This window comes from Gastrolobium bilobum, unplaced genomic scaffold (assembly GCF_033153095.1).
Source record: "Gastrolobium bilobum isolate Gb01-03AN ecotype WA unplaced genomic scaffold, APGP_CSIRO_Gbil_v1 utg2732, whole genome shotgun sequence".
Lineage (NCBI taxonomy): Eukaryota > Viridiplantae > Streptophyta > Magnoliopsida > Fabales > Fabaceae > Gastrolobium > Gastrolobium bilobum.
In genome coordinates this window covers 230,166-302,254 of record NW_026897530.1, presented here as the reverse complement: position 1 = coordinate 302,254, position 72,089 = coordinate 230,166, and the positions used below count along the sequence as shown (strand labels likewise).

Here is a 72,089-nt window from a genome sequence, read left to right as displayed (position 1 = left end):
ATCATAAAAAAAAAAACAAATATCATTAGTGAATTTGTAAACATAATAATAGATATTAAAGAGCACGAATAAAATAAAAATAATAATTTTTTAAATATTTAATATATTATTTCCATTTCAGTGTGAAAGCAGCCAAGCAGTCATATATTCTTCGTATATTAGCATATTTAATAGTAGTTATTATTTGTGGGGATGCATTTTAAACCACTAATTAATTTCTGTCCTTTGGGATGCATTGACCATTCATCTCTCAAACAAATTTTTTATTATATTAATTAGTTAATTATTTGCCAACACAATAATTACATACATATAGATTCAATAATAGAAAACTTTATATTTTAATAAATTTTAATAATAATTACTGCATAACTCTGTTAAAAAAAACCATATATATACTATTTCCATTATTCACTATACAGCTACTATATAAATCTCCTATCAGATAAGCACCACCTATCAAATAAAGAATCATATTAAATGTAAATTAAAATATAGATTTAGTTGTATTTTTTAAGAATGTTTTTTTCTTAAAAAACCAATTGGACTGAATTAAATCAAGTCAAATCAATTAAAATTAATCTGGTATGGATGGTTCTTCGATTAGAAACAAACTGATTAGTTTTGAATGTCTAAAAACTAATTGGTTGTGTTAGGATAATATTTTTTTAATTTTAAAATCACATCAAACCAAGGGAGTTCGGGAATTTCAATGAAATTTTTTGCAATTTATTATAAATTAAAGGAGTAAGTTAAAAATTGCATGAATGAATCATTAGAGGGGGTTAAGATTTGACTTGACAAATTCAATGAATGTTACCGTGCGCATGTCACTCACTCATCGTTTTTTTTTTAAAAAAAAAAATTAAGATTATTTTTAAATGAAATTTATTTGTCTTAATGAGAAAGTAAGAACGTATTCACCTTTTATTTAATTTTAAGTACATTATAAATTTATAATAATGTACCAAAAAAAGTAGATTATTTAAAATTTAAAGATTAATATATTATATTTCGGAATTGAACCTTTGGGAAGGATTTAAAGCCTTAATCCCGGACCCACCCCGAATCGAATTAGTTGCGAAGCAATGAACCGATTGGAATATTTCTCAAAAAAAAAAAAAGAAATTCATTTGTAAAATTTTTATGTTTATCCTTTTCTTTATTATTGTCGAGAAGTTATAGCCGGACCCCCTATTTAATACACGTGAGGATAGAAAAAAATATTCACAGATCATATGAATTTCTAACACGAGGGATCCACTTCCATCTTATTTACTTTAAAACAGTTTCTTTTTCCCTTTTTAAGCAGTGAAAAAGCCATATATACCTGATTAAGGTGTTGGAACAGTACTTGGTTTGGTGCATTTATATATGTAGCCTGTGTCTCTCCACCAAGTGAAGTATGGGGGGGGGGGTGTCATACGTTGATCATTTAACAGAGCAGCAGCATATGTGCCTACTTCAAGTGGGCGGTTGAGTCACCAATGATGGGTGACCAACACTAGAGGATCAACTAGAATAAAGTATACTGTTCAACAAACTATACATGGAATAATAACAAACTATTCTTGCTAAAAACTAGGACTTAGTTGCTAAAGGATAAGATCAAAGGTGATCTTCTCCTAACACTGTAAGAAAAAAAAATGCATATGTAGATAAGAGTCACAGTCGGCTAAAAGGTAAGAGTGAATCCATTCACAATGGTGGCGTGGCGTGTGATCATGCTTGAAACGTTTGCACTGAGAATATTTTCCAAACCAATTGCCAATTACCTCGCAAAAGAGGCTCTTGGTCATCCAAAAATCCGTCAACATGTGATCAACATTGTTGGTACATTATCCTATGACCGACAGCACAAGTACCTGCGCAATGTAAATCATATGTTGACGGATTTTTGGATAACCGACAGCCTCTTTTGCGAGATAATTGGCAATTCGTTTGGAAAATGTTCTCAATGCAAACGTTCCAAGCATGATCACAGGCCACGCCACCATTTTGAATGGATTCACTCTTACCTTTTAGCCGACTGTGACTCCTATCTACATATGCATTATTTTTTTTCTTACAGAACAAATAAATATATATGGCTTTTTCACTGCTTAAAAAGGGAAAAAGAAACTTTTTTAAAGTATATAAGATGGAAGTGGATCCCTCGTGTTAGAAATTCATATGATCTTTGAATTTTATTTTTTTTCTATCTTCACGTGTATTAAATGGGGTCCGGTTATAATTTCTCGACAATAATAAAGAAAAAAATAAAAACAAAAATTTTACATGTGAATTTCTAACATGAAAGGATCAATTCCGAAATAAAATATATTAATCTTTAATTTTTTTTTTTTTAGAGGTTACAAGGAATTGAACACAACACCTTACACTACACACACTCCTAACACACACACCCCACACTACAATAAATTTTAAATGATGTATTTTTTTGGTACATTATTATAATGTACTTTAAACAAAATAAAAGGTGAATACGTTCTTACTTTCTCATTAAAGCAAATAAATTTTATTTAAAAAAAAAAAAAAAACAATGAGTGAGTGACATGCGCACTGTAATATTCATTGAATTTGTCAAGTTAAATCTTAACCCTCTAATGATTCATTCATGCAATTTTTAACTTACTTCTTTAATTTATAATAAATTGCAAAAACTTTCATGGAAATTCTCGGACTCCCTTGGTTTGATGTGATTTTAAAAGTAAAAAAATATTATCCTAAAACAACCAATTAGTTTTTGAGAAATGTTTTTCTCAAGTTACATAAATTTTTTTATCTTATGTCACAGACACATCGCAATCCGAGCCAGCATTTTTTTTTCTTTTCTTTTAACCGTGGGACCCACCCAATTATGTCTCTACATGAAATAATACTATGTCATGTAGCATGAGAAAAACATTACCCTTAGTTTTTAGACATTTAAAACTAAGGGAAAATATTTTCTCATGTTGCATGAGAATTCCATTCTCATGTTGTGACCCTTCGATTCGCGAGCAAATCTTTTCTTTTCTTTTTCTTTTTTTAATAAATGTGGGACCCACCTTTAGTTGAGTCACAACATGATAATTGAATTCTCTATGCAACATAAGAAAATCAAACCCCTAAAACTAATCAGTTTGTTTCTAATCGAAGAACCATCCGTACCAGCTTAATTTTAATTGATTTGACTTGACTTCTTTCAGAACAATTAGTTTTTTAAGAAAAAAAACATTTTTAAATATACAACTAAACCTATATTTTAATTTACATTTAAAATGATTGTTTATTTGATATAGATGGTGCTTATCTGATAGGAGATTTATATAGTAGCTGTATAGTCAATAATGGAAATAGTATATATATGGTTTTTATTTTAACAGAGTTACGCAGTAATTATTATTAGAAATTTATTAAAATATACATTTTTCTTTATTGAATTTATATGTATGTAATTATTGTATAGGCTAATAATTAAGTAATTAATATAATAACAAATTTGTTTGATAGGTGAATGCGTCCACGCATCCCAAAGGATAGAAATTAATTACTGGGTTTAAAAATGCATCCCAAAAATAATAACTATTATTAAATATGCTAATATACGTAGAATATATGACTGCTTGCTCACCGAAATGTAAATAATATATTAAATATTTAAAAAATAATAATTTTTATTTTGTTCGTGCTTTTTAATATCTACTATTATGTTTAGGGCTTTTCTTAATCTTATGCAATAGGAGAGAGCTCTCTCATGTTATAGATACAATTATGTGTGTGACCCACCCACTTATAGAAAAAGAAAAAGGGATTTGATTTTCTCATGTTGCATGAGAATTCAATTCTCATGTTGTGACTCAACTAATGGTGGGTCCCACATTTATTAAAAAAAGAAAAAGAAAAGAAAAGTTTTGCACGCAAATCGAAGGGTCACAACATGAGAATTGAATTCTCATGTAACATGAGAAAATGTTTTCCCAAAGAAAAAATATTAAAAAGTAATACGGAAATCGATGTATGTGTAGGAGATAAAAACACTCTCCTACAATGTAACACCCTGTATATATCCGATTTGTTATCATGTCATCGTATTAAGCCACGCTTAATTTAAAAATGCAGAATATCTTTTTCTTTTCAATTATGACGTCATTATACTTAGCCAAGTTGATTACTTAACCATTTTCATAAAAACATCGCCGGTATGAATATTGCAAAAGACAGCTAACTGAAATACCTCATTAATTAATATCATAAATATGTCTCTTGTCACGAAACTACAACACGTAGGCCGGACAACCTACTAAATTATACAACTCAACTCAAAGAGCCAACATAAAGTGGCATGGACAAACCCCATGCTCACCCAAATAAGGCATCAAGCCCAACATAAGTCTCAACATCAACAACATAATAAAAGCAACTAAAAACATAACATCAGCAGAATATCCAACACCCAACATGTCAGCATAATAAGCAGCAATAATCATCAACTAAGCTCTGGCCTCCTGCCGCTAGAGGCATCAGCCCCCATATTACCTGAACTTGAAATAAGCGCCCCCAAACGTGGGGTGAGATCTCTAAACAAGAAATCTCAGTAAGACAAGGGGTCCTCAAGGATCTTCCACCCCAAGCTCACTTACATGTGCAATATAAGTTCTAAAAACAGTAATTCAATATCAGTTCCAAAATCAGTGCAATGCAACAGATATTCATGTGATGTGTGTTATAACTATTCTACTAATCAGAGAAATGCAGGAATACGTCTATTACCCACATAAATACCAGCCCATGCTGTACCCGCCCACAAGAATACCCCATGGCATCCTGTTTAGACGGAACACCACATACATATCATGTAGCATTTGCACTTAACAGTTCAATAGCATTTCAGCAAAACAATACATGAAAACACATCATGCATATAAACCATCCCGCCATGGAGTATGATGGAACAGACAATGGCTAAACCGAGGACACGAAAGCTTACCTTGCAAGCTAGCTATCCAAGCCAAGAGTCCACAATGCCTCAGAGTCCACAAACAGCAAGATCACAATCTGTTTGGACCAACAATATTATCAATATTTATGCACAACAAGCATATGATTTAAAAACAACGCCCTTCCTTTACGTTTTACGTTTTTAGACTTCTCACAAAGTCATAAGCCCTTAATCACTTGATTCTGACTTAGTTTAATTATTACAGAAGTCCACTTAAGTCAATCATGGTTCCACCAACCCAAAATGACATTCTGTATGAACAGTACCGTCACTATTTCCAGAATATCCGGATATTTGTCGGGGGCATATCCGGATATAAATATCCGGATATTCAGATCCCCATATTCGGATATCATTATCATGATATCCGGATATCAATATCCGGATATGCATATCCAGATATTTTGCGACAGAATGCAGTTCTGCATTTCGCGAGATATCCTTCCAAAGGTTGGGTTTTTAACCCATTCCAACGTCTAAGCATGCATGTTTAACCTCTTTTAAGTTCATATATCAGTGGGTTACTTGTTTAATTCATTAAGCATGCCAAGACACCATCTTTAAGCATTAAAACTCATGATCAAAGGTTGGTATCACTTACCAAGACTCAAACCAGAGCAAAGGTTGCTCTTGAAGCTCACCAAACAGCTGCTATGGTTCTGACCAAGAGGGAGCACGAAAATGCCAACAAAGATTGGCCCTTTCACAACAAAGATTGATCCATGGAGCTCAAAGTTCCATCACTAAGGTCTCTCACAACACTACCACAAAGTAAGCACCAAAATCTCACCAAGACAGTGACCACAACTTAGAAACCAAACCTCACACTCACCCCCAATGATCACTCTTACTCATCAAAAGTATTTTGGTGAAGAAAAATGGAAGAAAATGGCCCTTGACTCAAGAAATGGTGAGGAGAACCAATGGAACAGTTCCTATAGAAGCTGGTCAGCCTCCTTTCTCACGTAGGAATGCAAGGTGCCTAGGGTTTTGGGCCACACTTGAGTATATATAGTCACTTAAGTCTTAAACGCACTGTATTAGCGCTAAATGCTATGCTTAGCATTTTAATCCCAAACTCAGGATTCTTAAACCTACTCATTTTTACAAGATTTATCATATTTTTATTTTATTTTTCACAGCACATTTCCGGTACGCGCTTTTCATAGCCAGTATCAGTTTCTGACACCAGCTCTCATTATTTTAACTTGAAACTCGTTTTACAAATCCTATATGTTATCCTAGTAATATTCATGCACTTATTATAATTTTTCGAGATACTTTTTCGTGACGCATTTATATCAAGTAGCAGAACCGGTATCTGCACTTTTCGTCCGAAAAGCGACTTTCAGCATTATTAACCGCTTTCTATATTTATTTAAGCCTCATAATAATTATAAGGGTCAATTATTGAATTATTTTCTAATTTCACATAATTAATTAATTAACTTCCTTAATTAACGGTGCGAGTTCTTACATACAACATAAGAGTATATTTTCCCTTATGTTTATCACTACAAAGAAACTGGTATTTGGAGGCTGTTTAACTGAGGCGGTTTTACTTAATCTGCCGCCAATTGATACGTAGAGGCAGTATTTCCAGTGGTTTAATTGATTCGAGGCGTTTAACGTCAAATCACCTCCAAATGTGTACTCGAGGCGGTCAAAATAACCGCCTCCATTTACCATTCAGAGGCGGTTCTATTAAAACCGTCTCTAATTGCTATCTTTAGAGGTGGTTAAACCATAACCACCTCTAAATGTATATTAATCGCGGTTAAAATAACAGCCCCCATTGACCATTTAGAGGCGGTTGAGATATAATCGCCTCTAAATGTAGCAATCAGAGGTGGTTTTAATATAGCCGCCTCTGAATGGAAATGAGGCAGTTACTTTAACCACCTCTAATAGACATTTGTAGGCGATTTTATGTGTACCGCCTCAAAATGTACATTAAAGGTGATTAAAATAACTGCCTCCAAAGCATATTTAGATGTGGTTCATGATCTATCGAACAGTGAGATTCAAAGAGAAAAATCTCTTTTTTCAGCCGTTGGATCATCCTCAAATTTGGTTAGTGTGTTCTTCTCTTGTAATACTTTAATCTGACCTTTCAAATTTTTGAGTTGAATTATCTGGTGTTATACATAAATATCCAAAAATGACTGTTGCAAATTGAAAAAAACCATCTCACCTTCACTTTGAAGTCCTTTAAGAGAGACTCTTAACAAGGAATTGACTGGTTCTATTTGTTATATTCTTCGGCCTTCACAAGGTTGCTTTTATGTAAGGTTTATATTGCAAAACATGGAGCTAGCTAGGGGTGTAAATGGGCTAGGCTGGCCTACAGGGGCCTACGGCCTAGCTTATATCAGGCCATATGCTTTTTTTGTACATGTTGAGCCTATAAGCCTTCAGGCCGGCCTATATTATTTATTTAAAATATAATAAATAAAATTATTATTTTAATAATTTTGAAAATAAAATATTATTATTTTAGTTATTCTTTTAATTGTTGAATGTTCAATAGGCTTAAACAGGCTAACATGCCTAGGTCAAGGTTTTTATTCTTTAAACACAAGTCAGGTCAGACCTATAATTTGGGGCCTATACAGGCTAATAGACCATGCCATATACAATATTTTTACATAGGCCTAGCCTATTTAAGTCAAAGCATAGCCTAGCCTAGTCTATTTATACCCCTAGAGCTAGTGTTATTATACAAATTCACTGATACTATTTTTTTTGTGATAAATTCAATAATACTATTTGATATGAAAACTTTTATACCGAAGTTGTTACAAATGCCAAATAATTAATCATGATTGGAAAGAAAAAAAAAAGTAGAGAAGTAAATGAGCAACTATGAATGCATGTAAGTAATAAAAAACAATAAAAAATTTAAAATCTTATTGTATGAAACTCAATTGCACTAATTTATAATTATGCAAGTTTTATTTGGTTGTTTTTTTTTGCAGTTTTATAAATAAAATAAAAATGAAACTAAATTAATTAATTTTCATATAAAAAATTTACTAAAAGAAAGTTGTTTTTTTTTTTTTTTACAGTTTTTGGAATTGTATTTGCACGGGAGAGAAGATGATGAGAAGTTTTTTGCTACTACAAACATTATGATGCGTTTTTTTTGGATTCATGCAGTTATTTTAATTTGCATAGTATGGATTGATTTGTTAGATCTGATGAAATATATGTTATTTAATTTGGGCATCATGCTTATGAAAGTGACTTAAATGCAGATTGTGATAAGATGTTGTTGTAATTCATGATTTTGTTTTAACGTTGAAATTATGGTTTTTGTTTTAACAACAAAATTTGAGTATTTTGTGAAGTTGATTTATGTTTTGCGTGGAAGTTAAAAATTAACAGGCTAACGGAATATGCTAGACCATTTGTTTTTTTTTATAAATGAGTCAGGTGGTCAGACTAACAGTTAGACTCGTGCTATGCTATCGTGCCAGGTCTAATTCAATTTTTTTGGTATAGGCTTGGCCATTTCAGGATAAAGTTCGGTCCAGCCTAGCCCACTTTCACCCCTACCTGGGAGGGATTTGTCCATGAACCTTAGGCAACGTTGATGGAGAAAAATTGTCTTAGGGACACAATATTAAATATTGGGCTCGGGTTTGATTTTCTGAGATTTTAATGCTTTGCACATTGCATTTTGATTTTCTGTGATTGCATGCAGTTTTGTGTTTTCGCTGATATCACAATAACTAGGGGTGTAAATGGGCTTGGCTGACTGAATTTTGGCTTAAATAGGCCTAGCCTATGCAAAATACTTGGCCTGGTTTGTTAGCATGTATAGGCTTAAATTATAAGTCTTTCTTGGTCTATATTTAAAAAAACAAAAGTTTTACCCTAAGTCTGTTAGCCTATTTAAACTAATTAAGCATTTAATAATTAAAATAATATTATTTCATTATTCAAAATATGACCTGTATTTGAAATAGGCTTTTTTAAAAGTCTGAACCTGGTTCTATTTGACTATATGTAATAGGTCAATCCAGACCTGATGCCGGCTAGGTCATAAACCCCTGTTAAGCCGTCTATCTCATTTACACTGTTAACCCTAACCAATAACGCAAATTTTTACACTCCCAACACCAAATACAATCTTAAGAAAATATACTCGTGTTTTTTTTATATCTGTGTTTGTTGAATATTCGTTAGTCTATGTTAGAATATTGGAAGTTTAAAAGTGGTGCCTTTAATTTGCATCTAATTACGAAAGTTACCATATTTGTTTTTATTTTCATATTTAGATTGTTTCCATACTGTATATGTATGTTTATGTTCATTTCTCGATTTCCATGTTTGAATTAAAAAAATTATTAATATTTTTTTCCCGGATTTCGAAATTCAAAATCTGTATATATATATATATATATATATATATATATATATATGACTTATCGTTTCTCAAGCTGCTTGAGATAATTTTATCTCCGGCTAATAAATCATAACAATAAAATGATGTATAAATAGTAATGAAGGATGTGTGATAAAATAGAGAATAATAACCATTCAATGGTGAATAAATTAATATAAGGAAATAAAAAAAAACAAAACGACGTAGATTTGGTATGGCCGGAGATAAACTTATCTCAAGTTGTCGAAGAAATATTTTTCCCATATATATATATATATATATATATATAGGGTTAATAATTTCTTATGTTATATGAGAAAATATTTTTCTCCTACACACACAATTTAAAGGTGAAGCCTACTCTATATTTTTTTTATCTCTCATCTATTCTCTCTTCTATTTTGTGAGTGTAGGAGATTAATCTTTTCTCATACAACATGAGAAAACATTATCCCATATATATATATATATATATATATATATATATATATATATATATATATATATATATATATCTCATCAACTCATCAGTTATATATATCATCAACTCATCAGTTTAAGAGTGTGCATGACAATATTTTCGGAATCAATTCTTTTTAAATTTATGTTCCCGGAAACAGAAATAGATAGGAAACTTGTTTAGTAAAATCGGTTTATTTTTTTGTTCACGAGATGAACCGGTTAAATTTTTGTGCTAGGGAACGGAAAAAAGAATCAAAAAATTTCTGCTTTTTTGTTCCCAGACACAAAATGAGAAACACTTATCTCTTTCAATCACTCTCCACCTCAACCATCATCACCACCACCACCACCATTATCCCGAAATGACTGCTGCAACCATCATCGCCGCCGCCATCGTATCACTAGTGTCGTCGTCACGACCCCTCACCACCACGATGCCACCGCCACCATTACCACCACCTCCATCCATTACTACCACCATGCCACTGTCACCACCACCACAACTACAGCCGCTGCCACCACCACCACCATCACTGTCACCTTCACCATCACCGTCACCGTCACCATCACCACTACCGCTATTAACCACCGCCACCATCATTGCAACCACTGTTGTCACCGCGACCATCGCCATCACACGCCACCGCCACCACCCTCATTGCCATCACTACCACCACCCTCATTGACGCCACCACTACCATCACCACCACTGTCACCAACCACCACTACCATTGCCGCAACCACTACCGTCACCACCATCGTCGTCGTCACCGCCGCCACCACCAACCACCACCACCATCGTCACAGTCATTACTGTCACCACCACCACCATCGCCACCATTATACCACCCCGCCACTACCATCACCACGTCATCGCCAACACCACCACCATGATGCCTTCACAACCACCACCACCATGCCACTACTACCATTGTTGCCGCCACCAACCACCATACACACCACCATTGTCGCAGCCATTGTCGTCACCTCCACCACCACCATCCCCACCACTACCACCGCTGCCGCCACCATTACCACTTCCATTGTCACAGCCACTGCCGTCACAACCACCACCACTATCTTCACCATGTCACTGCCACCACCACTACCGTACCGCCGTCTTCACCACCACCACAACCACACCATATGAAAAGGAAAGTGATGATCTGAAATTTTTTTATAGTTAATAGGAATTATTTTTTATTATATTATTTGTTGTGTTATAAAATACAATTCTCATTCTCGGAATAAAAATAGAATATGTTATCAAACACATTGTTTTTTCTCAGAAACTGTTCCAAGACACAAAAATAAAAAATAATTTTTTTTCAAAAACAATGCTAGAGAATAGAATAGCTGTCATACACACCCTACGTAACATGCATTTTCATTTCGGTTTCGATTTCACTTTTGCATTCAAAAGTTGAATTTGAAATATAATTCCTTTTCGGTAATTGTGCGCTAATATTGTTATTTTCATTTCGTACGACGTGCATACATATTGTTATCTTTTTCAATTATTGTACGGTACGTTTCACATTTCATTATGTTACTTGTGTCTCGAAGGACGTGACTATGGTAGTTAAAATTAAGATTTTACCTAAAATCTGAAGGAGGATAAAAAATTATAAAATGTAAAATTCTAAAGTAAAAAAATCGTAAAAACGTTTGATATTTTAATGAAATCGTTTTGATTAAAAAAATCATAAAATCATAAAATTACAGATTTAAATCGAGATTTTAACTACCATGATCGTAACTCATATTGATGTGTTTTCAATTGCTTTTTTCGCGTTGTGATGATTAAGGAGGTGCAACAGAAATTTTTCTTTTAAATTGAACTGTAAACTGAATTGGTATTTAAAATAATCAATTTTTAAAAAGTAATTCATTAGTTGAATTGATTTTTAAAGAATCAGTTCAAGAACCAAAATAAATTTTAGAAATCAATTCAAGAACTGAACTGAAGTGAATCATTTTCAAACAGAAGCAATTTGATTTCAAATCGAACTCACTTGTTTTATTACTTTATTTCTTTATTTTTTTCTTTCCAGAATAAATTCGACTCGAACTAGTTTCAAACCGAACCGAATTAGTTTCAAACTGAACCGAATCATTTTATTACTTTTTTTTTCTTTTTATAATAGGTTCGACTCGAACCAAACTGGTTTCGAACCGAATCGAATAGTTTTCAAACCGAATCGAATCAAACTGATTTCAAACCAAATCAAACCATGTAAATCAATTCGGTTTAGTTATTCAAAAAATTTAGTTCAATTCGCAATGCACACCGTTAGTATTAATATCTAACGCTTATTTAGTAGATTATGTATCTCGGTTTTTTTTATTGTGCTCTGAATTTGTAACTGCATTGTGTATCTCGGTTCACTGGTTTTGCTTTTATTATTATTATAACTCCTTTGTTTAAAATTTCAAGTCACGTTGCTTTAAATTAAATTAGCAATGTGTCGAAGGTTTGTATTATTAATTTTATTTTGTGATTACAAATTTAAAGATTTGTTCTTGTTCGTGAAAATTAGAATTTTGAAATTGCATTAATATAAATAATCATTGTTACGAATTCGGCAAGTATACCAATCGTTCCAAGTAATATAGTGATGAGAAAAGATCGTTTCCATGAGGATTAATGCACCAATTATTATTCTCACTATTCCCTCTAATTTGGATAATTCAGTTTAATTGAGACATTAATTTCTGAATTAAATTTAAAGACTGTAATAAGCAAAAGCATTAGAGAATAATCAAGAACGTAAGAAAAAGTATGAGTGATTAATATAAAGAGACTGCAACAGGATGCAATTCACCTCTGATCCTCCTTTATAATTCTTAATTAATTTTTATAATCAATTAATTCATTAGCTTAGACAGTTCATCTTTTCCATATTAAATAGTTGAACCCTAATATATTAGCGTATTCAACATTTTAACTCAATTAGAATCCTTGTATCCTAGTGATCCCTCTTGAATCAAACATTAAGCAGATGAATTTAAAAATCCACAATCTATGTAAGCCTATGTCTAGATCATGCACAGATTGTTATTCTAACCTTATCAAAATTAAAACCCCATTATTCCTATTATGAGCTCTAACCCTCAAAACCCTATAATAGAGCGATCAATTCTAAAAAGGATATGGAAAAATTCATTCAGGTAGAATAAAACTAATTAAATGAAAACAATTATAAAAACAATTTAAAACATATAAAGGATTCACATCGGATCCGATCCCAACTACAAAGAAAAATTAGCCAGACATATCTGACTCGAAAAATTCAAAATAATAAAAAGAATTCATAATAAGAAAAGAAAAGAATAAGATGAAGAGAAAGAATCAATGATCTTCAATCTTCAAGTTCTCCATAATCATGATCTCCAGCGTGAGCTTCCAAGAATTCTCTCAATTTCTTGATTTCTCACAACTCCTCAGCCAAAAATACTCTTCTAAGACCTTTGTGGGTTCTTCATTCAGACATACCCAAATCTTTGTGGGTTCTATCCAAACTTTTGTGGGTGCTACATACAAAACACCCAAACCTTTGTGGGTTTCTGCATACAAACATATAAAGGAATGTGTAGTCTTTTTTTTTTGTAAACAGGAATGTGTAGTCTTTAACTGAAATAACTAATGCTCAAATTCTATGAATGCCTAAATTTTGTGGGTTAGTTATGGTAGAGCTCACCCCATGATAAGATGTCTCTTACCCTATAACCATCTGATCCCCTTTTAAGTCAATCACGTCAGAATCATTCAGTAAAAGATTATATATTAAACTCTATATTCTTGATTCAAGATCATTCTTATAACTAATATGAATAAATTCATCAAATCTACAAACTCAAAGATAATAGATAAATCAAAAGAATAAAGGAGATTCAAAGGAAAATATTTATAAGAAAATATTTGGACAGAGTAACGACACTTTTACTGTTTTTAAAGAAATAACATCAAAATATACTAAAATTTCAACCAAAATTTCATCATATACTAATATTTATAAGAATATACTTACAACCAAAAATGTTTACCAACTTTACAACCAACATAATCATTGTTGATTTCTGTAACATCCCGTGTGAACCCGGTGTATTAAACATATAAATGGTAAAAAGAGCAGCTCAATAAATACGGAAGCTAAAATTTCATATTATGAATCTTATCATATTAACTCAGTGAATCTAGTGATTCTTTTCCAAAAACCTCCAGTATGTAAATTGCAATAAATAACTAAATTGAGTAACCTCGTTAACATAAATATAGTATCAAGTCATGGAACTACAACACGTAGACCAGACAAATTTTGATACAATAATACAACTCCAGTACGAAATAAACACAACTTATTCAACTGTGGCATGGACAACCCCTATGCTCACCAAATAAGACAACATAGTCATAAAGATATAACAATAAGACAAATCATAATAAAATGACAAGGTGCATCATCATTTCAAGTGAACTCCAACCTCCTACCACGAGGGGTCTCAACCTCAAAAGTACATGTACCTGAAAATGTGTACCACACGGGATGAGACTTCTAGCAGAAATCTTAGTAAGTTAAGAAGTCCTCAAGTATTTCTTCACCCCAAGCTCACTTACATGTGTAGTATAATGACAAATATATGTGCAATGGAGCATATATAAATACAAGTCACATGCTAAATCTTTTAAAATATCTTACTCAATCTTATCCGAATCTAAAAACCAAAGACTTTTACTCAGTTACTTCCGCCGTTGCAATCCTAATTTATTTCTTATTCATGGCGCTACTGACGTTATTACGGTGCTACATGCGCCAGCCAATTTTTTTTAATGATAGTGACACTACTAGCGCCAAGCCTTTTTGTTTTTTTGGCTGTTACGTAGTATCTTACCGAAATTAATATATGATCCTATCCCCTTTATTTCACATTCTTAAAAGCAACTACGTTTCTTTTCAAATCAATTGCTGTATATGACTCGAATAAATCTAAGTATTACGTACCACATGCAAAGCTAAGCAAAGTACTTGACTTTTGCAACAATCAGTTAGATTTGGACTTTCTACCTTCATTGCCATGGGTGTGCATTAAGATAAGAATGAAGCCAAATGTTGCAAGTTGTTTAATCTCAAGCTTTTCTTCATGTTCACTGTCCGTTTCTTCAAAGAAATTCTGCTTTAGATTTATCGCCTACAAAATAATGAAAAGGTGAGCATATCCTTAAGCAGAAGTCTTATGATTGGTTATATATTTAAAATAACCTTTTACAAAAATTATTTGAGTTTGAATCATGAATAATGCATATGTTAACCCGACCATGTGCTAAATTTTTTTATTTAGAATAGGATAGGCAGGAGGGAACTCATGATCACCTTGTCTTAGTTTTAGAGACTGTAATATTATGTCAAGGACCAAGAAAAAAAATAAAATAAAAATAAACAAGTGAAACTAAGCCTATATGAGAAAAACTGTAATTTCATACAAATTGTCAATTTAAATTCACCAACATTCATAGCATTCAGAGATAAAACATGCTTATATTTCCATGCTAAAAATACTTTTGCTTCTATGAAATCCATCCATAATCCACTCTCATAATGCATAATCCAGAACTGACAGAAAGGCTAAAAGATAACCTGTAACTCCTCTCCAAATAGTTCTCCAAATAGTTCATTGTCCTCTCTATGTTGTAGTTCTTGTTGCCTAACTAGTTTATTCTTCTGCCTTTTTAGCTCTCGTATAAGATGCAGCCTTTCTCTAAGTAGTTCATTGTACTCTCTAAGTAGTTCAATTTCCTGTTCAAGTAGTTCATCCTCTTGTCTGCATCGTTCTTCTTCCTTTCTTGCTTCGGATACCTTGAAGATGACTGCAGATCCTGCAACCTAATAGAAGGAAAATCACATTATCAAATTGTGGAGACCTTGGGAAGACCATTGCATGTATGGAGAAATTGTGGAGAAATTCGCACGAATTTTGCATGAAAATCAAATTGTTATTAATTTGTTTTGTTATCAATCAGGAATCATGAAAATTATTCATGTATATGTAAAATAATTATGCCTTGCCGTGAATGCGAAGATCTCCTTTAGAAGATCTACACCGCTTCCGACAGCCTTGTGATCATGCTTGGAACGCTTGCACTGAAAACATTTTCCAAACCAATTGCCAATCATATATGCGTCTTTGCACTCTCACTTTAAACCTATGATTGGCCTGGTACATAATCATGTAAAATTCATTATGTCTGTGTGAACCTCACATAAAAGTATACTAGACAAAATTCTGAATAACACAAACGATTCAAATCTAAGACAGCGATTTAAAAACAGCACATGTACCTGCGCAATGTTGATCACATGTTGACGGATTTTTGGATGACCGACAGCCTCTTTTGCGAGGTAATTGGCAATTGGTTTTGAAAATGTTCTCAGTGCAAACGTTCCAAGCATGATCACAGGCCACGCCACCATTGTCAATGGATTCACTCTTACCTTTTAGCCGACTGTGACTCCTATCTACATATGCATTATTTTTTTTTCTTGCAGAACAAATATATATGGCTTTTTCACTGCCTAAAAGGTCAAAAAAAAAAAAAAAAACTGTTTTAAAGTAAATAAGATGGAAGTGGATCTCACGTGTTAGAAATTCATATGATCTGTGAATTTTTTGTTTTTTGTTTTTTTTCTATCTTCACGTGTATTAAATGGGGGGTCCGGTTATAATTTCTCGACAATAATAAAGAAAAAAATGTTTTACATGTGAATTTCTCACATGAAAGGATCATTTCCGAAGTAAAATATATTAATCTTTAAATTTTAAATGATGTACTTTTTTTGGTACATTATTATAATGTACTTTAAATTAAATTAAATAAAGGTGAATACGTTCTTACTTCCTCATTAAAACAAATAAATTTTATTTAAAAATACTCTTAATTTTTAAAAAAAAAAAAACAATGAGTGAGTTACATGCGCACTGTAATATTCATTGAATTTGTCAAGTTAAATCTTAACCCTCTAATGATTCATTCATGCAATTTTTAACTTACTTCTTTAATTTTTAATAAATAGCAAAAAATTTCATGGAAATTCCCGAACTCCCTTGGTTTGATGAGATTTTAAAATTAAAAAAATATTATCCTAAAACAACCAATTAGTTTTTAGACATTTAAAACTAATCAGTTTGTTTCTAATCGAAGAACCATCCATACAAGCTTAATTTTAATTGATTTGACTTGACTTAATTCAGAACAATTGGTTTTTTAAGGAAAAAAACTTTTTTAAAAATACAACTAAATCTATATTTTAATTTACATTTAATATGATTCTTTATTTGATAGATGGTGCTTATCTGATTGGAGATTTATATAGTAGCTGTATAGTAAATAATGGAAATAGTATATATATATGGTTTTTATTTTAACAGAGTTATGCAGTAATTATTATTAGAATTTTATTAAAATATAAATTTTTCTATTATTGAATTTGTATGTCGTATGTAATTATTGTATAGGCAAATAATTAACTAATTAATATAATAACAAATTTGTTTGAGAGATGAATGCGTCAACGCATCCCAAAGGACAGAAATTAATGACTGGGTTTAAAAATGCATCTTAGTAGGTAGGATATTTTATCCCATTGTTAAATGGGATAAGTTATTTTGCTACCTCTTTTTTTTACATACCTTTGTTTATCATATAAAAATACCATTAGATCAAAATCTTAACTAACATTTATATTTCTCTCTCTTCTTAGGATTCTGAACTAATGGTGTTGGAGAGTGGTAAGTAAAAAAAATAGTAGGCAAAATATCTATCCCATTGTTAAATGGGATAGATTATTCTGCCTCCCTTTGCCTACCATACAAAAATACCATTAGATCATAATCTTAACTAACATTTATATTTCTCTCTCTTTTTAAGATTTTGATCTAATGATGTTGTAGAGTATTAGGCAAAGATAGACTGTAAAAATGATAAGTAGAGTATCATATCCCTTATTAAATATGCTAATATACGTAGAATATATGACTGCTTGCACACTAAAATGGAAATAATATATTAAATATTTAAAAAATAATAATTTTTATTTTATTCGTGCTTTTTAATATCTACTATTATGTTTACAAATTCACTAATACTATTTTTTGTGTGTGGTAAATTCACTAATACTATTCGATATGAAAACTTTTATACCGAAGTTGTTACAAATGCCAAATAATTAATCATGATTTGGAAAGAAAAAAAAAAGTTGAAAAGTAAATGAGCAACTATGAATGCATGTAAGTAATAAAAAAACTAAAAAATTTAAAATCTCATTGTATGAAATTCAATTGCAGTAATGTATAATTATGCAAGTTTTATTTGGTTTTTTTTTTTTGCAGTTTTATAAATAAAATAAAAATGAAAACTAAATTAATTAATTTTCACATAAAAAATTTACTAAAAGAAAGTTAATTTTTTTGTTTAATTTTCCATTTCGAATATTTTTATTCAAGTTAAATTGTTTTAATTATGAATTATAAACACCCTTACTTTAACAAATAGGAAAGACATGTAAATACACAAAACTTAGTCCTATAATAGGCATGACTAGAGAGACAAGTTTAATAGTAGTTGATTAATACAAAAATTATTGGCTGGATCACATACAGTTGAGGCTGGTGTTGTTGATGTAAAGAAGGGTTGAAGGGTATTTGGCGAGAAGATTAGGCTAGAGATTGGAGGAGACAGAGACCAGGTATTCAAGGATTCAGGATGTTTCACTATTCACATATCTCAAGTATTGAGAAAAAGATGGAGACCATGATGTAGAGGGGTGTCTTTGTTGATGCCGCCTTTGATTGGCGACGTCCAATCTCAATGATGGAGAGTTATAGTCTTTCACAGGCTACATTATAGGCGAGATGCCTATGGTCTGGCTACATCCTTGTCATGGCAAGCTGGTGTTGTCATATAGTCATTGACTCAAGTGGAGACCATGATGTTCTGAGCATATGATCTCGTTAGGCCCCACCTATCTGAGCTGTTGGTTTAGCATATGCAACTGCGAGATGCTTAGTTGTATGCGGATGAATTTGGACTTTCGACCTTCATTGCCATGGATGTGCATTAGGATAAGAACGAAGGAAAATATTGCAAGTTGTTTAATCTCAAGCTTTTTTTCATGTTCACCTTCCTTTTGTTCGAAGAAGTTCTGCTTTAGATTTATCGCCTACAAAATAATAAAAAAGAAATCATATCCTTAAGATTTAGAATAATTTTGGCCCTAATCAATTGCTTCCACCCACTATACTGTGCCATGAACCATTTCCCTTAAGCAGAGTCTCATGACTGGTTATATATTTAAAACAACCCTTTACAAGAATTTTTTCGAAATTGAATCATGAGTAATGCATACATTCACCCAACCTTTAGCTAAATATTTTATTTAGAATAGGATAAGCAGGACTGAACTCATGATTATTTTGTCTTAGTTTTAGAGGCTGTAATATCATGTCAAACTTCACTCTTCCTCTACAATGGCTCCCTCCAAGAAACTCAAGAACTCAGCCCCTGTACCACCACTAAGCAGGGACCAAAAGTCAGAAAATGGGCTGACTCTCACCTTCACAAGATTGCTCACACCAAGTTATGGTGATTAGATGAAGAAACTAGGACAAAAAGTGCTCACTTTGGCTCACAAGAGGAGGGGAAGGAGGTGACCAGATTGGAGAGAAAAGCAATAGGGAACTCTCACGTAGAAGGCTGAAAGATTAGCCTAGCGTTCTGTGTAAATGTGTATTTATAGCCTCATTAAGTTTTAAGTGTCAGTATTAGCAATAATAGCTCCGCTAATCATTTTAATCCCAAATTTTGGATTCTGAACCTAACCATTTTTCTATGATTTATCATATTTTTATTATAATTTTCGCAGCACTTTGCCAGTACGCGCTTGTACGTAGCCGATATCAGTCCTGACGCCAGTTCTCATTATTTTGACTCCAAACTTAACATACTAGTCATATATATTATTCTAGGAATATTCATACACTTATTATAATTTTTCGGTATACTTCATCGGTACACTTTTATACCGTGAAGCAGAACCGGTATCTGCACTCTTAGTCAGAAAAATGACTTTAAGCATTATTAATCCCTTGTGATAATTATTCTAACCTTACAATATTTATTTAAGGTCAATTATGTAATTATTTTCTTAATTTCATAATTACTCATTTAAATTCCTAATTTAACAGTGCAGGTTCTTACATTCACCCCACCTTTTAAGGATTTTGTTCGCAAAATCATAAATATACATGTCCCGAAACTTGGGGTATTGTCGGAGAAGCTTGTCCTCTCGCTCCCACGTACACTCCTCAGGAGTTCTTCCTTCCCATTGCACTTTGACCATGGGAATGATCTTGCTTCTAAGCTTCTTCTCGCCACGATCGAGAGTCTTGAGTGGTCCGACGGGAGTCTTTAAGTCCTCCTGAACCTCAACATCATCTGGTTGCACCACGTGCGAAGGATCCGCTATATATCTCCAAAGCTGAGACACGTGAAACACGTCGTCGATGTTGGCCAAGTTCGGAGGTAAGGCAAGTCGGTAGGTTTAACATCCCGTGTATACCCGATTTGTTAACATGTCATCGTATTAAGCCACGCTTAATTAAAAATGCGGAATATCTTTTTTCTGTTCAATTATGACGTCATTAATCTTAGTCAAGTTGATTTCTTAATCCATTTCATAAAAATATCGCCTGTATGTAAATTGCAAAGACAGCTAACTGAAATACCTCATAGAATAATAGTGAGTATCTAAAGTCACGGATCTACAACATATAGTTCGAACATAATCCTGATACATTATTACAACTCAAAACTAAAAACAAGACATCGTCAATCAATGTGGCATGGACAAACCCCATGCTCACCAAATAGGGCAACAAAGCCCAACAGCAGTCTCAACAGCAACGACATAATAATAACTGAATCTAAAAGCATAAAAGCAACAGGCATATCCAGCATCCAACATGTCAGCAATTAACAGCAATATCTAACTCAGCTCTGGCCTCCTGCCACTATAGGTCTCAACCCCTGGGTTACCTGAACCTGAAATAAGCGTCCCCAAACGTGGGGAGAGATCTCTAAACATGAAACCTCAGTAAGACAAGGGGACCTCAAGGATCTTCCACCCCAAGCCCACTTACATGTGCAATATAAGTTCAAAAGCAGTAATTCCAATATAAGTTCCAAAACTATGCAGTGCAACAGATATTCATGTCATGTGTGTTATCACTATTCTACTGGCTAGAGAAATGCAGGAATACGTCTATTACCTACAGTTAGTACAAGGAACACCGCTTGCACCTCACCCACAGCCTCACCCTATTGTATGTACTACATACTCAGGCTTACCGTATAGGTGGAACACCACATGCATATCATGAAGGCACTCGTATATAACAGCTCAACAACATTTCACAAACCAATATATCATGAAAACAACATCATGCATATAACCATACCCCTATGGGACATGGTGGAACCAACAATGGCTAAGCCGAGGACACGAAAGCTTACCTTGCAAGCTAACTACCCAATGCCAAGAGTCCACACAGCTCAAGTCCAATACACAACAAAATCACAATCTGTTTTGGACCAACATTATATCAATAACCATACTCTTAAAGCACACAATAAAGACAAAATCTTTTCTTTACGTTTTACGTCCTTAGTCTTCTCACAAAGCCACAAGTCCTAAAACACATAGGTTCTGACTTAGTTAATTAATACAGGAGTTCAACTTCATCAAACTAGGGTCCACAAACCCTAAACATCAGTTCTGGATGAAAGTAAGCCATTGTTCCTCGAAACCCAGGATATCCGGATATCTGTCGGGGACATATCCGGATATCAATATCCGGACATCATATCCGGATTTGCATATCCGGACATCATATCCGGATATCCATATTCGGATATCAAAAGACCCCATATCCGGATATCATATCCAGATATCAATATCCGGATATTTATATCCAGATATCAATATCCGGATATTTATATCCAGATATTTCGCGACAGAATGCAATTTTTGCATTTCGCGAAGATATCCATCCAAGGTTCCATTTTTAACACTTCCAAACGCCAAAGCATGCATTTTTACTCTGTTCAAGGTTCATATACAGGGTGGTTACTTGTTTAATTCATTAAACATGCGAAGACATCTCCTTTATCCATTAAAACTCATGATCAAAGGTGGTGACACTTACCAAAGCTTGAAACTCAGCAAGAAATGCTCAAGGAGCTCACCAAACAACTCTTCCAGTTCTGACTTGGTTCAAACAAGAAAATGGCACACCAAGGTTGGTTCTTTCTCCACAAATTTCACACCTTGAAGCTCAAAAGCCAACTCCAAGATTCCCACAACCCAAACCACACAAAGTCAGCACCCTCACTCACTCACAGTGGCTGGAAACTCAGAATGTACCTTCACACTCCCTCACCATGCAAGCTCTCTCAAGCTCAAGGCAATTTGGTGAAGAAACCAAGAAGAAAGGAAGCTCCTTGGCTCATTAAATGGAGAAGAAGGTGGCAAAGGGTGGCTGACTCACAAGCACCAGAATTTCATATGATGGAGACTCCAAAATAGACCTAGGATAATGTGCCAAGGCTATTTATAGCCACTTAAGAATTAAACACACAGTATTAGCGTTAATTGCTACGCTTAGCATTTTAATCCCAAACTCAGGATTCTGAACCTACTGAATTTTACAAGATTTATAATATTTTTATTATATTTTTCGCAACACCTTTTCGGTACACGCTTGGCACCAGTTCTCATTATTTTAACTTGAAACTTGTTTTACAAGTCCTACATATTATTCTAGGAATATTCATGCACTTATTATAATTTTCAGGAATACTTCACCGGTACACAATTATACCGGGTAGCAGAACCGGTATCTGCATTTTTCGTCCGAAAAGCGACTTTCAGCATTATAAATCACTTTCTATATTATCTAAGCCTCATAATAAATATTAGGGTCAATTATGGAATTATTTCCTAATTCTCACATCTAATTATTCAATTTCTTTAATCAACGGTGCGGGTTCTTACAGTAGGCAACAGGCCCTACCCTACCAAGTATCTGGTATGGCCCTATGAATCTCGGGCTAAGCTTCCTCACCTCGAGGACCCGACCAACACCGGTGACAGGTAAAAATCTCACAAACACGTGCTCACCCTCACTGAACTCCAGTGGTCAATGCTTGTTATCATAATATCTCTTCTGGCGATTTTGTGCATACTTAAGCTTCTCTCTAATCATCTCAATTTGCTGGGTGGTCTCTTGGACAAAGTCCAAACCAAATAACTCTTTATCTCCAACCTCAGACCAGTAGGTAGGAGTCCGACACCTCCTATCATACAACGCCTCGTAGGGTGCCATGCCCAGGCTAGCATGAAAATTGTTGTTGTATGAGAACAACACCAACGGTAGGTATCGATCCCATGCTGAGCCCTGCTCTAAAGTGCAGGCCCTCAACATGTACCCCAATGTCTGGATGGTCCGTTCAATCTGTCCATCAGTCTGAGGGTGATAGGTGTAACACCTCGTGTATAGCCTGTTTGTTATCTTATTACAGTATTAAGCGCAGCTAAATAAATGCGAAAGCTAACTTTTTCATTTCAATTATGACGTCATTATTATTAACCTAGTTGATTATTAAATCCTTTTTCAAAACATTGTCTGTATGTAAATTGCAATAAAAGCTAACTACACTTAATAACCTCATAAACATAGATGTGTATCTAGTCAGGAACTACAACACGTAGCCCGGACAATATCCTGATATAATTATACAACTCAAATCTAAATAAACATAATCAAGTCAATGTGGCATGGATAACACTCCATGCCCATCAAATAAACAGCAAACTCATCAAGTCTCAATACAATAGTCATAGCAGAAGAATCATACATAATCAGATAAGGTAACTAAATCATCAAGCATGTACTAATCAGCTCAGATCCGGCCTCCTGCCGCCCGAGGTCTCAACTCCCGAGATACTTGAACCTGAAAATGTGCCCCAAATGTGGGGTGAGATCTCTAAAAAGAAATCTCAGTAAGACAAGGGGTCCTCAAGGATCTCTCTACCCTAAGCTCACTTACATATGCAATTTAAGTTCAAAAGCAGTATAATAATATAAGTTCCAAAATCTGTGTAATGCAGCATATAATCATGTCATGTGTGTCAGAATCCTACTGGCCAGAGAACATGTAGGAATTACATACGTCTACAACCTACAGTAGTACAAGACGCTACTTGCACCCACCCACAGAATCACATCTTGTATGACGCTAGATACTCAGGCTTACCGTCTAGGTGGAAGAGCACATGCATATCATAAGGGATTTATACATAACAGCTTACTAGCATTTCAATAAATCAACATTTCATAAAACACATCATGCATATAAAGCATCCCTCCATGAGGTATGGTGGAACCAACAATGGGCAAAACCGTGGACACGAAAGCTTACCTCGCAAGCTAACAATCCAATCAAAGAGTCCACACCGACCCAAAGTCACCAAACAACACCCTCACAGTCTGTTTATTGTAGAAACAATCATTATTATTCATAACCCAAGGTTTCACTAAGTGTTTAAGGCTTTCCAACTTATTTTAGGTGATTTTAGGCTAATTCTGCAGGAGGTATTCGAATACTCCTCGATGAGAATCCGAATACTTCATGTCTCCAGAAAGTATCTGAATACTTTCACTAAAGTATTCGCATACCACAAAGTATTCGAATACTTTACCCCCAGTATTTGAATACCACAAGGTATCCGAATACATTCCCTATAGTATCTGAATACTAACACGTATCTGAATACTTCAACAATGGTATCCAAATACTTTTCTACCCAGAAAAGTATCCCAATACTCCTTCAAGAGTATTCGACCACTTGATAAGTATTCGAATACTCCACGAAAAGTATTCGAATACTCATCAGACATAATGCAGAATTTCTTGCGTTCCCTGTATAAGTCCCATTTTAAGTGTCCATACGCGATTGGGAGTCCAATAACTCCACAAACAGAAGTTCATTAACACATTTTACACATAGTTCATTAATCTTTAAGTTGAATGATCAAAGTTTAACTCTTTAATGACTCAAAAGAGTTCAAACCAAGAATATTCAAAGAGGATGATCATGGCTTACCTCAAGTCTCTCACACTCAGAAAAATGAGGTTACTTGGAGCTCCCAACACAGCTCCACAACACTGACTTCACAAGACCACGAATTTGACACACAAGCTAGGTCTTTTATCACTAAAAATAGCTCCTTGAAGCCATTACACCTCAAGAAAATGGCTCACACATCCACTCTCAAGAAGTCAGCCCCAACCTCACCAACTTAGAGACTTCCACTCAAATAATGGGAGACCACACACTCTCACAAGCTTGCTCTCACTCACCTATACCATTTTGGTGAAGGAAATATGAGCAAATGTGATCACTTTTGAGGTTTCAATGGAGAAAATGAAGGTGGAAATGGAGGGGAAGGTGGCTACAGCCAAGAACCAGAAAAACTTCACATAGGGGTTTAAGGTTTCTGACCTAGGGCTTTGTGCGAGGGTCTATTTATAGCCCACTTAAATCTAATCTCCTGTATTAGCACTAATAGCTACGCTTATCATTTTAATCTAGAATTTAAGATTCTAAACCTAGATATTTTTCTATGATTTATCATATTTTTATTTTATTTTTCGCAGCAATTTGCCGTTACGCGCTTTTACGTAGCCGGTATCAGTCCTGACGCTAGTTCTCATTATTTTGACTTCAAACTTGACACCCTAGTCCTAAGTATTATCCTAGAAATATTCATACACTTATTATAAATTTTCGGGATACTTCATCGGTACACACTTATACCGTGGAGCAGAATCGGTATCCGCACTTTTTGTCAGAAAAGCCTTTCAGCGTTATTAAGCCTTTATATTAATTATTCTTACCTTACCATAATTAGTTAAGGTCAATTGTGGAATTATTCACTTAAGCTCATAATTAATTAATTAAATTTCTAATTTACCGGTGCGGGTTCTTACAATAAGCTGTACTCAATCTCAACTGAGTACCAAAAGCTCCCTGCAGCGCCTCCCAGAACCGAGATGTGAACTTCGGATCCCTATCACTAATGATACTCTCGGGCACCCCGTGAAGCCTCACAATCTTGCGAGCATATAGTCTGGCCAACTGCTCAGTAGTGAAGCTCACATTTACCGAAAGAAAATGGGCAGACTTAGTTAATTTGTCCAAAATGACTCAAATAGAGTCACAACCAGCCTGAGTCTTAGGCAATCCCACTACGAAGTCCATGGAAATTCTCTCCCACTTCCACTATGGTATTTCAAGATGTTGAAGCTTACCATATGGTTTCTGGTGTTCAATCTTCACTTTCTGTCATATCAAACACTTGGACACGTACACCACTATCTTTCTTCATGCCCGACCACCAGAAATTCTTCTTCAAGTCTTGATACATCTTTGTAGCACCAGGGTGGACAGTGAATTGGCTCTTATGAGCCTCTGTCATCACCTCTTCAGTCAAAACACCACGAGGAATCACAATCCTCTTCTGGAACATCAGTAATCTGTCCTCATTCCAAGACACTCCATCTTAGATGAAGAAACTAAGTTATGGTGATTAGATGAAGAAACTATGACAAAAGGTGATCACTTTGGCTCACAAGAGGAGGGGAAGAAGGTGACCAACTTGGAGAGAAATGCAATAGCAAACTCTCACGTAGAAGGCTAAAGGATCAACCTAGGGTTCTATGTAAATTTGTATTTATAGCCTCATTGAGTTTTAAGCATCAGTATTAGCAATAATAGCTTCGCTAATCATTTTAATCCCAAATTTTGGATTCCGAATGTAACACCTCGTGTATACCCGGATTGTTATCATATTACGGTATTTAGCGCAGCTCAATTAAATGCGGAAGCTAAAATAAAATCAGTTATTAGACATGCCAAAACACTTTTTCCTTATCTTTCCTTTTTAACATAACAAAATAAAATCCCTCTATATCCTTATGAATTTGCAAAACCACAAATAAAATCCTGAAATGCCTCAATACCATAAATAAATACTAAGTCATGAAGCTACATCGCGTAGTCATGACCAACGTCCATATCTCATGGCGTAACAAAGTACACATGTTCAATAATAACACAAATAAATCAAAGGCATGGACAACCTCCATGCTCACAAACAAATAAAATACACATAGTCTGGTAAAAACATAACGTCATAATAATCATGCCACGGTACAATAATCATATCCATAATACTCTGAATAAAACTTGCATCTCAAATAAACTTTACTCTAGCCTCTTGCCTCGAGAAGCATCCATCTCATGGACATCTATACCTGAAAATGTGCCACACACGGGGTGAGATCTCTAAACAAAAATCTCAATATGTAAGGGTTCTCGAAGAGTTCCTCCGCCCCAAGCTCACTTCGGTATAACAGTTCAAAGATAACAGTTCAACAGTAATAACATAATCACATGATGCAGCAACATATATATATATATATATATATCATGCATGAGTGCTAACAAGTCTACTGGCCAGAGAACAGTATGATTTACACACGTCTGCTACATACATATGAAGTATAAGGCTCTTACTTGTCAAGTAGTATACTTAAGCTTAAAATCCAAACAACACTCCACAAGTCACAAAATAGCATGATCACGGTCTATTTATAACATAAATATCATCAATACCCATGCTCTATAATTTCAAGTCAAAAGGAATATGTTTTCTTTTTCATTTTCGCTTACTGCGGGCTTTCCTCAAAGCCTTAAGCATTAAACCGCGTTTACTCGTTTTAAAACTTTAATTTTAAATCTTTACCGAAAATTCTAAGATTTTAATATGTTAAACTAGACATCTCCATCTTTACAACGACATATTATATGTTAAACTAACCATTTTTTTAGGATTTTTCGCATCACTTTGCCGATACGCGCTTTTACGTAGCTGATTTCAATCTTGATGCCTGTTCTAATTATTTTGACTCAAAATTTAACATACTAGTCCGAGATATTATTTTAGGAATATTCATACACTTATTATAATTTTTCGGGATACTTTATCGGTACGCTTTTATACCATGAAGCAGAATCAGTATTTGCACTCTTCGTCAGAAAAGCGACTTTAAGCGTTTTTAATCCCTTGTGATAATTATTCTAACCTTTCAATATTTATTTAAGGTCAATTATGGAATTATCTCCTTAATTTCATAATTACTCATTTAAATTTCTAATTTAACGGTGCAAGTTCTTACACATACCACCAAAAACGTTTACCACCTTTACAACCAACCTAATCACCGTTGATTTCTGTCAATCTAACGGTTATAATTTATTGTGTTTATTGGTAATTAATAATTATTAATAAAAGCGACCCAATAATTTTCAATAAATCATAACTGTTAGATTGACAGAAATTAATGATAAATAGGTTGGGTTTAAAGGTGGTAAACGTCTTTAGTGGTAAGTATGTCATTCCCCGTAAAATAAATGAAAAGTATAAAATTAGGAGAATGATATTTTCTCCCAATCTTACCTTCCTTTTTATTTTTCTCCCCACATTCTTCTGTTTTCCTTCTCTTTTCTTTTTTCTTCTCGATTTTATGTCTGTTACGCATTTTCTCTCTTCTTTCTTCTTTTCTTCTCTCTCTTATTGCTTTCCTTTCTTTCCTCTTTGTTTCCTTCCTTTCTTTTCTTTTATCTACTTACGTGCTTACTCTCTCTCTCTTTTGTTTTTCTTTCTCTCATTAGGGATATATATATATATATATATATATACACACACACACACGTAAATATAACTCACATGCTATTATCTTTTAAAATATCTTACTCAATCTTATCCGAATCTAAAAATCAAAAAATTTATTTCTTATAACCGCCGGCGCTACATGCGCCAGCCTTTTTTCTCTCTCTCTGCTCATCTTTCTCTCTCTTTTAATGATTGAGGCACTACTAGCGCCAAGCCAATTTATTTATTTTTAGTTGTTACATAGTATCTTACCGAAATTAATATATGATCCTATCCTCTTTATTTCACATTCTTAAAAGCAACTAGGTTTCTTTTCAAATCAATTGCTATATATGACTCGAATAAATTTAAGTATTACGTACCACATGCAAAGCTAAGCAAAGTACTTGACTTTTGCAACAATCAGTTTAGATTTGGACTTTCTACCTTCATTGCCATGGGTGTGCATTAAGATAAGAATGAAGCCAAATGTTGCAAGTTGTTTAATCTCAAGCTTTTCTTCATGTTCACCGTCCTTTTCTTCAAAGAAATTCTGCTTTAGATTTATCGCCTACAAAATAATGAAAAGGTGAGCAGACCCTTAAGCAGAGTTTTATGATTGGTTATATATTTAAAATAGCCTTTTACAAGAATTATTTGAGTTTGAATCATGAATAATGCATATGTTCACCCGACCATGTGCTAAATTTTTTTATTTAGAATAGGATAGGCAGGAGGGAACTCATGATCACCTTGTCTTAGTTTTAGAGACTGTAATATTATGTCAAGGACCAAGAAAATAAAAAATAAAAAATAAACAAGTGAAACTAAAGCCTATATGAGAAAAACTGTAATTTCATACAAATTGTCAATTTAAATTCACCAACATTCATAGCATTCAGAGATAAAACATGCTTATATTTCCATGCTAAAAATACTTTTGCTTCTATGAAACCCATCCATAATCCACCCTCATAATGCATAATCCAGAACTGACAGAAAGGCTAAAAGATAACCTGTAACTCCTCTCCAAATAGTTCTCCAAATAGTTCATTGTCCTCTCTATTTTGTAGTTCTTGTTGCCTAACTAGTTTATTCTTCTGCCTTTTTAGCTCTCGTATAAGATGCAGCCTTTCTCTAAGTAGTTCATTGTACTCTCTAAGTAGTTGAATTTCCTGTTCAAGTAGTTCATCCTCTTGTCTGCATCGTTCTTCTTCCTTTCTTGCTTCGGATACCTTGAAGATGAGTGCAGATCCTGCAACCTAATAGAAGGAAAATCACATAATCAACATGCTATAACATTGTTTGGGAAGACCATTGCATGTACATAGTGGATAAATAGAATAAACAAAAATTAAATTCTCAATATGCTATTATGGAGAAATTCGCACGAATTTTGCATGAAAATCAAATTGTTAAAACAATTTGTTTTGTTATCAATCAGGAATCATCAGCAACATAATTATGTCTTGCCGTGAATGCGAAGATCTCCTTTAGAAGATCTACACCGCTTCCGACAGCCTTGTGCTCATTGGAAGGTTGTATTGGTACATCATCAGCAACATAATCATATATGCGTCTTTGCACTCTCACTTTAAACCTATGATTGGCCTGCAGGTACATAATCATGTAAAATTCATTATGTCTGTGTGAACCTCTCATAAAAGTATACTAGACAAAATTCTGAATAACACAAACGATTCAAATCTAAGACAGCGATTTAAAAACAGCACATGTACCTGCGCAATGTTGATCACATGTTGACGGATTTTTGGATGACCGAGAGCCTCTTTTGCGAGGTAATTGGCAATTGGTCTGGAAAATGTTCTCACTGCAAACGTTCCAAGCATGATCACAGGCCACGCCACCATTGTTAATGGAAAATTGGTCTGGTACATATCAATTTTTTTTTTCTTGCAGAACAAATATATATGCCTGTTTCCCTGCTTAAAAAGGTAAAAAGAAACTGTTTTAAAGTAAGGGATATATTTTTATTTTTCTTATGTTAATGTTGTAGAAATAAAAGTATAAGAGGAGAGAAAAAAAAAATTTGTGAAACCCAACTCTTTTTTGTGTGTATAAGAGAGATGTTTATCGCATGTAAAATGAGATAAACATAACCTTCAAAGTAAATAAGATGGAAGTGGATGTCACATGTTAGAAATTCATATGATCTTTGATTTTTTTTTTCTATCTTCACGTGTATTAAATGGGGGTCTGGTTATAATTTCTCGACAATAATAAAGAAAAAAATGTTTTACATGTGAATTTCTCACATGAAAGGATCATTTCCGAAGTAAAATATATTAATCTTTAAATTTTAAATGATGTACTTTTTTTGGTACATTATTATAATGTACTTTAAATTAAATAAAATAAAGGTGAATACGTTCTTACTTCCTCATTAAAACAAATAAATTTTATTTAAAAATACTCTTAATTTTTTTTAAAAAAAAACAATGAGTGAGTGACATGCGCACTGTAATATTCATTGAATTTGTCAAGTTAAATCTTAACCCTCTAATGATTCATTCATGCGATTTTTAACTTACTTCTTTAATTTATAATAAATAGCAAAAATTTCATCTAAATTCACAAACTCCCTAGGTTTGATGAGATTTTAAAATTAAAAAAATATTATCCTAAAACAACCAATTAGTTTTTAGACATTTAAAACTATTCAGTTTGTTTCTAATCGAAGAACCATCCATACAAGCTTAATTTTAATTCAGAACAATTGGTTTTTAAAGAATTTTTTTTTTTAAAAAATACAACTAAATCTATATTTTAATTTACATTTGATATGATTCTTTATTTGATAGATGGTGCTTATCTGATAGGAGATTTATATAGTAGCTGTATAGTAAATAATGGAAATAGTATATATATGGTTTTTATTTTAACAGAGTTATGCAGTAATTATTATTAGAAATTTATTAAATAAAAAATTTTCTATTATTGAATTTATATGTATGTAATTATTGTATAGGAAAATAATTAACTAATTAATATAATAACAAATTTGTTTGATAGATGAATAAGTCAACGCATCCCCCCAAAGGACAGAAATTAATGACTGGGTTTAAAAATGTCAACGCATCTCCCAAAGCACAGAAATCAATGACTGGGATTAAAAATGCAGGTAGGATATTCTATCCCATTATTAAATAGAATAAGTTATTTTGCTATCTTTTGTTTTTTTGCTTATTTTTGTCTATCATACAAAAACACCGTTAGATCATAATATTAATTAATATTTATATTTTTCTCTCTTTTTAGGATTCTGATCTAATGGTGTTGGAGAGTGGTAGGCAGAATATCATATCCTATTATTAAATGGGATAAGTTATTCTGCCTACCTTTGCCTACCATACAAAAGTATCATTAGATCAATAATCTTAACTAACATTTATATTTCTCTCTCTTTTAAAGATTCTGATCTAATGATGTTAACGAGTATTAGGCAAAGATAGACAGTAAAAATGATAGGTAGAATATCATATCTCTTATTAAATATGGTAATATACGTAGAATATATGACTGCTTGCACACTGAAATGGAAATAATATACTAAATATTTAAAAAAAAAATTTTATTTTATTCGTGCTTTTTAATATCTACTATTATCTTTACAAATTCACTAATACTATTTTTTGTGTGTGATAAAGTCACTAATACTATTCGATATGAAAACTTTTATACCGAAGTTGTTACAAATGCCAAATAATTAATCATGATTGGAAAGAAAAAAAAAAAGTTGAAAAGTAAATGAGCAACTATGAATGCGTAATAAAAAAACAATAAAAAATTTAAAACCTCATTGTATGAAATTCAATGGCAGTAATGTATAATTATGCAAGGTTTTATTGGTTTTTTTTTTTTTGCAGTTTTATAAATAAAATAAAAATGAAAACTAAATTAATTAATTTTCATATAAAAATTTTACTAAAGAAAGTTAATATTTTTGTTTAATTTTCCATTTCGAATTTTTTTTATTCAAGTTAAATTGTTTTAATTATGAAATATAAACACCCTTACTTTAACAAATAGGAAATACATGTAAATACACAAAACTTAGTCCTATAATAGGCATGACTGCAGACAAGTTTAATAGTATACCGATTCGATTTTAATAATATTGAAATTAAGTTACTCTACTAATGGATGGTGTATTTACGAAGCGCGCTAATGTAATGATCTGTGAAACACGGACATGCTCTTTTTGTGAAAAAATGCGTGTCCGACACGGACACGTTCGGATATGTTTGGACACGCGTCCGACACGTGGTTGACTTTTTAGGACACGTTGACTAGGGGGACACGCGAATTTGACCGTATCCGACACGCGGTCAACGTTTGTGGACACGTTTTGGGACACGTTTTGCATTTTTTTTTGTAAAAATAAAATAAAATTACAATTAAAAAAATACAAAATATTTAATAAAAATAAGAAATTCTGGAACCCTTATTCTCCGATCTCTCTCGCGCTGGAGCCTTTGTCTTCTTCGTTGTCGGTGGTTGCGTTTGCACTCTAGATTTGGGTTATGATGGAGGTTTAGCTTAGGGGAAAACACGTTTGCGCACGGGAGGTGGTGGTGTGAAGAGATTAACAATGATTGGGGTATAGATCTGGCAAGCTTCACGGTGGTACATGGTGGTTGGGGTCATGGGTTCGGAAATCGACACATATGGAAGCTGGGTATCTATTCTATTGATTATTCATGTCAAACTAAATCTTTAACAAAGTAAATCTTTAAGCTGGGTATGGATAAGAAGAAACAAAACATCAACCTCAGTTAGACTGACTTTACTGGACCATTGTCGTCCTCTTGCGTGTTCTTAAGAGTTGAAATTAATTAACATTTACATTTTTTTTTCTTTTTTGAAGCTGAATTTGTTATTTGTTATTGAAATTTAAATATTTATGATTTAGTTATGAAATTTAAATATTTGATTGGTTGTATGACTTATTATGGACTCTTATATTATATATATTAAAAATTTTATTTAATATCAAAACGTGTCCCAACGTGTCCAAATATGACATTTTTTAGAATTAACGTGTCGGCGTGTCGTATCGTGTCGTGTCCCGTGTCCCGTGTCCGTGTCCGTGCATCATAGGTAATGATAGCCATGTATCTACTTAATTCACTACTATTAAACTTGTCCCCCTCGTATTATAGAAGGAAAAGTATGTATCCTTTTAAAGAATATAAAGTTGTATATTTTATATTCTTTAAAGAAAAAGATAAATCATCATGGGGAGGAGATTATTTATTGTAGACTGGGACCACCATTAAATGGTGGTCCCTTAGTGCAAATAGGAGAGTAAAATTAAAAAAGAGGGAAAATAACAGGGATAAAAAGGGAAAGAAAAAATTAATTATGTGAGAGGGTGCACCAAAAGATTTAGTGGTCCTGGACCATATTAAATATTTCCCATTGGAGAGAGTAAGGTTTTTTTTTTTCTTCCCCTATAATTTATCTCTTTCTCTCTCTTAAAAGGACTATCCTTTAAAAAGATACATATTTTTTCGATTATTGAACTAAGTTGTGTATTTGCACATCATTCCTACATGTTAAAGTAAGGGTGTTTTGTTATAAAAAAAAAAAAAGTAAGGGTGTTTATAATTCATAATTAAAACAATTTAACTTAAAATAAAAATTTCGAAATAAAACTTGCATATTATACATTTTTTTTTTAGAAAACTGCGAAACAAAATCAAATAAAACTTGCATATTGTACTCTCTGTTTTTTGAAATATTCCGATCGATTTATCACTTTGTCAGTACAATCTTTGTGAGCAATTTAAAGTCTTAATCTCGAAATCCGTCTCACATAATTATACATTACTGCAATTGAATTTCATATAGGGTATAAAGTTTCTAAAGTTACTTTAAATAACTTTATCTCATGTTCATCAAAATACATATAAAAGAGTATGTAAGGCCTTTTTTTTCTCTGTTCTCTTCAAATGAATCCACATAGACCCTACACATTTTGTGTGTGTATTTTGGTAAATGTTAGATAAAATTATTTAAAGTAACTTTAAAAATTTTATACTCTTTCGTATAATTAGATTTTAATTTTTAATTTTTTTAATTATATACATGCGTTCATGGTTGCTCATTTACTTTTCAACTTTTTTTTTCTCTTTGCAACCATGATTGATTATTTGGCATTTGTAACAACTTATGTATAAAAGTTTGGGTTTATTGTTTATCACGTTATGAGAGATAAATTTATCTATTACAGATACATAAAAGTTGTGGGCTCATATTTTCTCTCTCTTTCTCTCTTCTTCTTATTGGGCTCATATGGGCCTACACACTTTTATGTATGTATAGGAAATAAAATTTATCTACTATAACATAAGAGTTATATTCTACGTGTATTAGCATATTTAATAGAAGTTATTATTTTAGGGGGATGCATTTTAAACCCACACTAATTAATTTCTTTCCTTTGGGATGCATTCACGTGTTCATCTCTCAAATAAATTTGTTATTACATTAATTAGTTAATTATTTGTTTATACAATAATTACATACATATAAATTCAATAATAAAAAATTTATATTATAATAAATTTCTAATATAATAATAATTACTGTATAACTCTGTTAAGAAATACCATATATAGTTTACCAAAAAAATATACCATATATATACTATTTCCATTATTTATTATACAGCTACTATATAAATCTCCCATCAGATAGGCATCATCTATCAAATAAAGAATAATATTAAATATAAATTTAATAAAATTATCTAGTAATTGTATTTATCAAAAATATTTATAATATCAATTGAATTTGTTATCCACCCACCTACCATTCTCTACCTGTTAAAGTAACGGTGATTGTAATTAAAACAATTTAATTTAAACGAAAAAAAGTTATGTTAGAATATTGAACAAAACGAATTACGTTTCTTATTTTATTTTTTTTGTAATTTTAAAAGACACAAGTTTATATTATTTTAAGTGAAACAACTTTTTTCCCACAAAATTAGGAGAAGAGAAAAGAAAAAAATATTGTGGATAAGAGAATATAAAAAATCAATAAATATGCATTAAAACATGGTGATTTTACTTATAACAACGTAAAGTTGTGTTCTATAAAATGATAAACAAAATCAAATCAAAATTGCATAATTATACATAATTATAATTAAATTTTAATTTAGTATTTTAATAAATATTTTGTATTAATATTTTTTGTTAAATTTATTCATTGGGTCATGAAAAAGTAATAGTTAAATTTAGTTTTATTTTTTAAAAAAAATTGTTAAAAAATCAATTGAGCTGAATTAAATCAAATCAATTAAAATTAATCTCGTATGATGGTCCTCCGATTGGAAACAAACTGAATAATTTACTGAATAATTTAAAGTGTGTGTGATTTTAAAGAATGTAAAGTTGTGTCATTTTAAGAGAGATAAAGAGATAGATAAAAGAGGAGAGAGTTGACAAAAAAAATAAAGGTGTGGGTCCCACTCCTTTGTGAGAGTGAAAAGATATAAATTGTATCATTTAAAAGGATAAACACTTTTCCCATAATTTAAATGTATAAAAACCGATTGATTTGGTTAGGATAATATTTTTTATTTTAAAATCACATCAAACCAGGGAGTCTGGGAATTCCCATTAAAAAGTTTGCAATTTATTATAAATTAAAGGAGTAAGTTAAAAATTGCATGAATGAATCACTAGTGTAATATACTTTGGGAAATATGTCTTTTATGATGTATGTAGATACAAAAACGGGTGAGACCCAATTTTTTTTCTCTTTTCTCTTGAATTTCACCTATCTTTTATGAGGAAGGATATTCGCACTACCAAATTTTTCCACTACCAACTTACTACCTATCTAATCACCATTGAATTAACATTTTCTTGTTATCAAAAAAAAAAAAAAATTAACATTTTCTCTCTCTTCAAAAACTTTTTAACATTCTCTCTCTTTGATCCAATGGTGATTAGATAGGTAGTAAGTTAGTAGTAAAAAATTTTGGTCTCATCTTTTATATATTATATCGGTCAAAATTATCTCAACATCAGAGATATATTCTTCATCTATGTAGCACCCATACTGACATGGAGCACGAGACACGATACGACATGACACTCCGATATGTTGATTCTAAAAAATGTTAGATTTTGTTATAAAAAAAAATGTTAGATTTTGACACGTTAGGACAAGTTTTGACATTAAATATTATTTTTAATTTATGTAATGTATATTATATTTAATACTATAATTTAACAAAAAAATGAAGTTAAACTTATAATACTCGTCAATTTTATAAAGAAACATAAAATATCTCAAATATTTATATTAAACTCAATAAAATGGTAATCGTAATCCAACGAATCTAATAATTGGAACTAAAAACGCAACACCACACAACTTTTAAATCTTTTTTTTGAGTCTCTACAATAAGTATTGAAGTATCGGGGAGTGTCGAATATCGGAGAGTGTCAAAAAATGTCGGACATGACATGTCAAAATTTTTGAAGTGTGGTGCGTATACTTTTAGTGGTCCCCATTTTCTCTAAGTCAGAGGGTCAAGATTTGACTTGACAAATTCAATTAATATTACAGTGTGCATATCGTTCATTGTTTTTAGAAAAATTTTAAAAAATATTTTAAGAATATTTTTAAATTAAATTTAATTATTTTTAGTGAGAAAGTAAGAATGTATTCACCTTTTATTTAATTTAAAGTACATTATAATAATATACCAAACAAAAAAGTACATTATAATATGAATTATTTAAAATTTAAAGATTAATATATATTATTTACTTCAAAACAGTTTCTTTTTCCCTTTTTAAGCAGTGAAACAGCCATATATATTTATTTGTTCTGCAAGAAAAAAATGCATAAGAGTTATATTCTACGTGTATTAGCATATTTAATAGAAGTTATTATTTTAGGGGGATGCATTTTAAACCCACACTAATTAATTTCTTTCCTTTGGGATGCATTCACGTGTTCATCTCTCAAATAAATTTGTTATTACATTAATTAGTTAATTATTTGTTTATACAATAATTACATACATATAAATTCAATAATAAAAAATTTATATTATAATAAATTTCTAATAATAATAATAATAATTACTGTATAACTCTGTTAAGAAATACCATATATAGTTTACCAAAAAAAATATACCATATATATACTATTTCCATTATTTATTATACAGCTACTATATAAATCTCCCATTAGATAAGCATCATCTATCAAATAAAGAATAATATTAAATATAAATTTAATAAAATTATCTAGTAATTGTATTTATCAAAAATATTTATAATATCAATTGAATTTGTTATCCACCTACCATTCTCTACCTGTTAAAGTAACGGTGATTGTAATTAAAACAATTTAATTTAAACGAAAAAAAGTTATGTTAGAATATTGAACAAAACGAATTATGTTTCTTATTTTATTTTTTTTGTAATTTTAAAAGACACAAGTTTATATTATTTTAAGTGAAACAACATTTTTCCCACAAAATTAGGAGAAGAGAAAAGAAGAAAATATTGTGGATAAGAGAATATGAAAAATCAATAAATATGCATTAAAACATGGTGATTTTACTTAGGGGTTTATTGCTCTTCAGTCACAGAAATCACCATTTCTCTTCTGTACATAGAAAAAACGATGGAGCCCACTAAAATATAAAAGCAAAAACAATCAAAAAACAATGCACAAATTTCTATGATGAGAGCAGAAGACAACTTATATTTTCTGCAACCGGAGACTATGATTTTACTTTTACTTATAACAACGTAAAGTTGTGTTCTTAAAATGATAAACAAAATCAAATCAAAATTGCATAATTATATATAATTATAATTAAATTTTAATTTAGTACTTTAATAAATTTTTTGTATTAATATTTTTTGGTAAATTTATTCATTGGGTCATGAAAAAGCAATACTTAAATTTAGTTTTATTTTAAAAAAAAAATTGTTAAAAAACCAATTGAGCTGAATTAAATCAAATCAATTAAAATTAATCTCGTATGATGGTCCTCCGATTGGAAACAAACTGAATAATTTAAATGTATAAAAACTGATTGATTTGGTTAGGATAATATTTTTTTATTTTAAAATCACATCAAACCAGGGAGTCTGGGAATTCCCATTAAAAAGTTTGCAATTTTTTTCTTTGGGAAATATGTCTTTTATGATGTATGTAGATACAAAAATGGGTGAGACCCAATTTTTTTTCTCTTTTTTCGTGAATTTCACCTATTTTTTATATATTATATCAGTCATCACAGACATATTCCTCATCTATGTAACACCGATACTGACACAGAACACGAGACATGACACCCCGACACGTTAATTCTAAAAAATGTTAGATTTTGACACGTTAGGACAAGTTTTGACATTAAATATTATTTTTAATTTATGTAATGTATATTATATTTAATACTATAATTTAACAAAAAAATGAAGTTAAATTTATAATACTCATCAATTTTATAAAGAAACATAAAATATCTCAAATATTTATATTAAACTCAATAAAATGGTAATCGTAATCCAACGAATCTAATAATTGGAACTAAAAACGTAACACAACACAACCTTTAAATCTTTTTTTTGAGTCTCTAAAAATAAGTGTTGAAGTGTCGGGGAGTGTCGAAATGTCGGAGAGTGTCAAAAAATATCGGACATGACACGTCAGAATTTTTGAAGTGTCGGTGCTTCGTAATTCCTCGTATACTTTTTAGTGGTTCCCATTTTCTCTAAGTCAGAGGGTCAAGATTTGACTTGACAAATTCAATTAATATTACAGTGTGCATATCGTTCATTGTTTTTAGAAAATTTTAAAAAAATATTTTAAGAATATTTTTAAATTAAATTTAATTATTTTTAGTGAGAAAGTAAGAATGTATTCACCTTTTATTTAATTTAAAGTACATTATAATAATGTACCAAACAAAAAAATACATTATAATATGAATTATTTAAAATTTAAAGATTAATATATATTATTTACTTCAAAACAGTTTCTTTTTCCCTTTTTAAGCAGTGAAACAGCCATATATATTTATTTGTTCTGCAAGAAAAAATGCATATATGTTGATACGGTAGTCACACACAATTCAACGTTAAGAGTGAAGCCATTCAGAATGGTGGCGTTGCCTGTGATCAAGCTTGGAACGCTTGCACTAAAAAAATTCGGCAAGCCAATTGCCAATTGCCTCACAAAAGAGGCTATATGTCATCCAAAATTCCGTCAGTATATTATCAACTTTGCGGAGGTACTTGTTCTGTTTCTTAATCGCTGTCTTAGATTTGAAACGTTTGTGCTATTCAGAATTTTGACTAGTATACTTTTATGTGAGGTTCACACAGACATAGTGAATTTTACACGATTATGTACCAGGTCAGTCATAGGCTTAAATGGAGAGTGCAAAGACGCATATATAATTATGCTGCTGATGATGTACCAATACAACCTTTGGATGAGGACAAGGTTGTTGGAACAACTGTAGATCTTCTAAAGGAGTTCTTCGTATTCACGGTAATAATCATAACTGGATAACATTGTGTTGATGTGTATGTTTTTATTAATATTTAATTTCTAAACAAAAGTGTTAACTTAAAAAAAAAAATTACATATTCCAGAAGAAAAGAGGGAAAGAAATTTCAATCCTAAAATAATAAACGATTTATTGCAAAATCATGTAATCAAGTGCTTTGATACTACTGTAAGAAATCATAAAATAAGAATTATATAAAATTAGAATACCAAAAAGGTTTAAATTTACTTGTTGAAAACATAATTTTTTGAGTAAATATCTTTTTGGATCCCTAACAAAAAATTCCGTTCCTATTTTAATCTTTTATAAAAAAAAAATTAGTCGATTGGTTCCTATGCAATGCAAAGTGGACTATTTTAGTCTTTTTGAAGGATTAATATGGGTCTTTTTTTAATTTGTGAGGGATCACGATTTCAACTAAATGGGTCCACTTTAAATTTTTCGGGGACCTCGAGACTAATTTTTTTTATAAAGTACTAAAGTGGGAACCGTGTATTTTGTTAGGGAACAAAAAGAATATTTACTCGAAGTTTTTATTTCTTAAAAAGTTTTTTTTTTCTTGCTTGCTCAGGCATTCGGGCATGGTTTGAGAAGCCAAGATCTTCCCCTGCATTTTGTTGATGAAATTTTTAGTTACTGTAAAATCATTACAGCATGACATAATTATTTTACATATATATGAATAATTTTTATGTTTCCTAATTGATAACAAATCAAATCAAAAGGAATTGATTTTCGTGAGAAATTTGAACGAGTTTATCAGTAATAACATATTGAGAAATTATTTATTGTTTATTCTACATATCCACTATGTACATGCAATGGTCTTCCCAGACAATGTCATAGCATGTTGTATATGTGATTTTCCTTCTATTAGGTTGCAGGAGCTATAGTTATCTTTGAAACAAGGAAAAAAGAAGAAAGAAGTAGGCTCAAGGAAAAACGACGCAGACAAGAGAATGATTTACTTAGACAGGATTATGAACTACTTAGACAAGAGCTTAGACAGGACAAGGAACAACGCAGACAAGAGAATGATTTACGTAGACAGGATTATGAACTACTTAGACAAGAGCTTAGACAGGACAAGGAACAACTGAGACAAGAGCTACAGCTTATACAAGAGCTACAACTTAAACAGGAGAATGAACTGCAACTACTTAGACAGGAGTTGCAGGTTGTCTTTTAGCCTTTCTGTCTGTTGTGGATTATGCATTATGAGGGTGGATTATGGATGGATTTCATGGAATCAAAGTATCCTTTAACATGGACACATAAGCATGCTTTATTTCTAAATGCTGTGAATGGTGGTGATTTTAAATTTACAAAATATATGAAATTACTGTTTTCCCATGTAAGCTTAGTTTCACCTACTTATTTATTTGTTTTAATCTTCTTGGTCCTTGACACGATATTACAGTCTCTAAAACTAAGACAAAATGATCATGAGTTCAGTCCTGATTCTATTTTAAATAAAAAAAATTCAGCACAAGGTCGGGTGAACATGTGCATTATTCATGATTCAATCTCAATTCTTGTAAATGGTTGTTTTAAATATATAACCAATCATAAGACTCTGCTTAAGGGAATTGGTCCATGACACGATATAGTGGGTGGATGCAATTGATTAGGGCCAAATTTATTCTCAATCTTAAGGATATGCTCACCTTTTCATTATTTTGTAGGGGACAAATCTAAAGCAGAACTTATTTGAACAAGAGGAAGGTGAACATGAAAAAAAGCTTGAGATTAAACAACTTGCAACATTTGCCGCCTTCATTCTTACGCTAATGCACACCCATGGCAATGAAGGTCAAAAGTCCAAAGTTATCTGATTGTTGCAACAGTCAAGTTCTCCTCTGCTTAGCTTTGGATGGGGTACTACTTGAATTTTTTCGAGCCATATCATTTGATTTGAAAAGAAACATAGTTGCTTTTAAGAATGTGAAACGATCATATTTTAATTTTGGCAAGATACTACATATAAAAGTGTTGAAGTATTTTTCTCATTTTTGTTTTTCTGCCATTCACTTGCTTTTTTGCAGGTTGAGTTTTGAAGCAGTGGTATAAGATTTTCTGCTTGCTTTAAGATTTATGGCCACACATTCTAATCACAGAAAAAGGCTATATTTCAAATGAAAAGGATGTGTACATATAATTGTCCTCAGAGGCCAGCTCCCAGTGGTGGCGTTATCAGAATTGTAATAATTTAAGTTCGATTGCACCATATTGGTTTGAATATAATAATTCATCATGTTATTTGGAATTGGAATCCTTTTTCTTTATAACCGTTTATTTAAATGATTATTGCTGCTACTGCATCATCACAAGTTTGCATTCTACAGTAGAGATAAATTATGCAATTAATTGATCTACCCGAAATTCTATGATCGTCCAAGGAGGTGACAGTATGGTTCATTCTCAATGAGATGAAACTTATAACTTTCAGCATTGATAGAACAATCAATGGGAAGGAATAACATTTCCCCTTCAAAGATTGGTTGGGTTCTGATTTATGTTTCGTATAACTTATTCATTTATGAATAATTATTTTGTAAGTTTATATATATATATATATATATATATATATATATATATATTTTATTTTTTATTTTTATTTTTCAAAATTTCCAATCAGGTCCTTATACTGAAATTTTTGAATCATTTCTTTGTAATTTAAAAAAGCCATGTAATCCAACAATCCCCCCTCCTCCGACATTATTTTGTGGACGGCTCAAACCTGCGAGCTCATTCTGATATCAATTCCTTAGAATTAGATCAAAAGTTATAATTTTATTTTTTTTATCCATATCACTTTTAGAGGGTGTTTGGTTCAGGAGAAAAAAAATTTTACTAGCGAAATGTAATTACAAGGAAAAACATAAAAAAGTAAATTTGGTAGGAAAGTTTTAAAAAAGTTGTCTAGTACCGCAAAATATTACTAGAAAAATTGGATTAAATATGTTGAGTATATGTTTGGTTGAAAATAAAAATTTGATAAAAAAATGAATAGAAATTACGAAAGTAACCCTTTTATAAAATTTTGAATGTTATATGTGGTTAAGAAGAGGGGTATTCTTATCTTTATCTTCATCCACTTTTTCAATATCTTCAGTTTTCCAAAAAATACCATGTTGCAAACAGCATTCTTCTACAGTGTATTTGCACATTCTTTACACGCATTTGTACTTACATGGGCAAGTGTGTTTGATGGATAAATATCATGAAATTTTCAACCAAACAAAGAGAAGACAGAATGGCACGTGCACTTAAACGGGAAAATGTTGAGAACTCCTGAACTAAACATTGCCTAATACATTATATATATGATTGAGAAAAGGTATGTCAGGGACCAATAAACACTATGGGCATAGTAGAGTATGGAATGGTCCACGAGACCGCATAATAGTAGACTAGTAGCCCACGGGCATAGACACGGATACCAGTATACCATTATATATAATTTATGGGTTTGCATTCTATCATTTAATATAATCACAAAAACTTTTCTACACACAAAATATTTTGTGGAACCTGCATGTTTAAAAAAAAAAAAAAATTATGGCACGTAAAACAAATCTCTATAACATAACACAATCATTTTTCCTACAATATAACTCTTATAAAACCCATAGTTTATATCCTCTTGTACTTCATGAAAACTAACCCTTTTGCAGGACTGGTTACTCAAGATTAATGTAAGAAAACTAACCTTTTTTGGGTTTATCATATAGTTGCTAAATCACAAGAGGAAAGACCGAGGAAAGAGTAATTATCATATGTTTTGTGCACTTCTGATGTGTACTAGAATCTAATGTAAATTTTTAATGTTCCATGAGACTTAGGTTTCATTTAGGAGTTTGAAGGGAAAGAGAACGAAGGAGATCCAAGGAGGAAGGAGAGGAGTAGGTGAAGGAAATTAAAGAGTATTCTTTTCTCTTGTTTGGGAGTTAAAAAAATGATTAGAGAGAAAAATGAAGGGTAATGAGATATTTTAATAATTTTAACCTTTTTCAAAAATTAAGATAATTATTATACTTTAAAAATTAAATTAAATTTAAAACTTCTAACAAAATTAATTATGTATTTTTCACACTATTAAAAAAATCATATTTTCGACAAATTTTCTACTTTACAAACAATGAAAATTCCATCAAAAAATTATTTTTCCATCAGTATACTTTTCGTTCAAAGGAGACATGATTTTTTATTAATCGAAAATTTTCACAGAAATAAATTTTTGTCCCAATTTTTGACGGAATTTAGTTATCATCAAAAAATGTAACAAAAATGATTTCTTAAATATTTGGATGGAAAAAAGAATTCCGTTAAATATTTTGACAAAATATTTTTCGTCCAAAATTTTTGATAGAAATGTGTTCCGATGAAAATTTCGATGTATTTTTTTTTTTTGTCAAAAACTTTGAGGAAAATATCCATGTTAAGACTTTCGACGAAATTTAGATTCCATAAAGAATTTTGACAGAATATTTTTTCCATCGAAATTTTTTATAGAAATACCTTTTGTCAAAAAAAATTACGATAATTTATTACGTAAATTAATTTTGATGGAAGTGTGTTCTATTGAAAATTTTGATTGAAAATTTTGACGAAAATTTTTTTTTGTCAAATTTTTTGACAGAAATGTTTCTATCGAAAACTTTTGACGGAATTTCGATTCCGTAAAGAATTTTGATGAAATTTTCTTTCCAACAAATTCTTTACCAAAATGTTTTTCGTCAAAAAAATTTATTGAAATATTTCCCTTCAAAAAATTTCGACATATGTGCTTTTTGTCAAAAAAATTGAGAGAAATGTCTCGAGGAAATTTAGATTCTGAAAAGAAATTTGACAAAAAAAATCGTCGAAATTTGAGAAATATTTTTTGTTAAAAATTGTTACTTAAATACTTTTCGTCAAAAATTTCACTGAAAATGCGTTCCATTGAAAATTTTGATGGAAAAGTTTTTCGTCAAAAATTTTGACGGGAATGTTCCCTTCGAAACTTTCGATGAAATTTAAATTCCGTAAAAAAATTTTACTAAATTGTTTTCCATTAAAAAATTCGACGGAAATGTTTTTTGTCGAAACTTTTTTATGGAAATGTATTTCATCAAAAATTTTAACGGAATTTTTTTTTTTGTGGAAAAGTTTTACGTAAATGTTTCGGCCTAAAGTTTCGACGGAATTTAAATTCTATCAAGAATTTTGAATGAATTTTTTTTTCCTAAAAAATTTATGTCAATGATTATGACAAAATTTTGTTCCGTCCCTAGTCTCGAAGGATTTTTTTTTTTCATCTCTATTTTTACTGTAATATGATTTTTCATCAAAAATTTCATCATTATTTTCAACGAAATATTTTTTGTGTATAAATTATGTCGGTATTTGAGACTTTTCTAATAGTGTCACATTTATGTAATTTTTACATTTTAATGCTAAGGGTAGATAAGTAATTTCCAACAATGGTGATACACCCAAACATCACCTACAATGGTGGTTTTTACTCAAACTTTCCTTAGGAGGTAAAACACTCAAGCTTCTCCCTAGAGATGCCCTCACAAAAACCCTCAAATCTCACAAGCCAACCTCTTTCTTTTCTTTTTCTTCTTTTTCTAACCTACCTCCATCTCACAACTAATGTATTTAGAGGGGAAGGGAGAAGGTTTAGGGTTTAGGATTTTTCAAACCCCTCAATGGGCTTTGGGCTTAGCATTAAGGAGGAAGACCAACAAATCTCCCTCTTCCGACTTTAATGTGTCGACTTCAGCAGTAACCCGACACCTTCATAGAAATCTTCAAATTTCCTTGCTAGTACCGGCTTCTTCATCATGTCGGACCAATTCAGGTTGGTGTGCACTTTGACGAGTTCGAGCTCTCCATCTTCCATCACATCCCGGATCTAGTGATACCTCACATCAATGAGCTTAGTGCGAGAGCGATAAGTCGAATTCTTCGCAAGATGAATTGAGCTTTGATCGTCATGTCCTAGCTCGTACTTGTCTTGATCATGGTCGAGTTCAGAGAGAAACTTCTTCATCCATAACATTTCTTTGCTTGCCTCAGTCGCGACTATATACTCGACCTCGGTCGTCGAAAGTGCCACACATTTCTGTAGTCTTGATTGCCAAGAGATAGCTCTTCTTGCAAAATCCATCATATATCTCGTCATTGACTTTCTCGTGTCGGAATCTCCGCCTAAACAGCATCTGAGTAGCTTACAACTCGGCTTTGCCTTCTCCGAATCAGAGGCACAACTTTTTTCTTCTTCTGAGATACTTGAAAATCCATTTCACTGCTTCCCAATATTCTTTGCCAGGGTTTGATAGATACCAGCTTACCATTCCAACTGAATAAGTCAAGTCGGGTCTCGTACAAACCATTGCATATGTCAAACTTTCGACAGCGGATTGGCACGAGATCTTCAACATCTTGTCTTTGTCTTGATCATATCTTGAACATTGCTTATGGTTCATCTTAATATGTTTGGCTAAGGGGGTGCTCATTGTTTTGACTTTGTCCTTGCTGAATCTCTCCAGAATCTTCTCAATGTAATTTTCTTGAGTCAGCCATAGTAGCTTCTTTTATCTATCTCAGATAATCTTGATTCCGAGTATCTGCTTTGCAGGGCCAAGGTCCTTTATTGCGAAGGACGAGCTCAATGCCTTCTTCAGGGCTGTTATCCTCGATTTGTCGTTCCCTACAATAAGCATGTCATCAACATATAACAACAAAAATAGAAAATCTTCGACCTCATACCTCTTCACAAATACGCAGTGGTCAGCCTCTGTCTTCATAAATTTTTGATCAATCATGAAAGATTCAAACTTCTTATACCACTGTCGAGGTGCTTGCTTCTAGCCGTATAGACTATTCTTCAATTGGCATACCATGTCTTCTTGTTTTAGAGTTCAAAACCCCTTAGCCTGCTCCATATATATCTCTTCTTCAAGATCTCTGTGAAAAAATGTGGTCTTCACATCCATTTGCTCTACTTCAAGGTCCTTTGAAACCGCCATGGCTGACACAGTTCGGATCAAAGTCATTTTCACCACAGGAGAGAATATCTCCTCAAAATCAACTCCTTTCTTCTTATTGTAGCCTTTCACCACAATTCGGGCTTTGAATCTCGGCTTCTCACCGTTCTCTTCATTCTTGATTTTGTAAACCCACTTGTTTTTCAGAGCTCTTCTTTCTTTAGGCAGCTCGGTCAGCTCATAAGTCTGATTTTTGTGCAAAGACTTCATCTCGTCTTGCATTGCCTTTTTCCTATTCTTCCTTATCTAAGCTCGTGACATCCTCATCATAACTCTGAGGCTTATCATCTTCAGCAACAATGGTGTATTCATCAGGTAGAATGTTGTCTCACTCGAGTAGAGTGTATGGGCTGTTCATCAGGTTGATAATCCGGCTCTTCATGCTCATCTCGAATTTCATCATCCTGGACCTCAGCATCTCGGTCCTCAGGACCTCGGTTTTCAATACCTTGGTCAATCTCATCATTTTCTTCATTCTCTTGATTTTCTCCCCTTGCTTCAGCTCGTACAGGAGGGATGGATTCTTCTTGTCTGACAGTAACCCGGACTTTGTGCTACAAGATGTCTTGAATAGTCTCGTTCTCATGAAAGACCACATCTCGACTTCTTACTACATTCTTATTGATTGGATCCCAAAGTCGGAACCCGAACTCACATCTCGGTGAACTAGGTAAATGCATTCTTTTGTCTTCGAACCGAGCTTCGCCCTTTCATCTTTAGGGATATGCACGAAAGTTTGGCATCCAAATACCTTTGAGTGATCGTAGGCCGCTTTCCGACCTGTCCAAACTTCTTCTGGAATTTCTCCTTTAAGTGGTCGTGATGGTGAGAGGTTGATTAGGTCAACAGCAGTTCTGACGGCTTCTCCCTAGAATGATTTCGGCAATCCAGCATTGGATAACATACTTTGAACCTTCTCTTCAATAGTCCGGTTCATCTTCTCAGCAAGTCCATTCAACTGAGGTGTCTTGGAAGGCGTCTTCTCAAGTCGGATCCCGACCGCTCTGCAGTATGCATCAAATGGGCCGCAGTACTCACCATCATTGTCAGATCGGACCACCTTTAATTTTTTGCTAGTCTCCCTTTCAATTATTGCATGGAATTCTTTGAAAGATTGGGGTACCTGGTCTTTAGACTCCAACAAATATACCCACACTTTGTGGGAATGATCATCAATGAATGAAACAAAGTACTAAGCTCCTCCAAGGGATTTCTCCGACATAGCGCAGACATCCTTATGAGCGAGGTCAAAAATATACTTGTAACTCTCCAGTGCTTGGCCTTTCAACCCAATCAATAATCATTTATTGTTCAGAATTTGGAATCATTTCTCACTCATGTGACCGAGGTGCTTGTTCCATAGCTCTAAGCTAGGTCCATCTCGGACAAAGTTAGCTTCTCCGCCATTGATCTTTCCTTACATCACGTATAAGGAGTCTTCTTTCTTACCTCGAGCAACAACCAAGTTTCCCTTGGCTAGCTTCCATTTACCACTACCGAAGTAGTTCACTAACCCGGCATCATCTAGCTTGCCTACCGAGATTAGGTTCAGTCGCATTTCAAGAACATGCCTTACATTTTTCAATACAAGTTGGCACCCAACATCTGTGGTCAGGGTCACATCACTGACACAAACAATCTTGCTGGTCACCTGATTTTCCATCTTCACGACTCCAAAATTACCACCTCAATAAGAGGAGAAAAAACCTTTGTGTGGAGTGACATGGAAGGAGGCACTGGAGTCAACAATCCAGGTGCAGTCATCATATGTAATATTCAAGTAATTGTCTTCACCAAGGAGAAATATCTCTGCATCCGAGTTGGCAGCCACCGCTGTGGTGCTCTTGTCTTCTTTTTTCTTCAGAATAATCTGATCCGGCTTCACAGTGTCGTTCTTCTCATCTTTCTGCAGAGTCCTGCAGTCCAGCTTCTTATGACCGAACTTCCCATAATAGAAGCATTTCAACTCATATTTTGGCCTAAACCAGCCTCTGGACTTATCATGACTCCGACTCTTGCTACAACCTCGGGCGTCGGACCTTCATCTATTCTCGGTCACGTTTGCCTCAGATATGTTGATTACACCTCGCTCCCTTCTCCTGGACTCTTCATTCAGGAGGTTGTCTGTCATAGCATCCGTCTTCAATTTTTCATTAGGAGCCGAGTTGCTTAATGTCACCACCAGAGTATTTTAGCTTTTTGGCAGCGAGCTCAACAGTAGCAAAGTCTGCATCTCATCATCAATTTTCATCTCGGCTTTAGAGAGTTGATTCACAATCCTTTGTAGGTGTTGAGGTGTTCAATCATGCTCATATCATCCTTGTATTCAAGTTTCACAAGTCGGCGAACCAGATGTACTTTATTCCTGGAGTCTTCTTCTGAATCATGGACTCCAGCTTCTTCCACAACTCGTACGTGTTTGTGAACTTAGACACGTGCTCAAAGAGGCTTTTGTCAATACATTTCCTGATCAAGGATACTGCCTTTTGACTCAGGATCTCCCACTCCTTAACAGTTTTGCCTTCAAGCTTCTCTTTAAGGATGATGAACTCATATAAATCTTTACAGTAGAGATGATCTTCCAACGTCGATCTCCAGTAAGTGCAGTTGTCCGCGGTCAGCTTGAACATATCTCCATCATGTGAGATTCCACTTGCAACACTCCATGTATACCCGATTTGTTATCATATCATCGTATTAAGCGCTGCTTAATTAAAATGCGGAAACTAACTTTTTCTTTTCAATTATGATGTCATTGTTATTAACCAAGTTGATTACTTAAATTCTTTTTCAAAACATTGTTTGTATGTAAATTGAAAATAAACAACTAACTGAAATACCTCATATATAATTTGTTTCTAGTCACGGAACTACAACACGTAGACCGAAAAAATTCTGATAGTTTATACAACTCAAAGCTAAAAGCATAATTAACATCAATGTGGCATGGACAACTCCCATGCTCACCGAATAAGGCAACAGAGTCTCAAATCATATAACAATATACTGAAGGTAAACATAATCAGTATCCATACATATCAACAAGAAGCGTGCATATCAACTCAACTCCGGCCTCCTGCCGCTAGAGGTATCAACTCCCGAGGTACCTGAACCTGAAAATGTGCCCCAACCGTGGGGTGAGATTGTAACATCCCGAGCGTAGACGAGGGCGGAGAGTGATCGCTAGTGCAAAGAGGCACGAACAAGGAGCGGCTCCTGACAGGCTTCTAGCGGGGGGTTACATGCATGAATGAATCGAATCGACACCCAAAAGAGAGGGATTTCAAAGATTGTGCAGGTGTGAGACTGCACAGTTTGGGAGAGCTTATAAGAATTAATTAGTACTACCTATACTAACAAGATGCATCTTCTTTTCGGTAGCCCAGAACGGAAGAACTCCATAGTTAAGCGTGCTTGACTTGGAGCAATTCTGGGATGGGTGACCTCTTGGAAGGTTTTCCCAAGAAGTGTGCTAGTGAGGAAAAAGCACACTGAAAAGTCTCGTGTTAGTATGTGGGGATAGTCATTGATTCTTGAAGCGGCCAGGCATTACAGAGATCTCTAAAAAGAAATATCAGTAAGATAAGGGGTCCTCAAGGATTTCTATACTCCAAGCTCACTTACATGTGCAATATAAGCTCACTTACATGTGCAATATAAGTTCAAAAGCTGTTTGATAATATAAGTTCCAAAATCAGTGCAATGCAGCATATAATCATGTCATGTGTGTCAACATCCTACTGGCCAGAGAACATACAGGAATTACATACGTCTATAACCTACAATCAGTGCAAGTCGCTACTTGCACCCACCCACAGAATCACCATATTGTATGACGCTACGTACTCAAGCTTACCGTCTAGGTGGAACAACACATACATATCATAAGGCACTTGCAATTAACAGCTCAATAGCATTTCAAATATCAATACATGAAAACACATCATGCATATAAACCATCCCTCTATGAGGTATGGTGGAACCAACAATGGCAAAACTAAGGACACGAAAGCTTACCTCTAAGCAATCAATCTAAGCCAAAGTCAACACTAGCCCAAGGTCACCAAACAGCACCCTCACAGTCTGTTTCTAACATAAATAATCATTATTATTCAAAGCTCAAGGTTTCACTAAGTGTTTAAGGCTTTCAACTTGTTTTAGGTGATTTTATACTAAATCTGCAGGAGGTATTCAAATACTCCTCGATGAGTATCTGAATACTCCATGTCTCCAGAAAGTATCTGAATACTTTCACTAAAGTATTCGAAGAATACTTTCACTAAAGTATTCGAAGAATACTTTCACTAAAGTATTCGAATACCACAAAGTATCCAAATACTTTTCCCACAGTATTCGAATACCACAAGGTATCCGAATACATTTTCCACAGTATCCGAATACTACCAAGTATCCGAATACTTTTCTAAGGTATCCGAATATTTTTTTCCCAGAAAAGTATCTCAATACTCCTTCAATGTGTATTCGACTACCTGCTGATGAGTATTCGAATACTCCACGAAAAGTATTCGAATACTTATCAGACAGGATGCAGAAACTCGTGCAGTTTCTAGATAATACCATTTCTAAGGGTCCAAATGCGATTGGAAGTCCAATAACTCTACAAACAGAACTTCAATAACATCTTTTAAGCATAGATTTAACTTGAATGATCAAAGTTTAACTCTTTAATGATTCAAACAAGCTCAAAACATGGTTATGCAAAAGAGGTGATAATGGTTTACCTCCAAGGCTCAAAACTCAGAAAATCAAAGTGATATGGAGCCCTCTATATAGTATTATAGTTTAGCCACTCCAAAGCTACGAAAATGCACTTCAAGCTTGGTCCTTTATACCAAAAGGTGGCTTCTTGACACCACCAAAAACATGAACATGGCTTCCCCAATGAAAACTCTCATACACATCCACAAAACCCCTCAACTCAGAAGCCTAAACTCAGTAATGAGTGGCCTCACACCCTCACAAGGCTTGGTCTCACACACCTAATCTATTTTGGTGAAAGAAGTATGCATAAAGATGATCACTTTGGAGGGTTCAAGGAAGAAGAATGGTGGTGGCAAGTGGGGAAGACACCAATATCAAAAAGGGACGCACACAGAGTCACGTAGAAAGGCTGAGTATCAGCCTAGGGTTATGTGCCCCTTCCTATTTATAGTCCATTTAATATTAATCACACTATATTGGCACTAATAGCTACGCTTATCTTTTTAATCCCGAAATTTGGATTCTGATCATAGCCATTTTTTTAAGATTTGTCATATTTTTATTTTATTTTTCGCAACACTTTGTCGGTACGCGCTTTTACGTAGCCGGTATCAGTCATGACACCAAATCTCGTTATTTTGACTCCAAACTTGTTATACTAGTCCTAGATATTATTCTAGTGATATATACATACTTTTCATAATTTTCCAGGATACTTCATCGGTACGCATTTATACCGTGAGGCAGAACTAGTATCTGCACTTTTCGTCAGAAAAACGACTTTCAACATTATTAATCACTTACTATAATTAATTAAGCTTTCTCATAATTATTCTAGGCCAATTATGAAATTATTTCCTAATATCATAATTATTCATTTAATTTTCTAAATTAACAGTGCGGGTTCTTACACCACTGGTCTCCATCTCATCACTCTCAGAACCCGTCGAACCCGGGCTCTGATACCACTGTTGGTAACTCGATTCCCTCAACTCGGCTAAGAAGCCTTTGCAAAAGTCAAACATCGAGCTAGGAGCTTGGCTTAATCAGAGAGTTTGGCTTGAATCACCAAGTCGGCCAGAGCAGCGAAAAAAATGAAAAACACATAGACGAGAAAAGGAGAAGAACACAACAGATTTTAACGTGAGAAAACCTTCTCCAATGTGAAGAAGTTAAAAATCACAAGACACTAGTCCAGAATCAAACTTCCACTATGAAAATAATGGGTTACAAAAGATCAAGCATACCAACAATGGTGTTGGTAGTACACTGAAACCTCATCTACAATGGTGGTTTTCACTCAAACTTTCTTAAGGAGGTATAACACTCAAGTTTCTCCCTAGAGGTGCCCTCAAAATCAAAGCTTTGAGCTTTTCACTCAAAATCCCTCAAATCTCACAAATCAACATTTTTCTTTTCTTTCTCTTCTTCTTCTAACCTACCTTCGTCCCACAACTAATGTATTTACAGGGGATGGGAGAAGATTTGGGGTTTAGGATTTTTTAAACCCCTCAATAAACTTTGAGCTTAGCATCAAGGAGGAAGTCCAACACTGGTTGAGTTAGAGTTCGAGTGAACGAGTGGAGCTGAAGGACTGTGAAGGAGGTCTTGGAACGGAAGTGGGTTAAATTCGAAACATTTTCAAGTTTGAGATTTTGAGAAAAAGACAAGTTATTTTTTTCGTGCAAATCTTGTAATTGTGTTAGAGTGCGAAACCAATAATTCATACAAACACGGAGTGAGTAACTTGGTTAAGACAGCTTAGTTCTATAATTTTATATAGCTTGAAACAAACATCCTTTCGGGTTGTCAAGAGTTCACGATAATTATAATACAAGCAATGACTCTTGGCAGCATACAAAAAAATCAATTCAAATTAACAAAATCAATGAAAGGAAATTAAATTGGTGCTTTGATTCTTTGTTTTATTTATTATCATGTGATTTTATTCGTTTTTCATGTTGTCCAAATAATATTGATAGTGAGTGAAAATCAATGAGACTTTTTATGGGTTCAGTGCAACTCATTCTAAAAAAAACAGATCAAGACAGATATGTGAGGATAACACCTGCATTGTGACAACAATAAAGGGCTGTTGAGGCCAATCCTATATATCACCAACAAAAGAACATAATAAAATAATGATCTTCCCAAAAGATGTAGGACAAATGTATAAGAAAAAAAGAAAAAAGTATCAGTTATCAAACATTTCATTTGGATCCAAAATCATGAGGATTATAGTTGAATCATGAACTGATACAAAAAAAACTGTCAAACTATGCTGAGCAGCATCCGGTATTTTTAACCGCTGAGACATCATCTCTATTGCCAACATTGATGGTCTGCCCCTGTGGCAATGCTGCAGGGTCATCCCCCTTCTCAAGAGTCTTCCTACTCACAACATTGTATATCTGAGTAAGCACTTCTGTGAAAGCATTGTCCACATTCAAGGACTCCAGTGCAGAGGTTTCCATGAAATATGTGTTTTCTCTCTCAGCAAATGCAGTGGCTTCTTCCGTGGACACGCCACGCAAATGCCGAAGATCTGCCTTGTTTCCCACAAGCATGATTACAATGTTGGTGTCTGTGTGATCCCTAAGCTCCCTCAACCATCTCTCCACATTTTCAAAAGTCACGTGTCTGGTAACATCATACACAAGCAATGCACCAACAGCTCCACGATAGTAAGCACTCGTGATTGCACGGTATCTATGATAAAAAAAAAAAAGAGAGAGAGAGAGAGATTGATAAATATACGATTAAGAAATAAGAATATAAATAATTTATCTAGTTTTGATTTGTAAGTATTATCATGTTGTAGATGAAAAGAACATTGCAAGTTTTGTAAGTCTAGACTATAGTAAGAACAGCAAGGATGCAAATATGATAATCGTAAAAGGTTTTTTTTCTTTAAATTCAAATATTTTATTATATACTGTATTTCATACAGCCTGCGCTTGCTTCCATCCCTCCCACTCCCAGAATGTGTTGCACCAGGTTCTTGCAATATGTCTTTACCATTCTCATTATTGGCAGATGAAAATAAACCCAAGCATCCCATTAAATCACACTTGATAATAGTAACATTTGCCTACGTTTCACACTAGAGTTACCAATCCATTTCATTAAGTATTTGATCAAATTGGAACAATCATACTTTAGGGTTATAATTGGTCCCTGACTCAGGGCTCTACCTCACTTCATTTCAAATAAGTGCCTGAAGTTGGGACAACATAAAACAAGCAAAACTTGAGAAGTCATGTCTTCTGCCATCTTCTCAGAGGATATACATGTTTTATTTACAAAGAGTGAAATATGTATATGCTTCCCAGAAAATATTTCTGGAACAACATATTATCTCAAACAAACACCTTGACATATTGAACAAATTGCAGGCAGTCTTACTTGTATTACTTGCATTTGTAAAAGACTCCTTAAATGAATTCAAACATATGACTTCTGAGTCACATGGTGACAACGCCAATTGTTGTGCCAAGAATTCGCTTCCCATAAAACACAATGGATATGGGAAAAATAAACAACAATTAAGTTCATTCATCCAATATTTCGCACAAGGGGAGATACCGGAACATTTACCAACTGGGGGTAGGAACAAATGTCGATTCTACACGACCTTACCCTTGCATTTTATTTCTCTTTTTTGTTGCAAAATGGCTATTTCACAAACTCGAACCCGGTCCTAAACTAGAATGTTTCTCGAAAATCTTCCCTATGCAACAACCACATACTACAGAAAAGAACAGTTTTCCATGGTAAAGGAACATTTGGGCATTCTTAAACCCATTCTTTATTTTATTCTCAACCCAACAACAAATTCTCATACACACAATCCTTCCTTTATGCTGATCATCAAGACGAAATGCAAGAATCCCACAATCACCAAAAAGATCATGCAGTTAGCATTTTGCAAAATCAATTCATCAATAGCAAAACTAACAAAAACCCATTAAAAATATATAATTGAAGCCCCAATCATAAATTGAAAACCCCAAGATTCAATAGTGAAAAAGGAATGACCTTTCTTGACCAGCAGTGTCCCAAATTTGAGCCTTTACGACCTTATCATCGACGCGGACGCTACGGGTGGCGAATTCAACGCCGATGGTGGATTTGGATTCCAAGCTGAACTCGTTTCTGGTGAATCTGGACAAAAGATTGGACTTGCCAACACCAGAGTCTCCGATCAGCACCAACTTGAACAAGTAATCGTAGTCTTCGTCAGAACCCATTGAATGAAATCAATAGATTTCGATTTGAGGGAGGGTGTCACTGTTACTGATTCGTAGATCGAAATGAAAATGAAAATGAGAATGAAAATGAAATGAAATGGGTGGGTATTTAAGGCCTTGAAGTTGGTGACTTGGTTTATTAAAATCATGCAACTTTATCAGCATCCTACTACTTATACTTTGTACTCTTAGCACACACGGAGAGAGAGAGAGAGAGAAGCGTGTAGCGTGTACGAGGAAGGAAGGTAGGCGCCTGTTGTAGAAAGGAGGGAGAAGCATTCAAAGTTCAAAATGACTCTTCTACCACCTTTTATATTTTTCTTCAATATAATAACAAATAACGGTTTTTTTTTTTTTTTTTTTTTTTAACAATGCTATAAGCCAAGGTAATAAGGGCATTGATTAACCAATAATCATTGGTTAAAGGAATGATGGAAGAAAAAAGAAATAAAAAAGAAAAATAATAAGAAGTAAATAAAAATAGAGTAAAAGAGTCCAGATTTCAAACTAACAAATTTAAACTTGATTGAAAAGGATTTGTCTGATTCTCGAAGAAAAATGGTGATATTGTTTCTCCATTGATCAAAAATTTCGATTTTTGAAAAGTATCGTGATCATCCAATAAGAAAGGTTTCCATTTTTTCAATTGAACAATTTGATGAAAGTTTTGAAAAATAATTTTGGAATAGTTGTCCCTTATATTGAATTTGATACTGCTTAAATCAGATTAATCAGGTAATAGATAAATTGGTGGATATATAAAAAGAAGACATTAATTAAAAATTTAAAATAAATAAATAACAAGTAAAACATTTAATTTAAGAGTTTAATATTTTTCCTTCGAGAAATAATTTTATCTCATGTATATACTTATTTTTATGTATATGTACAGCAAAAATATTAATTCCTTAATTTAATTTTTATTTCTTTATCATTATAACAGTTAACAAAGATTCAAAAGCCATTTTACTGAATTGATAAAATAATAGGTAACGGGCAAAAAAGGTCTTGATAAAATTAAAATGTAACTGAAATAAGATTTTTGATGCCAATGTAGATTAAGCTTAACTTATTCAAGAGTTACAAATTAAAAGTGATTTGAATGTTTCTTTGTTATTAATTTTGACATGGTTCAAAAAAATCGAATTGGACTAATTAATCAGGTCAATGGAAAATTGATTGTCTTATCATTAGAGGCAGGCGAGCATTTCCGGACCATGGCTATAGAAAATTAAAGCAACATTCACTAAAAAAAAACAAGGCAACATTTGGGAACAGTTACCAATTAGTCATATTTTTTTGCAATTACATACCACACGTTAGAAATTTGCTATAACTAATTTCGTGATACATGACACTTTCGCAGAAAAAGTTGATTAGATTAAATTTACTATTAGGGATAGCAAACTTGGTGTGCTATGTGGCACAAATTCGTTGTTCGATAAGAATTAATGTATCAATCACAATAAAAAAATACGAAAGAAAATGACTATTTAATTAATGTACTAATCATAATTAATATACTAATTATCAATTACAATTAATGTACTAATTACCAATCACAATTCATGTACCAATTACCCATCACAATTAAATTTGATCCCAATTAATGTACCAATCACAATTAATGTACAATTCAAAATTAATTTTGATTGGTACATTAATTGTTTATGATATCATTATTATAAATTCGAACGATATTTACGAGAAATAAAATATGTCAAATAAGGTGTGATAAAAAATTATCTGATTTGGATATTTGAATCAAAATTTATGACTTTCCAAAATGATTAGTGATTGTATATTAATTGTAATTGATACAATCAAGAGTTAATCTTGTTGGTACACTAATTGTGATTAGTGATTGATACATTAATTGCGATTAGTGCATTAATTAAATAGTCATTTTTCTTAGTATTCTTTTTTTATTGTGATTGGTGCATTAATTTTTATCGAGTAACGAGCTTGTGCCACATATCACATCAAGTTCGCTACCTCTGATAGCAAATTTAGTCCAATCAGTTTTTCCACCAAGTTCGCTACCAATTATAGCAAACTTGGACACGTGACAGACAATTTTTTTTGTGAAAATATATTATGTGTCACAAAATTATTGACTATCAAATTTCCTACCACGCATAGCAAATTTTAACGCGTGACAATCTGATAAAAAATATTATTTGCATATCTGTTAAAAAATTGCCAAAAAAAACATAGTATTCCGGTCACTGTTCCCAACGTTTGTTTGTTTTGATTTCGATGAAGGTAAAAGTAGAAGGTTCACCAGCTTCTTGGTATAATATTATTATTATTATATTTTTATTTTATCACCAGCAGTGAAGTTTGAAATCTAAATACTACTTTTGAACGCTGATTTATCATATAATTATTCGCCGTTTTCATACTAGACACGGAAAAGAAAGCCTAGGTAAGTCATTTATGTACTACGAAACCACTTGCAAGTTGCAATCCAAGTTGGTGAGCATCACTTCTGCAACGTTGCGATTCAGCCAATGAATGTTCCACTTGATGTGAACATTCTATCTGCTTATTAATCCAATTACAATCTCTTCATTTTCATTATTTAATTATTTTTTTGGATTAGTACCCTATATTTGAAGTTTGACATAAAATTACTTGTAAAAAAGTGGCACATGCGAAATCTAGTTAGAGGCTAAAGCGCTGATCAATCCTTCATATTCAATTCAGAGTTCAGACATTAGTACGAAATTAATCGCAAAGTTACATAAATATTAAGCAATGTTAGGAGTTTTGGTGTACACACTTCAAAAAATCTGATATGTCGACACTTCAACACACGTTGTAGAGGCTCAAAATATAATTCAAAGGTTGCGTTAGTTTCAAATATTAGATTCGTTGGATTATAATTACTATTCTATTGAGTTTAATATAAATATTTGTGGTATTTTATATTTCTTTGCAAAATTGATAGTTATTATAAGTTTATCTTTATTTTTTGTTAAATTATTAAATATTATATATTATATATATTATATAAATTAAAAATATTATTTAATATCAAAATGTGTCACAATTTATCGAAATCTAACATTTTTTAGAATTAACATATTGGAAGGTGCAACATACGTTAGGAGAGTCACTACCCAGATAAATGATATCATAGTTATCAATATCGTACGGTACACGATACAATTCATGCAATACGATATGATTCACAAGCTCAGCAATACGTAAATTGAGCTGTATTATAAAGGAGTTTGCATCGAATGATATGATACTATACGTGTATCATACGATACAAAAATTCAATCAAAATTTGTAATTTTTAATTAAAAAAACAATAAAGATATTATTTGTGATTAAACTAAAAAAATCAATCTGAAAAAGAAAGATTCAAAATCCTTATCTAATTTATTATTTATGAAGTGAGTGTAGTTGTGTTGTTAAACCTGACCCGGGCATTGACCCGGTCGGAATACTGGGTCACTGGGTCATTGGTCGGACCAGTTGACCTGGATATATATATAGATATATAAAAATATATATAAATATGAATATATAAATTTAATTATATTTTTCATATCTAAAATGAATTAAACAAGGTTCACTAAATAAGCTCAAAAACATGAAGTATAAATAAATAAAAATACATTCTATTACTATTTCAATTTAAATTGTAACTCAGAATTCTCATAAACATACCCCTCAATGACATTGAACTTATATTTTTTAAATTCAACTACACTAAAAAGACATATGTCACATTCTCTAATTTATTATTTCACAAATTGATTCAGTATTGGAAACGACGAGATCATTGTAGAAGAATATACTTGCAAATAAAATTACAAAAAGTTTTTAAAATGAAACAGTTTTGATTTCATTGTAGAAAAGCGTACTTGTAAATAAAATTACAAAAAAACTTTGAATGAGTTTTACATTTTTTTTTATAAGAAAAAAACGTTTTGATTTTTTTTTTTTTCAAATGTATGACCCGGTCCGGTCTGCCAGGTTTCGGGTTTTACAAAAGTGGAGTGTAGTCTCGGAAGCATGATACTCGACATAAGAGCGAGAGAGTTGAAGCCACACGAACAAGAATTACATTTAAAAGGGTAGACGCGCCAGGTAGGGATCGAACCTACGACTTTCTGCTTAGGAAACAGACGCTCTATCCGCTGAGCTACAGGCGCTGTTGTAAGTTTTAGCGTTTCTTATATAATTAAATTATGAAAAATCACGAACTGCTATTGTTGAAAATCTAATGAGTGGAAATGCTTCTTAAATGTTACAAATAGTAAGGCATTGCGTTTCTCAATCTTTGGTTCAAGTTACGCTTACACCTTACGCTAAGAGGAATAACATTTGGTTTCTATTGATAATTGCAACATTACATAATTTTCGAATATTAAACTCGTGGTTGTGGGTCTCTAACAACCAATTAACCCACTTTTAAATGCACATTAAAGTGGCAACAGAAGGCTAAGATATATGTAGTAAAGAATGATAATATGAAACACAAATTTTGAGACATGCTTAGAATAATGTACAATTTGTGTAATCCAAACACCACTGCATTTCACAATTGAATGCAAAAACATGCATAATTCAATTATTATCAATTGAATCTGCAGCATTTCAACTTCAGGAATTAACAATTCACATCATCAGGAGTTAATAATTCACAACCTGCAAACGATTGAAACTGGGAACTGCAGTGGTGAACGAAACCCAGAGGAGACCCAATTCCACTGCCAACTATTCAAAATGACACCTCAAATAAAAGTGATAGACTATTGCTATAATACATTTTTCATCACAATATTTATTTTTGAGTACAGTCTCCATCTGTATAACCAGTAGATACATTGGAACATCATTTAGACCCTCCAACAAAAAAAATATAAGAAAACGGAATGAAGGTAGAGTTTGGAAGACATATATTAAGAAAAATAAAACTTGGGAAAAAGGTTCCGAATGTTGCAGCATCCGAATCAAACAAGAACACCAATTAAAGGAAAACACATGTTCTGCTCTTCTTTCGTTTTTTCTTTGGCTTAGGTGGCTGCAAAACAACCTTGATTGCAGCATCAAACACAGCCTTCACATTCTGAAACATAGCAGCAAAGACAAGTAAATTAGGCTGAGGCTAAAAAACTTTTATGCTTTCACCAAACTCAGTACCTTCCAAGAATGATACTTCAGACACAAACTATAAAAAGAAAACATATACTTCAGAACCTGCTGAGTCTTTGAGCTGCATTCTATGTAAACAGCAGCACCAATTGCCTTCTTCAGCTCTTCTCCCTGCCCAAAATTTAAAAGGATTTAGGTGTATTCAAAAACAAAACCAAAAAACTTTCTATACCTTCAACAAGAAAATGGCCTTTGTTAGGACTTAGAAGTGACTTGCCTGTGCAGTAGTTATAGGGGTGACTCCAGGATGATCAATCAAATACTGCCTGTCTTCCCTCAAATCTGTAGCCAATTAAAATTAATATGCAATAACTATCAAATGACAACTACACATGAACTTATAGCTTAACTAATACCAAATTGTCAAGTAATTTTTATAGTTTTAGGGGATACCAAGTTTGGTTCCCACAAGTACAATTGGCACAGTTGGGGCATAATGTCTCAGTTCAGGAATCCACTGCATAAAATTGGCCTAGTGTCAGATTCTGTTGACTTGATTTATACCATATCACAGATGAATATAAGGTGTTATGTTTGTGCAATATTAATATGTGCAAATGTGTGCTGATAGAGAGGGAGATATTGGTGCCTTGAAGAAGAACCTTTTTAGAGATATTTTCATAGCTCGCTTTGCTGAGGAGGGAAAAGGCTAGCAAGAATACATCTGCTCCTCTGTAACTCAAAGGCCTAAGCCTGTTGTAATCCTCCTGTCCTGAATTTATGAAGCTACAATAAATGAGTATAAAGCATGGACTAAAAGTAACTATAAGAGGAATTGAAAAGTTTAATTTCAACAATATTCAGTTTCAGTGACTGAAGCCTTATTTTCACTACTATGTACATTACCATCCTTCCTCGTTAAACCCCAACTAACGAGGGTAGGAACGAGGACAATTCTGGTACACAGTCTTACCGTAGAATATTTGTAAAGAGACTGTTTCTTATATCCAAACCTATGAAATTTTTTATTTTTTTTTTCGTAAGCAAACCTATGACCTTTTAGTTACAAAGGAGGAGTTTAATTTTACCAATGCTTCAGGCTCGTCCTCTTTATTATGTACATTAAAATAGACAAAGTACTTACCAGCTGTGTCCCATAATCCCAGGTTAACTGTGCTGCCATCAACAACCACATTTGCACTGAAGTTGTCAAAAACTGTAGGCACATAATCCTGTTTTTTTTTTTGTTCACAAGTGAAATTTTTATGGACCAAAGACAAACTAAGTTTACAAGTTCAAACAACTAAACATCATGTGTTGTCATACCGTGGGGAATGTGTTGCTGGTGTAAGAGATGAGCATACATGTCTTTCCCACGGCTCCATCTCCAACAGTGACACACTTGATGAATCTTGCTGTGCTCATTTTTCAGATTCCTTCACTGATTTCTTCACTTCACAGCAAAGCTTCCTCTACCATTTTGTTGCTTCCATCAGTGCAAGCTTCTATATTTCTTTCACTTGAAAAGTTGGAACTAAAAAAATAAAACAATGAAGAGAAGAAGTATGATGGTTAGAAAGAAGGGTTAATTTGAAATTTGAATAGAAATGGAGGGGGAGAGGATCATTTAATAAGCCAAGTCTCTCAGCACCAACTTTAGTGTGCCTCTTTTATCTTGACCATTATTACGCTTGGCTTTCTGTTTCTTTAAGGGGAAGGCCATAGCTTTAAATCAGCAAACGAATCGTTTGGTGCCGTAGTGGTGTTAGTTGGTTAAGTATTGTACAAGCGATAAAGAGTGAATAATGAGTATTTAGAATATAAACACTTCTTTGCTAATGGCTAACCAAGAACTAGTGCTTGAAATGAGAAGCATTAATTACAGATGGGGAAAAAGAAAAGTTGATTGTAAAAATTGGAAGTTTGGACATTACCAACCGAAAGCATGATATTAAGTTACATTAGTGTCATATTGCGACACGGAACTTTAAGGCATTTTTTTTTAATATTCTTTTTATTCTTAGATATATTTTATATGAGCTCCATTAAATAATTTAATATTCTTTCTATTAGTCAAGTCCGGACTAAAATTCACCTAATTCAAAGAGTGTTTTATGAAGATTTCTCAACTCTAAATATTGAATAAGTAAAAGTGGGTGGATGAATTTGACACTAAGAATAGGAATGTAAGCAGGTATGGATATTTCTATCAATCCAAGTATCCAATGTTATTGAAGACAGTGGATGATATTACATCACTAAGAGGTCTGAACCCATGTATAGAACAGAAGAGATAATTACCAGAAATATCATACACATTGCAAATATGAAGAATTAGAACAGACTTACTCGATGTCAATTTAATGAAACAGACATATGAATGTATGCAGTATGAGGAATTAAATCTGAGCTCATAGAACGTGTCTCCATAAGACAATTTGTCCCCTCACTGATACCAAAAGGTTGATGGACAAGAGTCTCCCAGGATATAACGGATTTCGTCTGAGGAGTGGTGGCGCTACCACTCAAGAGCCCAAACGAACACAACAATTACTAGAGGAAAGTACATCGGAGAAAACTGAAAGGAGGATGCAAACCGGAAGAAGGAAAAATTCCGGCAAAGTAACAGTGCATAAAAACCGGATAATGTTTCTGTGGGGTCAGGGTCTATTTATAGATACAGACCGATCACGATGAACCATCGCCGGCGGCGAACCGCCGTGACTGTCGGCAGCAAACGGGCACGACCGGTGACCGGTTCGGTGAACAGGTACAACCAGTGACCGGTTCGCGAAAGGTAAGATCTGGTTCGGTTGAAAATGTTCAAAAAACCGGCGGGTAGAAACGTTTAGGTTTTGGAAAAATTTGGAGGGAAAGAACGGATAATCATAGGGGTATTTTGGATAAAAAGTAAAAAAATTATTTAATAAAAAATTATTTTTATTTAACACACACGTACGACCCGAACCGAACCGATCCGAGCCAAGTCGGCTATTGCGAAATCGACAAGTATACCGTTCGTTTCAAGTAATAAAGTGATAAGTAGAATATTGTTCCCACGAGGATTAATGCACTAAGTACTAGTTTAACTATTCCCCTTAAGTTGGAAAATAAAATTGATTTGAGTTGTGAAGATAATTGATTTTTATAATTTAAAAACAGAATTTAAATAAAATAATATTTAAAAACAGAATTTAAAAACAATTAAAAGTGAACGCATGCAAGAAACGATCAAGAACGCGAGAAAGTATTGATGATAAATTTATAAAAAGGATATAGCTAGGATGCACTTCACCTCCGATCCTCCCTTATATTCCTGTATTGTATTTTATAATTAATTAATTGGTTTGCTCAGACAATTCATTATTTTCCTATAAAATAGTTGAACCCTAATGTCTTAGTGATTTCAACCCTTTAACCCAAACATAATTCTAATGTCTTAGTAATCCCTCTTGAATTAAGCATTAAGCAAATGAATTATGAGTCTGTAATATATGTAAGCTTATGTCTAGATCATACACAAATTGTGATTCTACTCTTGTCCAGATTAAAACCCCAATATGTCTATTGTGAATTCTAACCCTCAAAGCCCTATAATTTAGAGTGATCAGTTCTAAACAGGATATGGAAAAATTAAACCAGGTATAATAAAACAAACTAACTAATTAACTTACAAAATACCAATACAGAAAATATAAAGGATTCACATCAGGTCCGTGATCCCAACTACAAAAAGAAATTAGCCAGACATATTCATGTCTGACTTAAACAAATTAAAATAAAAAGAATTCATAAAAGCAATAAAGAAGAAGGAGAAGAAGAAGAAGAAGAAGAATCAATGATCTTCGGTCTTCAACTCCGCCAGAATCCTGATCTCCAGCGTGAGTCTCCAAGAATTCTCTCTAGCCAAAGATTCTTGTCTCAGAGGTCTGAGTCTCTATTTATAGAGTTTATGACCTTGTGTAGAAATCTTGATTTAAATCACAGCTTGTATCTGGGTTCAATCTGTCCTGATTCAGCCTAGATTTGTTACTGATTTGTTCCGCACATCCCACGCTACTAGCGTGGTTCCCACGCTGATAGCGTGGGAGTTTTGTTCACATTACTGGAAGCTCACGCAACTAGCGTGGTTCCCACGCTGTGAGCGTGGGTTGCAAGAAAGTCTGGCGCAACTAGCGTGAGTTTCACGCTGTGAGCGTGGGTGTCTCGGGATGAAATTTAATTCTGGCGCTACTAGCGTGAGGTCAACGCTAGTAGCATGGGGCTTTAGCTTGGAAACTTCCACGTGGGCTTCTTTTTGTCCTGTTTTCCTGCAAAATCAAAAGAAAATTAGTTGCGTGATATCTGATTGATCAAATAATCAGTAATTCTAGCCCTTTTTATCCAAGATTGATCAAGATTCTTTCTCTTTTTGGCTTAGATTTATACATATGCTGGAGGCATATCACCGGCCGGACGGACGTGTATTGTGCCCCTAAGCCCACCGAGCTCCTCCCCCTCCACAAAATGTGTAGTGACCCAAGGGCTAATTTAGGAGTGTAAGGTGTGAGCTTATAAACTCTCTTACCTCCTACTAGTTGTCCAATGTGGGACTTCTTAAACCCACACACCCCTTCAACTTTCCTTTTCTCTTTTCTTCCTTAACCTACTTCTTATTCATAACCAATAGATTGTCTACACAATTTATATGTAAATTCCAACAATCCCCCACATGGATAAGAAACAACTGCATCGAGATAAGTAGAGTTACCTTTGAACCTTCTCTAGTGAAAACCTATCGGATATACTCGATCAATCGGTGGTCTGGGCGACTTGAACCGTTGACCTTTAGTGTATACCTAGACAATAGGAGTCACACAATTGCTTCTCTAGCATTGTTGGTCCTTTGTTGTACCCATTTTGGCCATGGGACACCTACCTGGTTCTGCGAGTGTTCTAGAGAATCGGCATTTGAAAAATTCTTATAGAAGTAGCCCTCACTTCACACTCACATATGTGATTTCTTGTGATGTAACTCACTATATATCATCTGAACATAATAGATTAAGAAATCATTAAAAGCCTAAATGTTTACCCTCATAAATACATTGTCTTGGAAGCCCCTTGGTTAACGGATCCGGTATGTTCTCTTTAGACTTAACATAGTCAATTGTAATGACTCCATTCGAGAGTAGTTGTCTTACGGTATCATGTCTACGATGTACATGTCTAGACTTACTGTTATACATGACGTTTTTGGCCCTTCCAATAGCTGCTTGGCTATCACAGTGTATGCATACGTCTGGTACCAGTTTTGACCAATTAGGAACATCCTCAATAAAATTACGAAGTCATTCGGCTTCTTCACCGGCTTTATCTAAAGCAATAAATTCTGCTTCCATGGTTGACCTTGCAATGTAAGTCTGTTTGGATGATTTTCAAGACACAGCACCTCCACCAAGGGTGAACACATATCCACTTGTGGATCTAGTGTCGTTAGAGTCGGTGATCCAATTTGCATCACAATACCCTTCTATAACTGTAGGGTATTTCTCGTAATGCAAAGCAAAATTTTTAGTGTACTTCAAGTATCCCAAAACTCTTACCATAGCTTTTCAATGATTTTCATTTGGATTACTAGTAAAGCGACTTAATAGACTTACTGCATAAGCAATATCAGGTCTGGTGCAGTTCATAACATACATAAGGCTTCCCAACACTTGAGCATATAACTTTTGTACTGTAGCTTTACTAGTGTTCTTTAATAAACTAAGATTAGAATATATGGGGTTCTTCATATGGGTTATATTCAAACTTTTGAATTTCTCAAGAATTTTAGCTATATAGTGTGCCTGTGATAAGGCCAACCCTCTAGATGTTCTACGAATTTTAATACCTAGGATAATGTATGCTATCCCCATATCTTTCATATCAAATTTACTTTTAAATAATTGTTTAGTAGCTTTAAACATTTGATTATTACTACTGATAATCAACATGTCGTCTGCATAAAGACAGACAATGGCAAATCCTTTTTCAGTATTTCGAACATAAACACTTTTGTCGCATTCATTAATTCGAAATCCATTTGATAACATAACTTTGTCAAATTTCGCATGCCATTGTTTTGGAGCTTGTTTTAACCCGTAAAGGGATTTTATTAAGCGACAAACTTTCCGTTCTTGTCCTAGAACAACGAAACCTTCAAGTTGTTCTAAATATATCTCTTCTTCTATGTCGCCGTTTAAGAAGGCAGTCTTAACATCCATTTGATGTATTTCTAATCCATTCAATGCAGCTACCGCGATCAACATCCTAATGGATGTGATCCTTGTAACAGGTGAATAAGTATTGAAGTAATCGAGACCTTCACGTTGCCTGTAGCCTTTTACCACAAGCTTAGCTTTATATTTACCAATTATGCCATTTTCATTCATTTTTCTTTTGAATACCCACTTACTTCCTAAAGGCTTATTGCCAGGAGGAAGGTTTACCAATTTCCAAGTGTTGTTGGACAAGATAGACTCTATCTTACTATTGATAGCCTGTTCCCAGAATGATGTTTTCGGGGACGTTATAGCTTCCTTATACTTCCGAGGCTCGTTTTCTAACAGATACGTCATAAAATCAGGTCCAAAGGATGTGGCTGTCCTTTGTCTCTTGCTACGTCTAGGTTCATCTTCTACATCCTCTACAAGATCAATATTAGTTGTAGCATCCTGAGGTATCACAATGTTATTATCATTTTTACCACTTGATTCATGTACTTTATTATACGAAAATATGTCTTCAAAGAAAGTAACTTCCCTTGACTCAATAATCGTATTAACGTGTATATCTGAGATATCAGATTTATAAACTAGAAATCGATAGGCACTACTATTAAGTGCATAACCGATGAATACACAATCCATAGTTTTAGGTCCGATTTTCTACCTTTTAGGTTTAGGAACTGCAACCTTAGCCAAGCACCCCCACACTCTTAAGTATTTCAAGGATGGTTTCTTTCCTTTCCATACATCGTATGATATGCTCTTTGTCTTTTTGTGAGGCATTCAATTTATAATGTAATTAGCCGTGAAAATGGCTTCTCCCCACAAATTCTGTGGTAAATCGGACGTAATTAACATAGCATTCATCATTTCTTTCAATGTCCGATTTTTCTTTTTGCACTTCCATTTGATTGCGGTGAATATGGAGCTGTTGTCTGATGTATGATACCAGACTCTATAAGAATTCCTCGAAAGGGCCATCATATTCTCCCCCACGATCGCTCCTTACCATTTTAATTTTCTTGTTAAGTTGATTTTCAACTTCACTTTTATATTGCTTAAAAGCAACAATAGCTTCATCTTTATGATTAAGTAAGTACACATAACAATATCTACTGCAATCATCAATAAACATAATAAAGTATTTCTTATTACCCCTAGATGGTGTAGATTTCATGTCACATATATCAGTATGTATTAAATATATCAGTATGGTGAAGATTCTCCTTATTCAATCATTACATGAAATCTAATATTTTATTTTATATTATCAATCTTCATGATTTCATAATGATTTTGTTACATTCACTTATTCACAATTCATCAGACATTAAATTCTGGAATAAACTTAAAAAAAAGTTGAAAAAAATAATATTACTTATTTATTATTATTAAAATTAAGCACGGGGCCAAACAATATACCGATATGACAACCCTTGAATCAACCCAAATTTAATTGGGTTAGTTCAATTTTGACTTTTTTCAAAAAAAAAACCTATCAAATAAGAACAATACAAACTAAATTTTTTTTTATATAATTTACACTATTATTTTTTTCTTAATCTGATCCAGCTCATTATATTCGTAACTAAGTTTACGGAAAAATTAAAAATTAAAAAATTGATTTCCAAGTCACCATATCACTGTCCAAATGATGAATCAACGTTCTGTTCTCGGCCTTAGTGGGTCTCTCTATCCCTATCTTTGTTGGGTGGTTAGTGTTGTGGAAGACCCACTTAGGTGTTTTCATGTTCATCAGTAAAGCAAGCTTTTGGCATATAATAATCTTATATATATGCATTAATAATATCTGACATAGTACAATATTATTCATCTCCAACTGTAATTTCACTAATTTGTAAGCAACTATGATTTATTTTCTTTTAAAAAGAAACTTGAATCCTGATTTATGGTTCACATTGAAGAAAGAGAACTAATCCAACCACAACAACGAAAAGTTGTGTCTATAGCATACACAAAACAATTGTAAACTTCATTAATACACCCAAATGCAAAGATTATAATACCAATCTCCCAACTTTTTTCCCCACTTGGTTTGGATTCTTTTCACTTTCTCCTATCTCTTGGAGTTTGTGATTTTTTCTCATCTTTTCTTCCATGCGCGCCTGACCAGCTCACTTAAAGTTAGCTTTAACATTTTGAATGCATCATCATATGAATGAAGAATTGCCTTAAGCTAGAGAACAGTTCCAATTACCACGACTTTATAATGATGACTTAGTATGAAAAAGTGTAGTTCAACCCTGTTTTGCAAGGTAACTAGAATTCTTTTTTAATATATCTCATGACACAAACTAAGCCCATATATGCTTTAGTAAAGAGAGACGAATCATGTCGCAAATGAAAATTTATGTTATATGTAAAGCAATATGGAATTATTATTATTATTGGTACACAACAATATGGATTTGTTACTGGTCACGACATTATATTTCTATACAATATATATAATGTAATATAATACACAAATAATTAACTTCTAACTTCAATATCATAATACGCCCTTTATAATTTTATACTATATATAAGCTTTAACAGATAAAATAAATAAATAAATTGTTTATATATTAGTGAGTATAAACCTTTTCTTACACGAGCCTCAAACTTGCATGTAAGTTTGAGAACAGAGAATTAAAAAAAAAAAAGTGTAATTCGAAATTCCATCCAATTTTATTTGTATACTAAATATTGTACAAAGGTATATAATGGCCGGCTTATTCTATCCGGTCCAATTTTATTTGTCGTGTCAATGAACCTTAACAATTTAAATTTCCTTGATCCATCATTAATTTAATTTTTTTTCATACTATTGAATAATAAAAAAATCTCACATTTATTTATGGTAACAAAAAATTTCTTTTCATTGAAAGATTTGTCAAATGAATTACACTGTAATTATATTGAATGTGTAAAACTCTTTCAGTATAAACCAAAAATAAATCCAAAAATAACTCTTTCAGTATTAGCCTTGATCATCGATATTTTCTTATTGGTTGTGGATATCATTGCAGCAAACTATTTTAGAACAATGCTACTATGCCAAATTAATGTTATATTATTTAATGGAGAGAGAGATATTTACAAACTACACTATATACTTCCGAAAGTATATATACGCTAGGTTACACTATGTACTTTCGGGAGTACATATAGTGTAATATGAAAAAATTTGCAAAACAAGTTTGTAAATGAATTCGTCCTTTTATTTAATAAATTTGACATTTCGTGTATTACAAAATTCATCAAATAATATAAAAATTGAACATTATTTTATGTATAATACACTAAAACTAAACTCTTTTTTAATAAATGCAATAATGGTAGCTTAGTTGGTAATAAGGAAGCTGAGTATATGGAAAAGAAAGAGCCTCAGTTCGATCCTCACATGACACTTTTGGAGGAGTTTAAATATCTTTATTTCTGACCCGCTCTGCACTCCGGATTAATTTTATAGCTAGCTTAAAGAGTTGAAGCTTGTAGGTATATATATCGGTGGGAGCCAACTCACCTCAAAGAAGTAATTAGAGTTGGGTTAATTCCAAAAAAAAAAAACATCTACGTTGAATAATTTTTAATGTAGTTAAAATAAAACCAACATTTGTAATTAAGCCCATACTAATAATAAAATAACCCTTTTGCTGATGATGCCAAACAATATGAAGTTTGCTAATATGCTTCACGTCAAGAACATGCCTTGATGATTACTTCCTACACTATAATTACAAAGTAACATAAACAACCCTGAAAGCTTAATCAGTCAACAACCTACATGATATAATGGGGATCCAGGTAAGAAAACCAAAACTAGCGAGGACAGTTTTTATTATTAATTTTAACAATGAAAAGAAAAAGACAATTAAAAACATTTATAAAAAAATGAAGGAGAACAATTTGAGTTAATCAGTATTGCTCTTAACTCCCCATTGTTTTCTAATCTTAATATATTCTAACTAGATTTCTTATTCTTTCTATGATTTACCTAAATAATTATCACTCCAAGAGACATCTTCAACGATAACCATGCATCTTTCCATGCACTTCCTAAACATGCGATTCTCTTTCTATATATCATACTTATAAAACATCTCTTCTTCATTCGCATAAAGACAACAACAATAATAGTTACGTGAGGTTTGTATTTTGAATTCCCCTTGTTCATGCGTCCTTTGTACGCCATGATCTTGATTGATTTTTGTATGAATGCATACTTCTCTATAAGCATACGCGCGTTGCCCTTAATCCTCAATTACAATATTGCAACATAAAGACTATATACATTGATAATTAAATGTTACAAGTCATTCATTCTTATATATTTTTTTAATTCTCAAGTAAGGAAAAATAGTTTACATCTTCTTACCTAAATATTCAGTCTAGCTAGGAAAATCAGCTTCTTCTCCTGCCCCTCTCTTTATTTCTTCTCATTCTTTTTTTTGTTGTTGTTG

The 72,089-nt window shown here is 33.0% G+C and overlaps 4 protein-coding genes and 1 non-coding gene across 5 annotated transcripts; 1 reads left to right on the top strand and 4 right to left on the bottom strand.

The window, feature by feature from the left end:
* Positions 1-14,879: 14,879 nt before the first annotated feature.
* On the bottom strand, positions 14,880-16,306 carry LOC133307740 (OPA3-like protein). Its single transcript, XM_061508292.1, has 4 exons — positions 16,175-16,306; positions 15,902-15,976; positions 15,473-15,718; positions 14,880-15,026 (listed from the first exon to the last, which is right to left on the bottom strand). The coding sequence occupies exons 1-4, from the start codon at positions 16,304-16,306 to the stop codon at positions 14,880-14,882; spliced, it is 600 nt and encodes a 199-aa protein (XP_061364276.1).
* A 23,528-nt stretch (positions 16,307-39,834) lies between these two features.
* On the top strand, positions 39,835-42,083 carry LOC133307739 (uncharacterized). Its single transcript, XM_061508291.1, has 4 exons — positions 39,835-39,966; positions 40,092-40,229; positions 41,126-41,425; positions 41,934-42,083. The coding sequence occupies exons 1-4, from the start codon at positions 39,835-39,837 to the stop codon at positions 42,081-42,083; spliced, it is 720 nt and encodes a 239-aa protein (XP_061364275.1).
* A 12,146-nt stretch (positions 42,084-54,229) lies between these two features.
* Positions 54,230-56,374, bottom strand: LOC133307735 (ras-related protein RABA1f-like). The gene is made up of 2 exons (XM_061508287.1): positions 56,046-56,374; positions 54,230-54,716 (listed from the first exon to the last, which is right to left on the bottom strand). The coding sequence occupies exons 1-2, from the start codon at positions 56,255-56,257 to the stop codon at positions 54,284-54,286; spliced, it is 645 nt and encodes a 214-aa protein (XP_061364271.1). The 5' UTR covers positions 56,258-56,374; the 3' UTR covers positions 54,230-54,283.
* A 3,982-nt stretch (positions 56,375-60,356) lies between these two features.
* TRNAR-CCU (transfer RNA arginine (anticodon CCU)) lies at positions 60,357-60,429 on the bottom strand. The gene has a single exon. It is a non-coding gene; the product is annotated as a tRNA-Arg (tRNA).
* An 818-nt stretch (positions 60,430-61,247) lies between these two features.
* LOC133307736 (rac-like GTP-binding protein RAC2) lies at positions 61,248-62,797 on the bottom strand. The gene is made up of 7 exons (XM_061508288.1): positions 62,699-62,797; positions 62,517-62,604; positions 62,035-62,144; positions 61,826-61,889; positions 61,650-61,714; positions 61,478-61,543; positions 61,248-61,346 (listed from the first exon to the last, which is right to left on the bottom strand). The coding sequence occupies exons 1-7, from the start codon at positions 62,795-62,797 to the stop codon at positions 61,248-61,250; spliced, it is 591 nt and encodes a 196-aa protein (XP_061364272.1).
* Between the last annotated feature and the right edge of the window lie 9,292 nt (positions 62,798-72,089).

Coding starts and splice junctions, on each gene's coding strand:
- LOC133307740 (XM_061508292.1), bottom strand. CDS start 16,306: ATGGTGGCGTGGCCTGTGATCATGCTTGGAACGTTTGCACTGAGAACA. Junction 15,719..15,901: donor AGGAGATCTTCGCATTCACG/GCAAGGCATAAT, acceptor TCCTTCTATTAG/GTTGCAGGATCTGCAGTCAT. Junction 15,027..15,472: donor TATTTGGAGAGGAGTTACAG/GTTATCTTTTAG, acceptor ATTATTTTGTAG/GCGATAAATCTAAAGCAGAA.
- LOC133307739 (XM_061508291.1), top strand. CDS start 39,835: ATGGTGGCGTTGCCTGTGATCAAGCTTGGAACGCTTGCACTAAAAAAA. Junction 39,967..40,091: donor ATATTATCAACTTTGCGGAG/GTACTTGTTCTG, acceptor ATTATGTACCAG/GTCAGTCATAGGCTTAAATG. Junction 41,426..41,933: donor TACTTAGACAGGAGTTGCAG/GTTGTCTTTTAG, acceptor ATTATTTTGTAG/GGGACAAATCTAAAGCAGAA.
- LOC133307735 (XM_061508287.1), bottom strand. CDS start 56,257: ATGGGTTCTGACGAAGACTACGATTACTTGTTCAAGTTGGTGCTGATC. Junction 54,717..56,045: donor GACACTGCTGGTCAAGAAAG/GTCATTCCTTTT, acceptor TTTTTATCATAG/ATACCGTGCAATCACGAGTG.
- LOC133307736 (XM_061508288.1), bottom strand. CDS start 62,797: ATGAGCACAGCAAGATTCATCAAGTGTGTCACTGTTGGAGATGGAGCC. Junction 61,890..62,034: donor ATGAAAATATCTCTAAAAAG/GTTCTTCTTCAA, acceptor AATTTTATGCAG/TGGATTCCTGAACTGAGACA. Junction 61,544..61,649: donor CCCCTATAACTACTGCACAG/GCAAGTCACTTC, acceptor AATTTTGGGCAG/GGAGAAGAGCTGAAGAAGGC.